This window comes from Betta splendens, chromosome 15 (genome assembly GCF_900634795.4).
Source record: "Betta splendens chromosome 15, fBetSpl5.4, whole genome shotgun sequence".
NCBI lineage: Eukaryota > Metazoa > Chordata > Actinopteri > Anabantiformes > Osphronemidae > Betta > Betta splendens.
The window spans coordinates 12,988,315-13,060,403 of NC_040895.2; the positions used below are offsets into that span (position 1 = coordinate 12,988,315).

General features: G+C 44.4%; 2 protein-coding genes and 1 long non-coding RNA gene across 6 annotated transcripts in view; 1 reads left to right on the forward strand and 2 right to left on the reverse strand.

Moving 5' to 3' along the window:
* Positions 1-323: 323 nt before the first annotated feature.
* Positions 324-57,829, reverse strand: LOC114870401 (cGMP-dependent protein kinase 1). Of its 3 annotated transcripts, none has more exons than XM_029174934.3 (18): positions 57,484-57,829; positions 49,735-49,901; positions 36,389-36,502; positions 21,867-21,972; positions 19,372-19,435; positions 16,320-16,397; positions 14,972-15,066; positions 10,067-10,132; positions 8,374-8,448; positions 4,883-4,979; positions 4,614-4,753; positions 4,185-4,274; positions 3,674-3,815; positions 3,065-3,228; positions 2,857-2,979; positions 2,717-2,779; positions 2,569-2,635; positions 324-2,487 (listed from the first exon to the last, which is right to left on the reverse strand). In XM_029174934.3, exons 1-18 carry the CDS (start codon positions 57,738-57,740, stop codon positions 2,389-2,391), a joined length of 2,007 nt encoding a protein of 668 aa, XP_029030767.1. In that variant the 5' UTR covers positions 57,741-57,829; the 3' UTR covers positions 324-2,388. The 3 variants fall into 3 exon arrangements, with proteins under 3 accessions (XP_029030767.1, XP_029030766.1, XP_055358539.1); XM_029174933.3 differs by lacking the exon at positions 57,484-57,829 and adding an exon at positions 54,344-54,941; XM_055502564.1 differs by lacking the exons at positions 14,972-15,066; positions 16,320-16,397; positions 19,372-19,435; ... (2 more) ...; positions 49,735-49,901; positions 57,484-57,829 and adding an exon at positions 10,318-11,071.
* On the forward strand, positions 18,106-19,901 carry LOC114870405 (uncharacterized). The gene is made up of 4 exons (XR_005898682.2): positions 18,106-18,229; positions 18,510-18,586; positions 19,290-19,441; positions 19,512-19,901. It is a non-coding gene; the product is annotated as an uncharacterized LOC114870405 (long non-coding RNA).
* Positions 57,830-69,013: 11,184 nt separating the features above from the next.
* LOC114870404 (phosphatidylcholine:ceramide cholinephosphotransferase 1-like) overlaps positions 69,014-72,089 on the reverse strand; it is a 13,641-nt gene continuing 10,565 nt past the window's right edge. For both annotated transcript variants that reach the window (XM_029174936.3, XM_029174938.3), the window contains exons 5-6: positions 71,323-71,489; positions 69,014-71,136 (exon numbers count right to left, since the gene is read on the reverse strand). In XM_029174936.3, the coding sequence (XP_029030769.1) occupies positions 70,963-71,136; positions 71,323-71,489 (341 nt within the window). In that variant the 3' untranslated portion in view covers positions 69,014-70,962. The remainder of the gene's footprint in view (positions 71,137-71,322; positions 71,490-72,089) is intronic.

Here is a 72,089-nt window from a genome sequence, read left to right on the forward strand (position 1 = left end):
TGGCAGCAGCAGCACATTGTGAGAACGTCCCCTGCAGAAGCTCTCGCCTAATGACAGTGGCCTGTGTAAAATAACTCAGAGTCAGAGTCCACTCAAAATTATTGTTTTTACTCTATAATTTTAAAAATCTTCCACACTGCACTGCAAAATCAATTTACAGCAGAAATAACAACATATCACAAGGCAAATATCAGGTAACATTGCAGAAGGCGGTCAATATAAGACTAGAAACCAGTGTTTTTTAAATAATGACATCCATAAGGCTTTGTGATAAACATAACCTGCCCTTAATACATGAAAATACTTATATTGTATATTAATATGCCTACACAACTAAGATTTCCTCTCATTTTTAGCTTTCCATCAACATTAATCATTTAATTTATGCAATTTAAATGTGAGCGTGTGCTTGGCTTCCTGGAATGAAATATGAGTGCAGCCACTTGGCTTTATTTAAATTAGGATTCTGATGCCTTATAATCAACATGATCATACTGTTTAAGATTGTCAACGGTGGTAAACAAATTACTTGTATTTGTGAGTTGTTAAGATCACTTTTATAGCATCTAACGTCTGTGTATCTGACCAGTTGTGGTTGACTTGACTGAATTAGGTAGCGCGTGAAGAGCAAAGCATGTGTCAGCCACAATTCTTTTTTTTATTTTAAAGTTTTACAGTTAATGAATGATGCTGTGGGATAAATCAAAGTAATAAATCAGAAATCTTCTTTGTATTCATATTTTTCAGTCATCAAATGACTTGAATTTCTCCTTCCATTGTGATTAAGGTGTTTATTAGGTAAAACAAAAGGTGACAAGCAGCCATCCAAGAAGACACATACTTTTTTGAGGTGTATATGTGTTCATGCAGCATTGAAAAGGATGCTAAATTTATATGCCATTGATTTAAGGCACTTACATTACTTCTGATTTAATGCTCTGATTTTTGGGAATGAGTGGTGATTAAGTTGTGAGGTTCTCAAAATACAATCTCCTTTCTATATTGGTCTGTAGGACTTATAAGATGGTGTGACGTCCAGGAAGGCTTAAGATAGTGAGGATACAGTAAGAGTGCCTCAGCAGAAGGGGATGGGTGAACGTAAGATGGATCAACCTGTTCAGAGAATACCACTGAGCACAACGTAGCAGGCGCCAAGTGATATCATCATATCAAACAAGTAAACGAACTGACACCAATTAAATTACAAAAAAACAAGCACGTAAAGTTACTATACAAAAAATACCTAGTACTGTCATTTCAGTAACGCAATATCAATTTATCAATAACAGCACCAAAGACATCAAAGCCATGTTCACAGTTATGTCAGAACTGTACAGGCGTGAACAGAAAGACACCTGGTTTGGTAAAATGGGAAGAGGCATTCGGGTGATTTCTAAAGGAAATGAAGACGTTTGTAGGTAGAGGAAGGTTCATATGCATGATTGAAAGCCTATTAGAGAACAAAAACAGAGTGACTTCATCTACTGAAGCTTGAAATGAGCTGCTGATCTTCTCACTTAATGGTCTTGGATGCATAATGACATGTTACATCTTGGAAATACTAGCGGACATTTCATGTGTGTCGGTGTGTGAGTCATTACATTTGAAGCAGGGCACTTGAAGAGTCACGTGTCTTTCCACTGAATGCACAAGCCTTTGTGCTTCTCAAGGTAGATTATTCTCATAGAAAGTTTACTAAGTATCTGATTTCAGCCTGGCTGTGTTCGTGTGAGAGGCTCAAATGCTAATAACCGTACACATGGATGCTAAACAGGAAGGAAACTGGTGACATTCAGGTCAGTCTTAAGCACTTGAACCAGTTTTACTTGCAAACTGTAGTGTGTAGATCTCTGGAGAGTATCGGAGCTGCATGTCAAAAGAAAAAACCACAGAGCAGCTGCAGTAGCATCTTATAACCTCCCGAAGACCAAATAACGAGGAGAAACCAACACAGAACAGAATCAATGATTGGCCTGCTCGCGTTCTGAGCGGCCCATCGCTGCACTTTTCATACACTTTTTTTATCCTAGAAACAAAACTCGCAGGCTATTGAATTCTCCAACCCTCTTTTCCCTGTAACGTAAGAAAACCAGGCTCCAGCCTCGGCCGCTGTGTGTATGTGCGTGCATAGCTGCACTTCCCTTCCCTTAGAACCTAGCGTAAGACAACACTGAAGAAGTGCTACAGCAGTCCCATTATAAATGCTTGATCCAGAGCCACAGTGAAATGAAGGCATATCGGTGACCCAGAGGGTTTGCCATTATCTTCTTTCCCGCGTCCGCTTTCACTCTTAATGCAGTATTCTTATGACACAGCCACATCCTCGAGTCGACGTGGCCTCCGAACCAACAAAAGGAGAGTTTGTTTTGGTTTTAAGGGGACGGGGCTTCAAAAGTCAACGTCCCAGCCGGAGGTGTCGTCGGGAGGCGGGTCCTCGTTGTCCTCAGGGAAGCTGTCGAAGTTACTTGTGTCGATGGCTGATGTGACCTGTTGGAGGAGAGACAGAGTCAGTCACGCGAAGGAATTAGAAACAAGAAGGGGCAACACGTGAGGCCAGTGTGCACTTACACTAGGGATAATAGGAGGCGTCAGTGTCCCCTTCTTCAAGCCTTCCCAGTTAAAGCCCTCAAACCATCTGAAAGGAAGAAGCAGCATTAATACGTCACCTTTATTTAACTGTAAAAGGAGGAAAAACTATGATTTGAAATATGCCCACTTGTGCTTTTGGATGTCTTTGACACCGTTTTTCAAGTTTCCCAGTCTTTCACAAGGATTATCCCTGTAGTAGAAACACGAGTTAGCGAAGGAACCACTGAACCCACGCAGACCGAAGCACACTGAGACATCAGAACTCACCTGCATAGCTTTTTGATTAGGTTGGCAGCATTTTTGGTGATTTTCTTTGGAAATTCGATCATGTCGATGCCTCTCAGGATGATGTTGTACGTCTTCATGGGATCGGGGCCAGAGAATGGGGGGCTACATCACGCGGGAGCAAAATTAGCAAATGCCACCGCTTGAATTACGTGACGCATGCGTTCTTAAAGCCCAGACTTGTGCGTACCTGCCAGTTAGGAGCTCAAACATGAGGATTCCTAGAGACCAGTAGTCGGCTGAGATATCGTGACCTTTGTTCAGAATGATCTCTGGTGCTACATACTCCGGCGTACCACAGAAGGTCCACGTCTTTTTCCCAAACCCAATCTTTTTGGCAAATCCAAAGTCCACCTTCGAAACAGGAAGCATAAATCATATTGCGGGTTTAGGAGGTTTGCTAGTCCCTGTAGTCTACTAGCCTGGTTCGAGGTGTCTGCACAAAAGAAGCTGCTGTAATCCTTTTTTTTTCATGTATAATGATTGAGCTGACAACACAACGGTTTCCCAGTGGTGGAGTTTTTCTGTTGATGCTTTGTCATGAGGGATATTTTAGCTGCGGGTTGCTGCTCTGCCAAAAGCTACAAAGTGGGTTCTCCACGAGGAGAGAAGGAGAACTCTCCAAGAAGTACAGAGCCCAAATGAACCTCAATTATACTTTTAGTTATGCTTTCATTATACTATTATTCATGCCCCAATACAACACAAGCCACATTTTCATTATTCCCTTCGAACATCATAAAAATATGAGAATCATATGAGAATGTTTATTCTGAGTGGTTGGATATTGATTGCTTACGAGTTTGGCATAGCCCCTGTGGTCCAGTATAAGGTTCTCTGGTTTGAGGTCTCTGTAGATGATGCCTTTGGAATGCAGGTAGGCGAAGGCCTCAACCACACAGGCCGTGTAAAACCTGGTGGTCGAGTCCTCGAATGAACCCCTGGAAACAGCAGAGCAGTGGCGGTGAATCCTGTTACTAAAGATGCAGACGAGCATCGGCGGCATTCTGTTAGATAACTCAGCTAATCCGACATGACCGCCCTTTCTGCCAGATGGTTTGTTCTACCCAGAGCACAACGACATCTGATAAGAATATATTATTAAAGTGCCTAAAGTCTGAGATTCCAGGCAAACATGTTCCACGCTTGCAAATTATATGACTAGAAAGCCGGAGATTTTCGAGAGTCTTGGAAGAGAGGTTTAATTTTATATATAAAGACGTGTAATTTCCATTGAGGTATATGTAAAATAATTACATTAGCACTATCACTACATGTGCTATGACTCAGTTCACTGGTATGTGACTCACCGGTCCCGAAGAATGGTCCACAGCTCACCTCCTAAACAAGCTTCCATCAGCATGTAGAGGTACTTGCTGTCCTTGAAAGTTCTATAGAGTCTGGCAACACAAAAAGTGGATGACACTTAGTAGGTGCCACATGCAGGATGTGCATTTGACTAACAAATCCAAGCCCTGTGTGGGAGTAAGCATTTGCTCTCTTTCAGGTTCACAAGAAGCTTCTGCTCACTTTCAATTTGCACTTGGTGTAGAATGCATATGGTACCAATATGCTTGACTTGCATGTGGGAGGAAACTTTTATTGAAATGAGAACGCCTGGAAGCTCCGCTGAGGAAACCCGAGTAATTAAGCCCAGGTCCATTTGGCTCTGAGCTCATAAAGTACTGATCCCTATGACATTTTTCTACAGTATACTGTAGTGTACTAATGACAGGCACCTAACAATGAAGTCCGAGTGGGCCTCCTGCATGATGAGCTTCTCTGAACGAATGTGCTCCTGCTGCCTCGTGTCGACGATGTGCCGCTTCTTCAGGATCTTCATCGCAAAGGTTTTGTTCTCATCGCTCTTGAGTTGAACCTGCGGTGAGAATCACATGAAGGACTTCACACGCGAAGGTCACAGTCGTGTTAACCCGCACGGCCTGTTAGACAAATTTGAAGGCGTGCAAAGAAAAAACAGAAAAAAACCCTCGCTCGTGTCCCCTACCAGCTCGACACGTCCAAAGCCTCCGACTCCAAGGGTGTCGATGATGTTGAAGTCGGCAAGGTTGAGGTTGAAGAAAAAAGCGTTCTCTGCCTCGTACCTGTAGATTCGGGGGAAAAGAGGGAAAGGGATTAGAGCTGAGATGACGGATGAAAGAAGAGCTAATCCACTTTCAACAACCTGAGACAAAATATCCGTCTCTCTTTGAGCTCATTTGTTTGCAAATCTTAGAGGATTTAAGCCAACGTAATCTATCAAGGATGTTATTAAGGATGTGGAGTGGATAAATATGAGCACAAGAGCAGGATGTGTTTGACTTCTGCCTCCTGGTAACCACTCCGACCTCCGAGCACAGACCAACCGTCCCCTGTCTGTCCCTGCTCCGATAGCAACAAAGGCAGGACGTCGGTGACGCGAGAAGGCTAGCGCTGCTGAAGACGTGCCTGGGCTCCGCCACCATCGTGCCCCAACGCGACCTGCACAACGCTGGCCGCCAGGATTGTTTCCACCTCTTATCCCCAGTTACTGCATGCCTTTTCTACTTATTGTTGGATACAGACAGAGTTTTATCAGCCCCATCTCTGGATCACTGCGCTCAGGACAGATCTGAGCCTGGATGGGTCTTTCTGGGTCACCTGCAACACACTACTTCCTCAACATCAGCCTTTTCTCCCAGCTGTATGCAAACAACTGACGCCACACTACGAATCAAGTATTTCTTATATTTATTTCTCAAATTTAGTTATAATGCAATGTGAGACGTGAGTCACTCCACTGGATCCAGCAGCTACTTCGGCTTAACCCTCAGCCAGGGCAACCAAGCATATTCGCTGAGCCGGTGGCACGTGTTGGCAGGTTTCTGGCCACGGTGTTTCTCAGAAACACATCAGGTTACCAGGAGAGCCACGGTCTATTTGTGTTTATATAGGCGCTGCTGTTATCATGTGAGATTCCCTGGTGATCCTTTCATCTTATTTTCTCCTCCCATCACCTGGAACCCGGCCCAGAAAACGCCCCAAATCCCCAAAATGCTTTCTGTTTAAGAAAGGGATAAAGAGAAGGAACTAAGAATAAACATGTGCATTATTGTATGTGGGGCAGGATTAGTCCAGGGTCACGGTGACTGACACGTGCAGGCAAGGACTACATCAAGTCTATGAGGTGTGGACATGTGTTTAAATCATGATGGTGGAGGGCTTGTAAATTCTGTCAAGATTTATGGGGATCAGGAATAAGGGCATGGTTTTCCACTATAAAGTTCTGTGTAAAGGTTCCACAATGCTACGCTAAGACCAGTAGGTGGGAGCATTGCTCCATTTAAAGTATCAAGGTGACGCGGCCTGATGGAAAAAGTCAAAACCAATCAAAGCTCAACCACATCAGGAAAACATCACAATTAGCTTCATGAACAATTAACACATCATTCTGCTCAAACACTTTGAGAGTATATGAATTAAGACAGGCTCAAAACCAGCAGGTCAGTGTGTTGGTCCACTAGTATAGTCTGTAGAAGGCACCATGAGCCTTGTAAGAGCCAGAATACCAGACGTACCGTTGCGGAGGCTGCTTTTTCTCCAAACAGGCAGAGAGCAGCACAAAGTCCCTGCACGTTGATAACAGTAATATGATACGGCTGAGCGGACCCAGCGGACCGGAACCGCGCGTCCACCTGAAATAGACGCCCGAAGCGCGACCTTGAATGAAAAGTAAGCGAGCACAGCCGCACTCAACGCCGCAACACAACCTGGGTTTGTAACACAGGACGTTTGTTTCGAGGATTTGAGGTTGAAGCCGCTCACAGCTAGTTACGGTTACGCAGCAAATCCATTACCAGCGCTGCCATGCAAAGTGTTCCTCACAGGCACCCCTGTGGATGATAATCTGTATCAGTGAACGGATGAGATCATAACATATGATGCAATTCCCATGTGTCTAAGCGTGTGTGAGCTATTATGCGCATTTCCTTTGCTTAGTCGCTCCTCGGTCTAGTCAGACTCAAGGGATGGAGACGCATCTCTGACCTTAAAGTTGTCTCAGCCGAAATGCCATTTTTATTTAGCAGTAATTCTTGCTTATTAAACTCCTACAGCTGCTCAACAGACAGAGGAAACACTGAGTCACACTCGTCAATCTCCTATTGTTAGCAGATTTTCTCGCAGAATGGACCGAGCGTGTGTGGAAATGTGAAGTATTTCTGCTCGGCGACAAATCAGCAGTTTCAAAAGAACACTTTAAGCACATTTTCCGCCTTGGGATGTGCATCATGAAGCAAACATTGCACAAGTACGGCACAGGCAGGCATGAAGGTGATCTTTGAAGAAAAGACCTCTCAACCTCCCAGCAGCTGCAGTCGGCTGGACGGACCCACTAATGCTCCTCTGTGCTCATCCACTGTGACCAATTAGCGATAGGTTCCGTCACCGTTGGATCCTGACTCAAGATTTCCTCAACGAGAAACAAACGTCGTCTGCTGGGCAGGGAGTGGCAGCGAGGGATGGTGTACACACACACACACACACACACGCGCACGCACGCGCGCCCGCGCATGCACGCACAGACCCACACACACACACACACACACACAGGCACACACACACGCACACACACGCACACACAGGAAACGCTACACTAATAAGGGTGAAAACAGCTTTGATGTGACAGATTTCAGGAGAGACTCAGCGTCTCTGGTTTGTGCCGGGAACACGGTGGATATTAAGCTCACAAAGGCAACTGCGCGGCAATATGTGCTGGTGCTTTAAAACCTATAGGACTGGAGTGGATTCAGTCGCACACACCTGCCAGCGGAGCGCTCGTCCCTGCCGGTGAGTGTGGCCAGGGCTGAATGAATGCCACAGCCTCATTATGCGCGTCCTCCACCAGCACCGTACCCCGTGTCGTACCCTGCTCTTTACGGACTAAATGCCACCGAGTTGAGCAGATGACCGACGCTTCCAGCAGACAGCGAACCCGAAGCTCTGGGTGTCGCTCCAGCTTCACGCCGCCCATCTATTGGCATCTCTCTTCCTGTTCCCTCTCTCTGTAATCTGCCGCTATCAGGTTCTCGATTCTCCTCGCCCCGAGTCGCCGCATAGCGCCGAGCCAGCGAGGTATCAGATTGTGCCTGTTCATGGCTGTCTGAACCCCAAGATGCCCACCGCATTGCCAAGGTGTCCTGTGCCTTCTGCAGCGCTATTCTCTTGTTTCCATAGTGATGATGAGCGGAGTACATATTAATTTCGAGAGAAAATAGAGGCGGAGGTCACAGCCTCTGGTTTCTGGCCTGCCACCCGGGTTTTGTCTCGTTACGTAACAGACCTAAAGGCACAAATGCAATAACAGCTGTCCTCCAGCGACGTCCCAGCTGCTGGGGAGTCTCAGCGTTGTGCAATTAAATGATTAAATCAGTTGAAACAAAACAAAAGTCGACATCCAAGCTAAAGCATGGAGGTCTTTTAATTAATCCATATAAACACAATAAAATCTAAGATTCTTACTTGGCTTTGGCGTCAGCGTCCTCATGGCCTTTACTGGAAACGTCTTCCAAACCTCCAATCAGGTGCTTGAACGAACTGTAACAAAGACAGTAAATGTTAAAAGCACATTGAATCCGAGAGTGTTTGGCAATTTTCTCTACAAATACAACACAAATCCACTCCACTAATAGTATTTCATGTATGAAATGGCAGCTTATGGTTGGAGGGAATAAAGCAGTTTGTATACTCTGTCCAAAAAGCTGCTGCAATAGATGACCAGGCTGTCACGAAATACACTGCCAGCTACTATTAAATATTCATCATTCTGCTTTTAGAGACAAGCCTCTAAAAATCACTGCGAACAGATGAGAAGACGGAGCTGCCCTGAAGAGGTGTAAAGCAGTGCGATGGCAGACGGACGAGTGGGAACGTTAAAGACAAAAGCAGAGGCAGTGCATAAATGTTTTAATGAATGAATAATGGAATAGAAAACATACTGTCTCTGGAGTCAGCATATAGGCAATAAAAACTCATAGAGCTGAAATAAACCTTATTCTCTATTTGAAGCATCATTACTTTGATATATTATGACTGTATAGAACCTGGAGAAAGATTGAGAGAACCCTTTAAAATCATCCAGCTCAATGGAAGAAAAAAATGCTTTGGCTCATTTGTCTCTGAAGTGTGTATTCTATTCAAAACACGACATCGTGGAAGAGGATCTAACTGAGGCAGCTTTTATGCGAGGACCATCAAGCCGTCAGCCACAAGACACAATGCATCTGCTGTTTTCTGGCGCATAATGCCTGTGAGCCGGGGCCGTTTCCTCGCTGAGCTCTGCCTTAGATCTTTATGTTGCACTCAATCGGCGACTCCCCGCTGCTTAATTTCAATCCCCCCCGTCTGCTTCCGACCGTCTCCGGCCCCGGCTCTGCTCTCACTGTCTCCAGCCTGAACGTCTCGCCGGCGAACAATGGATTAGACGCTAACGAGCGTGCGTCCCGGCTGCCTGCTTGCTGCTCTGACAGGCGGCGTGGAAATCGTCAGTAATCACCTGTGCCGGTGACTCACTCACTGTAACCCCTGCGAGCTCGTAGGACGGTCCATTTGTGTGTTCTGTGTTCCCTGAGGCCGGGGGAAGGCCTTGGGTAAGCCGATACCACCTCCTCCCCACGCCCAGTCTGTCTGTTCTCACCACACCGCGTAATGACAGAGACGCTGAGGGATTTGCCATTTAGACTGTGACCTAATGCACTTCTCTGGATCTAATTCATTATATATATATGTGTATGATCTCAACATTAAAACATGATGAATGCTGTAATAAGTCAAAGTAACATGCAGCAGGAGCTGAGATTAGTTTAAGAATTAGAATTAGTTTAAAAAACAGACTCATGATCTGAATTTTTTTAGCAAACATCTAAACTACTCATTTGTTCTATTTTGCTGACATCGACTGCCCTGCTGACACTTTTCGTTGCTATGCCAAGTTCTGCAGCACATTGTATAATTACTGCTTTTAAAAAAAGTTGTGTTATTGATCTTTACAGAGCTATTTATTATTAAAAATACACGTTCCAGTATAATTTAGTAAGCATTGTCCTGTAAATCTAGTGGACAAACTACTGTATGTCTCATCTCATAAAATATTTAAAGGGCTGACGATGCAGAGCAGCCATTGTGTCCGGACAGGATTAGTGATATTGATACTCACTCTCTGTCAATCACCAGACAGGTGACCGCCTCTGCTGCAATGACGTTGGCCGTCCTGATGTCCTCCCTGGAGAAAAAGAGCACAACACAGTCAGACACTGGATCAACACACTGTGCGACAATCATCAGCTTTTTTTAAAAAAGCGCAGTGAAAATGGAGTCAGCCGCATTTGCAACGTCCCATTCAAAGCCATTCGCTCCGTGACGCTGGCACGCGGTGAAGGCATCGCCATAGACTGGGACTGGCATTACTCTTTATCATATTTGACGTCAGCTTCATCTTCCTCTGACGACGATGCGTCTTCAGAGGAGTCGCCCCAGTTGCATGAATCCGAGTCCGTGTCCCAAGAATCCATCCTTCGCTCCATAAAGCTCCACGGCGACGAGCTGACAGCCAGAACCAGCACAGTCCAGGGCAGCGCCCCCCAAAACCCGCGGCCCTAGTACTTGTACTGTATATAAATCCTCAATCCAATTAGAGCGTTATCCACTTCCACTCTAACACAGACTAAAATATTACAGAAAGACAGAAAACCAGGGACGTCCCAATGGCAGATTATTTCAGGGCCTGTCTTTTGAAAAAGGAAAGCAAAATCATATTTAAAATCCTGCGTGGAGCGCGAGCGCTTCAACTCGATGGAAACAGGAACTGACAATCGCTCCCTCTGAACTCAGTCTATTTCAATGAGCTGAGGTGACAATTCCCTCCTCGCGCGACGTCGACTCCCTCTTCCACATACACCCCTCTCTTTGTGCTGACCCCCCTGGATAAAGGTTGCAGCTGGTGGGGGGGAAAGGTGAGGATTACAGAGGAGAGGAGAGCAGCGTGGAGGAAGGCAGCGTTTGTCAGGGGCAGGGGATCTATTGACAGAGGGGAGCTGTGGCCCCAGGCCTGCAGAGCACGTACTGTATTTCATTCACTCCTGATAAGCTTCCCTGACCCGCATCCCAGGCTATTAACACAATACTCTGGCAAACCTCGCGCCACCTGTTCGTCTGGTCGACAACAGCGGCGAACGGCGGCGTTCGCACACAGTGAGAGACCTCAGAGTAATAATAACCAGGTTAATGGGTAAAAGAGGGCCAAATGTCCCACAGCAGATGACTAGTTTGTTTAACAAAGGTCTTCAGAGGAGAGAATGAAGCAAAAACACGGGGTTGAGATGACGGTTGACAAGAATTTATTTAATTAATTTATTAAGACAAATATGGTTCACAAACAGCAGATACTCATTAAAACTGTGGTTCCTCTAATTCAACTTGCCAAAGATCTGACTCACTATAAATGTCTTTCATACTGTTAGAAACTGTATGAAATAATTATTGTGAGGCTCTAAAGTAGATAAAATGCTATGTGAAAGATCAAGAGGACTTTTTCACAAGTTCACACTCTTTGTAGATCCGACCTCAGATCTGAGCGGCGGTGGCGGCGGCCGAGCCGCGTTCACTCCCGCGCCTCGGGTCAAACCTCTGACGGGTCGTTTTCTCCTCAGCGCTAATGAGCTCCGGCGCAGGCGGCACCCGCGATCTGCCGCGCGACTTAATTGGTCTCATGAAAGGAAACGCGCAGCGCTGTGTCATTTAATTACCATGGCGACACAACAGAGCAGCACGGCACCGGAATAGACGCTACGTCAGCGCGCGGCGCTCTCAGAGGAGCTCGGGGGGGTTCGTACCAGAGCAGCTTGTTACACCTGTCCCACGCTGAGAAAAACAACTGACTGTGTCACCGCGAGCTTCCGCGTGAAACACAATCGCTGAACAATATCTGTCAGGATGATCCATTTGCACACTGCTGAGCCGCAGCCTCTCCCTAAGCCTCTACACATGTTAATTGCTGCGCAACAAGGAGCGCTTTGCTCGTACACAAAGTGCGTGCGCCAGCACAGCTGCGCGAGGCGTCTGAAAGGCCCCTTGGACGTGTTGACGTCCAACAGGCGATGGAGGTGGAACTGGTAATTGAGCGGTGATCTGGTGTCCCTTAGGAGCAGGTTACCAAAATAACTGGCAGGCTTGAAGGTTGAAGTGTGTGGCAGCAGTGAGGGAAGCGAAGCTGGAGTCAGGACTGTGGGAGGATTTTCTAGAATCACAGCCGCTGATTTATCCATCACCAAAAATAACGTCCTCGTTGCCTCGTTTATGCTTTTTGTCCATTTATAGCATCTAGTATTTGATACTAGTATCTAGTATCTCAAGTCTCAGATGTACAAGCATCTCTCAAGGACATGATCATGAAGGAATTATTCAGCTAGAAAGTTAAAATAATGAACTGTAATGTGGTTGCACTTCATTTAAAACGTGCTACAATCCTGGACCAAAGGCCTGACGGACGCCACTGACGCCTTAAAGCTGCCGAGAACAGGATGTTGAGTTGAATTCACCGCCACAGGTCAGGGCGTTTATTGTCCGCGCCTCGAATGGAAAGTCACACTTCACCACGGCGACGGCAGCGTGACATCAGACGCGGCTTTGTCACAACCGTACGAACGTGGCGCCGTGTCAATGTAGGCGTTCATTGTTTCCCAGAACATCCTTGGACAAGCTTCATGAAGTATCAATTGGAGCATTCATTCAGTTCACCATACACTAACCGATCAATGGGAACATGTAAACTGACTGTCCTGCTGCTGCTTTACTGTACAAAACACACACACACACACACACACACACACACACACACACACACACACACACACACACACACACACGCAGACGAACACACTTAAAACGTGTAAACACGTTGTTCTCCGGCATCAAAGGTGGCGTCTTCCTATGAACGGAGCCGTCTGTGACTGAGGGCTATTGAGTTCCCTACACAAGGACACACTCAGTTAACGTCTAATTAAAAGATGGCCGCTGTAGAAGAGCCCTCTGATCAAAAGATGGCCGGCATCTCCATCGCTGCAATTCACAAGAAAGGAGCATCAAAGGTATCGGTAAACAGGCTTCGCACGCTCAAGATCCTGCGAGACAAAAGACGGCAACAATGTCCATCAGACCCTGAGGTTCTGAACGGCTGTAGCTGAGATGTGGATATTTATAAAGCACGAGATGTTCTGTAAGGTGTTTGAAAAACCTTCCAAAGCGGCACATTTCGTTCTGGGAAACAGGATTCCGTGGTCATATACCACTCTGAGGAGAACTTACAGGGTTTCAGTGAATGGCTGGAAATTTAACACAGGCCCACATCACAGCAGCGCGCCTGCTAAATGCATTATAAATTAGCACTTTGTGTCGTGTTCTCCCTCATCAAACAGCTCATTCTAATGTCTGTGGAGGAAGCGGCTCCTCCCTCTGCCGTGGGATCAGGACGTCTGCAGCGCGCAGCATTCTGGGGCTCCTCTCTTCTCTTCTGCCGCCGACATATGGGGCGAAAAGCCCGGCCATCTGTGCATTTCCAGCTGCTGAGCCCAACATCACACCTACGGCTCCTTTGAACATCAAGCTAATGACTAACAGCACCCGCACGCAGGCGGCCATTTGGTTTGCGCCGCACACTGGCCGGGTCGACTTTGATTTCCTTGTGGTTCAGCGTGGGTGATTTGGGCTCTGGAAGGTGCGACGAGCGCTTCAGAGCTGATCTGAGGGCGCTTTTCACTTTCAGCAGCCACAAGATGGCAACCTCTCCTTTTTTTGCTCTTTAAACAGACACGCACTCAGTTGTGGGAGAGCGTTTGATCTCCATTTCTACCTGATCCCTGACAGACATACCAGTATTTAGATTATTTGTTACCCTCCCACTTCTGTAGTGATGGTTTGTCCAGACTCACTTATGACAAGACAGGACAAACTAGCAGGTAGAAATATCTCACTGATCCAGTCTTTGATGCCAGAAGCCAGTATCATCATTACACTGAGGGGAAGGTATTTCATCTCTGGCCTTGTTGTGGCATGAGCGCACACACTCACCCACAGATCACTGCATGCTCGCGTTATGTCTGACTCTTAAACGTCCGTCGCAGTGTTAGGAAAAATCAACGGCGCTCACATTTTTCTCCACAGACGTTCACAAAAGACAAACAAATAAGGCCGTCGTTCATTATTGTGGCCAAGGACAGTGCAGCGGTGTCCTTGATGCCCCGAAACGCTGGCAACCGAGACAAGAAAAAGGATGAAAAGACAAAGGGGTTCAAGAATTTAAGACTCGTATAATCCAGACAATAGCGTCTAAAGAAGCGAGTCGTCAGGGAACACACCACAGGACTGTCAAACACAAAACACTCACAACAACTCTATCTGCAGCATCTTGTCTGTGCAGCACTGCCGTCTGCAAAACAGCACAGATGAATGGGCACTTGTGGCTTTTGAGGGATCTCTGTTTGCACTAGAAGTTGAACCGCACACTTTTGTTTTTGATTTGGGAGAATCAGAGCTTTGAATAGAAGGGAGCGTCGCAGGTTTTGATTGTGCTTTCGTCTATGAAGATTAGAAGGGAATTGTCTGCAGGTTCGGATGCATTCAGACTATAGAGTATCAGCTAGGACGCGGATTATGTGAGTTAAAAACATTTGGATTCTGTGACAGATTCCACTCATCCTCCCTGAACAACTCAAACTTACTTGGTTCGGAGCAGATTTCTGGGTCACACAATGTGTCTGGAACAGCTACAGTAAATCAGGCCTGAAGCTGTGTAACATCCGCCGGATTTAAAACATTTTCAAACATTTAGCCCGTTATCACGCCTGTCAGGAACAGTAACTAGCGGGAAGAATAGGAACAGATAAGTGCTGGGGGCTGATTGATAGCAAATTAGAAAGAAAAGATGTATGTTAAGCGTAAGTGGAAGGATATGAAAGACAGGTTGGGGGAGAAAATTAGAAAGCGAGCTGGTGACAGTGAAGGAGGCAGAAATGGAGGAGAGGAAGATTTAAATTGGAAGAGGCAGTGTTATTAGGGCCAATCTTACCCTTGCAGGGCTTTTTCCCCGAACCAGTCTCCTTTTCCTAGACTGCGCAGGTAGACGGGCTCTCCGTTGGGCAAGTCCTCCCTCGTCACATTAACCTAGCGAAATAACAAAAGTACAGGCGGAGAATTAAAAACGAGCAGCGTGACAGCAATGAGGATGTGACAAAACAGCAGGAAGATGCGTGGTGCCTTCACAGTGTTACTCTGGAGGGGGTTTCACTCTGCTCACACAGTGAAAGAACAGACGTTGATGTAAGTATTCGCTAAATAACGAAAGGTATAAACACTGGGGAATCTAAGAGGTGCTGCAAACCATTTAATTAGCCAGATGATGTGCGAGGAGCAGGAATGTGTTGTGCTGCTAGATTTTTATGAATTGAACCGTTTAGAGGAGAAGACGTGAAGTGGAGACAGTTATTTCTTCCAATGAAGGATTTAGCCTCTATCCGTTTGTCAGTTCTGCACAGGTGCAGTCGCGTGTTTAGCGCCAAAACCCAGTAATGCCGACTCCATCTGGAGTGACAGTGCGATTATTCACAATCAAATATGTTCAAGTGGGAGCAGGGAAAAGAGAGGAAGCAGGGGCGCTCGGGGAAAGTAAACTGTGTATGCAAAAAAAGCAGCGTGTGCGTATGTTGTGAGAGGACACAGCTCTCCATCTGCACTTCAGACAGAGACAAATTGAGAGATGTGGAAATGGCCAGACAGGAAGGTCAGGAGTGTACGTGCGCCTGCAGGGCACGTGTTGATCCCCGCGTCCATGTCTCTCAACAGGTTACTTTATGATACAGTAGCTGTGTGCACAGTGTGAAGTGGTTTAGGGTCAAAGGAATATAAAAATATAAATGTATCTTCAACCCTCACAATAGCTTTTTACTGGGATCCTGGTTTTATGACCTGCTTTACAACCAGTAAGCATGAATTCTACCACAGAGATGAGAGGATGAAGACGATGAGGATGATGAGGATGGAGAAAAGAGCGGAGGAGGAGCGGCGGGCATCTAGGCATCCACCCGTGTTAACAACACAAGCACATGAAAGCCTTCCACCAGAGCTGATGCCGGACAGGACAGCGTGTCATCCGGGCTCCGCAGGAAAACCGGGGCTGATGACAGCAAGGTGAAATGAATGTGACTCCATGCGTCCTTCTAGATGCTCCTCTTGCTGCTTGCCACCGGACGAGATGAGAGATGCGCTGCCTCTCTCGACCACTTTGACGTGATTGACGACAGCGAACTCCCACCCGAAAATATTGCATTTAGCTTCACAGATAGGTGTCTTTACAGGGAGCCCGTGTTGTGATGTCAGTGATGGCTATTTTATCGGTGGGCTAGAGGCACTGTTCTCACCTTTCCTTTACTGATGATGAAGAAGGTGTCTCCTCTGGCCCCTTGTCTGATGATGTACTCTCCATCTTCATAATGTGTCTGTCAGAAGAGAAGAGAAGACTTATTCAGTCCTGCCATGATCCTTTTGGTTCTGTTCTACAGTTCTCCCACTGGGACTGGGACATTCCCACCAAAGACAAAGAGTCACTCTTCATGGGAAATAAGGCTGAGTTGAGATAAATCATGATTAGATGCTTTTGCCTTTTCCACAGAATGAGAAGGTGATTCTCTGCTTTAAACCCACTGTTTGTGGTGACCTTGGTTATAAATAAGCAAAGAAAATGAATGAATAAACGAAATAAGTTGTTTTCAATCTAAACGCAAACACTCATTTTTTATATAATACAATTAGTGCAGGATATCAAAGCGTTTCCTTCATGCCCTCATCCCGCGCTGTGGCTCCTGGAGCCTGTTCCAGCGCTGAATAAGTCATGCTCTGCACTCGTGGTGGTAACACAAAGAAAGGAAATCACTTTGACATTTGTGTTTAAAATAACCTCGTGTGATGGCAAATGGACTGCAATTATATGAACTTTTTCTGCTTTAACAAAGCTCTTTACAATTTGTGTCTTATTCACTTAGTCACACTGGCACAGCAGCTGTCAGGCTGACCACTTGGACACGTGCACATAAAATATAACATAAAGGTAGATCCATCCATTTCACTTCTGCAGAGGAAGTTTTTAACTTTCCCAGCATATAAGTCTACAGGACGGACAGAGATTAATGTTTTCCATGGGATGGTGGGCAGATTTCACTCTGTGATGACACAGAGCGGTCACATGATTATTTATTTTATAAAGAAGTCAATTTCCCAAGCATGTCCTCAGTCAAAGTCCATCACAGATCAAAGTTATGGAAGATTGTAGGAGACAACTCCCAGTATAACATGATGTATGTAATCATTACATCACCCCGCAGCACTGCTCTACAAATCCCCCATGCACATCCTCATATAAAACATAATTTTATATTGGTGAAATACCTTCAGAGAGCACACTGCTTCATAAAAAGCAACTCTTGAGAAGGTTAAATGCTCTTTGTCTTATCTGTGAATGCTAATCTGTCCAACTCCCCAGCGCTAATAGCTTCCTCAGCCATTAATGTAAATACATTAGTCAGAGTACCTTTATTGGCATGTTCAGCACGTCATGCAAACTGTCTAATTCTCACAAAGGTACTATTTTACCGTTATTATCAGCGGCCCTTCTCTGGTGTGCTTCCACCCACTAAATGATTATCTAACATTAAATTAATTGCTGGCAAAATAGTTTGCAGCTCTTAAAGGGCTCTGGCTAAAGAGGATTTGATCACAGCAATGACAATAGGGTAGACATGAGCATAAGCACAAAAGCCTAAAGCAATTCCTCTCAAAATGCCAAAGCTGTCGGCTTTTGATTACTTTCTCTGCACGGAGTTAAAACTTTATTTTTCCCATTTCAGCCGCCTAACAGGTAAATGTTCCCACAAAGCTCCTCCTTGTCCTTGAAGGAGTTCTCCTCCAGAACACTACCTGTAAATAATGAAACATGTTGGTGCTGTAACCCACCTGTGTGCCTGTGCAAGATAAACTGAATCATTTGGCTCATTTTTGGATGTTACTAAAAACAAGGTAATAGAAAACAAAAAACGCTGCCTGCATTTACGCAATGTGACCGACAGATGGCGCCTACGAGCGATCATTCGTGCAATGATGAGGAACAGCATGGTCACTAACCAGGTGGCTGCTACGCAATCACCGTAACAACGGACATTCAACACGGCGTCTACAGTACGTAACTAACCGCTGGGACGAAAACGTTATTGGATTTGGCGATAACTTAAATTAAGGGCAGTTGATCTAATATTAATCGTACGAATGGTCAAAACCGGTGAGCACGTGTTAAACTTGACCACCAAAGATTAAGAAATATTTTGGAAACTTTATGAAAGATGCCACAAGCTTACGTAGAGGAAGCTACAATGATTGTTTTGCTAGCTTAACAAATAATAGCACTAGTAAGCATCGTTAGCCGTTAGCTAGGTTAACATACTGAACTCAATTGGTTGTGGAAAATTAATAATTGCGCATTTTAACATAAATATTTTTTATGTTGATTATAGATATGTTGAATGCAAAACAGCGTGACCCTAATTTGTATTTGTTTATAGGTGATTCCCTATTTGCCTCAATCAACGGGGGTCTTGGCAATGTTAACGTCCCCCAGTGTTGGACTAGGACGCTAGCTGTAAGTAATGAATACCAACATGTCATGTTGTAGCTCATATTTGGTGTTTGCCCCCCCAAGGTTTAAAACAGAGGGGAGACGTGAATATGTTTGGGCAAATAGAACACCTGCACACATGGCCCTGGAGGCAACGTCATTTCTGCTGTAGTATTTCAAATTGAAATGAAGGCAAACATCATTTTAAATGCAGTTAGATATACTGAAAGCCTCAGTTGCCGTGGTGAACATGAAAATGTAAATATGAATGGGTTTGCATAATTAAATTGTACTGGGGCAAATATCAAATGATTTGGTCTGCACGTGGGTAGAAAATGTGAAAATGGGACAGATCACGTGTGATTTGCAATTTAAAGAGGAAATTTAGGAATTTCCTAAGACCAGAGGAAACTGGTCGATATAGGACCAGTTACAAAACAGATTTTTATATGTAAAGAAATAATTGCAATCTATTGAGGCCGAAAAGGGGAGACACAAAAAATAAAAGGATTTATATTCTGACTCCTTTTAAAAATAAAAATGGGTCTTGATATTCCTACTGTATATTCATTCCATGAACAAAATTCATTGAAATTGCCTGATCTGCAGTAGGTGAAACATTTAGTTCAACATGACTGCTGTGAGTGTACTATAAGATCAACAGTAGCTTTGAAATGCCAACTGTCCACACATGAAGGTCTCTTTCTGACTCGCTCTCTTGCTGCAGTAAAAGCAACTAAACGTGTGGAGATCTGTGAAGAAACGTACATGTACAGTAGCCACGGTCTGGTCTTGGCCTTGACACTTACCTCCTCGAGAACATCTGCAAGCTTGCTGAGAATGTCTTCCTGCAAGTCGTGGAACGTTGGGACGCTGCAGGTCAAAGGAAAGAAAGCGCTCTTATATAAGTTCATAAACACATTACTGATTCATGCTTTTATGTTGTTAGATAAAAAAGGGATGTGGAAAGCTGCGAAGCTCACAGCCAGTTTTGGCATGAAAACATTTGAAGAGGCATGCCAGTGATCTGTAGTGAACAAGGAGATGTCCGCAATATTCTGCTATCAGAGTTGACATGTATACCGTGTATATACAGTATGCTCATACCAATATTTAGCATGTATTTCATAGTATGTCTAATTGCACAGCAGGACATCTGAAGTTGAATTCATCCAAATGAGGCTCTAATGTTTGTTCTGTTTGTTTTCTGGCTATCTCATTGAACAGTATCTGCCTCTCATCAAGCTGCTAAATAAAACTGGCCCAATGTTTATCAAAAAGGAGTGAAAATAAACCCTGTTGGTGAACAAAGGGCTTATCTCTCCAAAGCATCTCTCGCTCTTTTTTCCTCTTTCATCTGCTCCTTTTGCCCCCCCACCCATTTTCCATGCTTTATTACAGTAATCTGAACCATCTTGACTCAGCCCTCAATCCAGGCTCTAGCCTCTGAGCAGATCCCTGTGTTGTTCTCTTCTTGACAGAGGCATTAGCCAACTAGCCAGATAGAAGCAGAACACACAGGGAGTTTTTAATCTCAGCTCAATGGGAAGCACAAACAGAAAGCCTCTGTTGTAGTAAATATCCAATCCCAGAACTTAATTGCATTATGGCAAATTAATGATATTTGCGCCAGAGTGTCGATTTTACAAATGTGCTCTTTTTGATTATTTTAATTATTCATTCAACATAATTGCACTCACAGTGCTGTGACATTGTGAACAAGGCCTGGGACAATTTGACCGTTTCTACCGTGATTTTGCAAATATCTAGAAAAAGAATGGTAAAAGTGAAAACGTGGTAGAGCGTTCGCTTAAAGCTGTCCTGTGCCCATTTGTACTGCATTTTATCAAGTAGCTCAGCAGGTGACTGTCTTTTATTCTGTGCCTCATAGGTAGACTTTTATGTAAAGTGGAAGGGGGCACTGGGTCAAGCAATACCATACCAACCATGCAGATATTAAGTCACAGCGATACATATTTTTGTAGTCGGTTCATTAGACATAACCCTTGAAGTTACTCATCCTGGAGCAGTGTGCTAGTATTTTCTAATACAAGCGCCCTTACATCCTGTTTTAATACAGCGTGGGATTTCTCTCAGTGTTTCATCAGGGTTGATCATCCACAACTTTTTAGAGCAAATATGTGACTCTGATACAGTTGTAGAGTGGGCAGAAATTGAACAGGGACCAGTATGTGTTTCTCCTAAGATAGATTTGTGTCTAGGAACCACAACATCGAATTTCTATTGGTTTATTCCATTAATACAACTAAGCCATAGATTTAGATCACACCAAGCAATGCATACTGTACATCTAATAAGTATTTACTTATCTATTTAGACTATCTACTTTATATAGACTGCCTCAGGGGCGAGCGCTGGCAAGCAGCATATGTTCCTACATGCAGGAAACAGATAGGAAGTGTATTGTGTCTTTTTTTAGACATAGCCATCACAAAAATAGCTTCAGTCTTGGACAGGAAAGTCATTAATAGCATGTGTTTCCTATCTGTCTGAAATGTATTTTTGGCACTGTGTGCCTTGAAGTGTGTGAAAAGCGTACTCTACTGAAAGGATTGAAGTGGCGTATGGTCCCATAACTGACCTGAGGTAAAATGCAAACTGTTATACAGGCTGCATAAGACTGTTGGTATGGTCACATACTTTTTTTTGGCTTTTGTTGCCTTTCTTTACATATAATCCAGAAAATGACAGAGGTGTATGGCACACAGGCGAGAATATTTTAAAATAGTTTTATACTGCAGCTGTGTGAAAATACAGAGGCAAATGTAATATAGGAAAGATGTGATATAATTTTCCTAATTGGCTTGATGAAGACTAAAGGGGATGGCAGAAAAACAGGAAGGCTGAACAGTAATAGGGAGAGAGAGATTTCCACCGTAATTGCATCTCATGCATGTCAATCATTGCACGTTGCTTTCTGCTCTATCTGTCTTTTGATGAGTCGTTCTTTTATCCTATACTGCGTGCAGGCCTTCCACAAAGGAGTCTGCAGCCCTTTTAAGTGATAATAGGCTTCACTATAGAGAAGTGGTTAGGGTGTAAAGATCTCAATAAAGTAAGATGATAAAGGTACTGTATATATCCAGTAATGACATGTTCAGTGACGCACCAGACAATAAAACTGAGTCATGCAATTTATTGTGGAAGCTGAGAAGTAAAAACTCATCTGAGAGAAGCTCAGCGCACCCTTGAATTAATTTTGTTAATTTGTTTATTGTATTTCAGATCAAAACCCTAATGAGGCTGTGCATCTCTCAAAGGAACATTTACTCAGGTTCCTCACCTTTTCAAAAATTCCATATATTCCGTGTGCTTGATGAGGCCCGTCCTCATCATGATCGTCTGAAAACACTGTCGGTCGATGGCCCACAGCTTCACATTTGTTAGAGCTGGGAAGAAGAAAAGCAATATCATGAAAGATTATTTTACCGTTGGACAGTCAGAATAATAATCATGCATAGATGGGTAGAACATGCCCTGGAACACCTAGATGTTTCCTGCATGCAAAATGTGAATATAGTCAATATCCTATATATTCAGAGTATTTAAATGTGAAAAAGATCCTGGCAAGGTGTGTGTGTGTGTGTGTGTGTGTGTGTGTGTGTGTGTGTGTGTGTGTGTGTGTGTGTGTGTGTGTGTGTGTGTGCGCGCGCGCGTCTAATATAAAAACCTACGAATATTGCTGCTCAGAATATGAAGTACTGTATTCACACATACAGTTGGGTTTTTATACTCTTTTAGTTGTTGCGGTAACCACCATCCAAATGTTCTCATAGCTGCTAAGGATTCCTGAGCAGGAGGAGGCATTGTGGACAATTAATTTTTGCTCCGCAGTTAAAGCTAATTGGTATTTTTGGGAATAACTTGCATGAATGGCTTGCTTCAAGCCATGCTACGGCATTTTAATTGGTTTAGGGTCAGGAGTCTGTGTTGACGCGCCGACGTTTTTTTCATTAGCTGGAGCCCTTGAATTACTGATTGCTCTTTGTGTTAGGGGCAATTATCAGACAACGTGACAACAGCTGGGTTACGTTTCAAATCACAAGCTGCTATCTTTATATTCCTCTGTACTGTTCTCTGGGACAATTTGGCATTAATTGTCCTCAAAGTGATTGCAATCTGTGCTGGCAGTGAGGCATCAACTCCAACGCATAAGTTTCCTCACATGGAATAGATTAAGCTAAAGTGCTTACATGCTTAAAACAGTGGTTTGACCTCTCTGTAGCCACGGTGAGATCATATAAAGCATTCAGGCGGTCTAACAGAGGTATAGGGTGAATAGCAATACTTTGTCTTTAGAGAAACTGTGTTCTTTCATGGACAAACTCGTGTTTGGCAAATTTCTATTGGGCAGATGACACAGAATTTAGTCTGGGCAAGAGAGTCTCAGTATGCATCATTGTTAGGCTACGTTTCTGCAACACCGCCTTCAATAATGTCTTTCTGAAAATTTTGTGGAATACAGAGTCCTTTAAGCAATAGGCAGAAAACCATTTCCATTTTTTAAATTCTTATGCTTAGCTGTTGACTGCTGGAGGCTTGGGTGTTTCAAAATTCCGTTTCTTGCCATTTTTAGGCTCTCGAGTTTCAGCAGTGCAGTTCTTTGAGGTCCTCTGTAGTCAGTTTTGATTAGAATATGTTTCCACTTCGACAGATCTGTGTTGTAAAGAGCAGTGTCTGTTGGAAACCAGGTTATGCAGGCTTTCGTCAGAGCAATAAACCTCTAACCCACAACTGAATGTGATTTTGTTTCTCCATTCAAACCCATTTCATAGAAGGATTTGGTTTTTGGGGCAGAAATTGTGTAACACGCCATCAAAAGCCCATATTTCATCTAGCTGAGCCACAATGTTCAGCGAGTTAAAATGCAGCGCCTCACTTTGTTAATAGCAGTTTATGATAATTATTTCAAAGCCTGTGGTGATTCTCACAATAGTCAGTGTCATCATCTTCTGCAAAAGAGGCTCTTATTGTGACTTCAGGTCTTTAGTTTTACAGTGGTGCAGCTGCCTGGCAGGAATAATAAGAGAGAAGATGGAGAAAGCCTCCAGTCTGACCCTAAACAAACCTGAGACCCCAGTGGAGCTCTGTGGCCACAGGGACATCCATTAATATTGGACAAACATCAGATAAGAGTCTACTTGGTATTTTATGTGAGTATGTGTCTGATGGTAGAGCTTTTCATTATCTCAGTGTGACATTTTTCCACAGAGGTGGAAAGATAAAGTTTTGATAATAATGGCGTGTTTGTATTGATAATTAAAAACAAATATATTTTTAAATTAGTATTTCCAAGTGTATACTTTGATACGAAAAAGCATTTCTGCAGCTGATCAATATTACTGTACATACAGTAAAGTATAAGTTAAGCAGGGTTGGTGTTAAATGTTACTGTTGCTTAGTTGAAAATGACTGGTAACGTGAACGTAATGAATATGCTCTATGAACGTAGATATACACATACATGGAAAGAAATCTTAGTATGTTCTATGTACTGTATTGAGTGAGTGATGCATACTCCCCCTCAGACATCGAAAACCTTCCTCTCTGCAGACCAAGGGTTTGGCAGCACTTTAAAATGGGGCCAAACCCCAGGAGAAATGTCCTCATTACACAGCCTGACACTGTTTTACTTAGAGACACTTTCTTGGAGCAGAAACCCCCCAGAATGCACTGAGATAAAAATGTATACAGACACAGATGTCTCGATACTCAGAGGCTCACACTCTGTATAAGCTTCCTCAGAGCAATGTGCATAAACTGTGTAAACTGTGAAATAGTGCGGGTACAGCATTCTGCAACACTACTGCCAGACCAAACACACTTGTTCCTCCTTAGAAGTGGCCTTCATAAGTTTTGCCATACTTTATCTAATCAAAAATTTTATTTCTGGAGGGTGATATGGCCAAATGTTGGACAGTTACACCACAATGTCCTGTAGACCCACCTAATTGGGCTATATAGAGTTAGGTCTAGAGAAATGATTAGAGTAGCCTCATAATTTAACCCCTAAGCAATAAGTGTGGGAGGTTAGACATCATTGCCCACTATGGACTGTGCAATGGTGTGTTTTGGCAGAAGGTGGGAGTATGGGGCATGGGAAATAAGATATGTAGGCAGCCTACAGCACATCACAGTAGGTAAGCGTGTTATTCAGAGGCTTGACTAAATTGCAGTGAGACTCAGGGAGCTAGTTATCCTGTAGTAGGGGAGCAGATGAATGTGTTAATGCTCACGCGCTGCCGAGCCTTAGCTTCGCAGCTGTCTGGATACACATAACACCCCAGTGCTGTGGAGATGCAAGGATGCTGTTGGTAAAAGGTATTAGGGACTAGGGCTGAGTGTTGGTCCAATGGGAAGATTACTGGGGCGTTAACAGGTGGGGCTGGTCAAGGGTAAATGCGTGGCAAGGCTGGTTGTCATCGCTTACGTCTATCATTATGTAACGGCTTTAATCATCACCACTTTATGTCATGCACATACTGCATGAAGTACTGGCACATTCATAATTCCATACAATACAGAATTACTGTAATAGAAAGTTTAAAATTCATACGCACTCAGCCCACAGTCAAGCACAATCTCGCCTATTTTCCTCCCAGCACAGCGATCTTCTTCAATCAGTAGTAACTGTGTAGTATTGGGTGTGAATACTGCCCAAACTGGGCCGGTTGTTTTCCCGGTTGTTTTCCCGTGTTGGGTCCCGGTAGACAGCTGCGTCAGCAAACGGTACGCATGCAGTGGGAGGAGTCTCTCATTTCATTTGGCTCCGTCATTATTCACCGTAACTCAATTCCAGCTTAGGGCATTATGCAAATACTCCATGAATGCTTGCTCTTGTAATCTAATTTTTGCTCTGCAAATTACATAAATATAAGATGAGGTCATCTACAATTCTTTTCTGTGCTCTGCTCATGACAGCTTACAAGCATGACAGCATCTGAAGAGCGTGGGGTTTGGAAACGGCGAAACTGTTACTGTGAATACAACTGTGATTTTATGTTGTGAGTACCATAAGATTTATTGAGGTTTAGAGTGACTCAAAGTAGAGTAAATCTGGTCCGTGATGATTCAGCTTAAGTTGTAGCAGTGCTGAAAATCCACATCCTTTTTCAATAGCACCACAGGGCTGCATGAAATTGCTATAATAGTTGACCAAAATCTCAGTCAGAGTCAGTGTGCAAGGAAACGTGTACACTCTGATAACAAGTATATTTGTTACCAACAAATGTATTTCTACTACTACAGGCGTCACTTTTCCCTCTCCATATTGTGTCACACAGAAATTTGGCAAGCCAAATTGGTTCATTTTCTAGAAATGAAATAAAAAGGCATTACAGATTATATGTATTTCCTCCACCTTTTTACAGTGTTGCCTCCTCTCTTATTAAATCCTTGTCACACAGCAAGGGAAATTTGTCAGAATTCCTTTTATTACTATTAATTAATGTGTCTTTGGTGATCTGTTGGTTATTAGGATGTGCTCGACCGTGAATAATCATATTAGCACTTTCAGATTATTAAACTGGGGTTACAAAGCTCTGTGAGAAGACACAGTGTCTCCAAACTAATTAGTGAAAGCAGACACCATAAAAATCTCACTCTGGAATATTGTTATAACATTTGGCTTTAAGGGCATTCGAGTTATATTTTTACTGTGGTAAAAATAGTTTATGGGAGTCTATGGTGTTTCAACTGTCAAGTCTGTATTTCAACCTGAACATGACATACACAGTCATATACCCACTGAAAGATGGTCATGCGAGCTAAACTCCTTGGAGGCATCTTGCATGTCTTGTTTCAGGAAGTGTTGAAAGTGTGATGCTGTCAGGCCTGTGGGATGGAATAGTGTAGTCTCTTTTCCCCCCAAGTCATTAATAACATCAGACAAGTATGATTACATCTGGATGAGTTCTTTCGAGTGTGGAAAAAGCAGGACTGAACATTTATAGTAGTGTTATAGAGCCTAAAGGAAATAAACAGAAGGAATTCTTTTCATAATTGGATTTTATTATATTTTTGGAGATCTAATGGGAGAAAAATTGAAAACGAATATTTGATTTACGTAGTTTATTGGGAACTGAAGCTTTGAATACCTGTAGTTGCGGTGGTCGCATGTGCTGTTATGACAGGTTTCACAGTTCACTGACTTCCAGCACCAAAACTAGCTGGTTTAATCAGATGCAATCTAGAGCTGCCTGTTCTGCCAATATCAGCCCATCTGGGAGACAGGAGACCACAGAGTTGGAGCAGCAGCTGCTTGAGAAATATTGAGCTAAGCAACATCCCACCTGATGTGAATCCCCTGTGCTCACCTACGCTTTTCTGAGCACATACTTTATATTTACTTTTACAGATTTTAATTAATTGCTATTAATTTGAGTGTTTATACTTCACCATCAGTGAGCACAGTGTAACAGAGTTGAATTTAAAAACCACCAAATCTGGCCAAAAGTGAATGTCAAAATATTTAAGCATATACAAGTGTGGGTAAAATATCATGCCTGACACCGCTGGAAAAGGAAGATTTCTAAAAGTGGGCTTTTAGCTCGGACAAAAACACAATTTACCACTCCTGTAACACTAATACACCTTACTTCCAAAATGTATTCATCAATTATAGTTGATCTTGTTTGGACAGTTATCATAAACTTGCACACATCTAAAAGGCTGATGTTTGGTCTGTCTAAATAAATGTTCCATTAGCAGGAGTGGCCACTTTATATTTAGGGTTGTAATTGCTGATATGCTTATGCTATTAATACCTTGTGTGTCTTTTATTCTTAGTCTGGGTCCATAAAGTCAAGGGTTCATGCTGCTGCTACTGCTGCAGCAGTTTTGACATTGGAGCTTTTTAATGTAGCATCTGTAATAATACCCTGAAACAATTAAGAAAGTTGGGGGTCAGACGGCTAAGGCCCCAATGGAAGACAAATTATTTCTATATAAAAACTTTAACAATCACAGTTTGTACAGGTTTCTCTTCTGTTCATAGAGTTGTTTACTACATGATATTTGTGTTCATACCTATATTGATAACACTGGTTTTCCTGAATGGAAATAATTTTGTCTTTGGGGCACATGTTTCTTTTCGGGTTGTGAGATCCATTTTAATTGTTCTCGCCCTCACCACTGTAGACAATCATCCAGAAACTATTCACCACAGAGGAAATCTCTTTAAATAACCTGATGAATTTCAGTCTGCACGGCGGTAGAAAATCAAATGGAGGAAATGAAGTGTGTTTGCTATTCATCAGCGAGTGGGTTATTTTTAGGTCCTGGACCAGGTTGTATGGGGTAAAACAGTTTTTCTATATGTGGACTAATACAAGCCCCGTAACGAAACCTGTTAAATGATTGATTTGCTAGGAAATCTGAGCGCGATGCCATTGTCTGCCTGTTTTTAGCCGTGCAGAATGTCAAGATACTACTCTATCTATGTTAACTGTGTCTACACTAAAATAACTACGATAACAAAAGTATTATTTTTTTGTCAGTTTCAACAGAAAGAAAGATTTGTCATCTGTGATTCACATGATTTTCTGTCAGTCAAAGCTGATGTTGTGCAACCTGCTGAGGCAGAAATATTATATATCTGCACCCAAAAATACCCAGCGAAGCCAGAGTGTTAATTCTCTCAATGGCTTTGCCAAAATGCGAGGAATACGTGTTTCTGTGTCAGTGTGTAAATGAGTGGCAGCCCGACATGGGTCGTTATATATGTGAGTATGCCCTTTGTGTTGATTTCGGTTGAAGAATCTGCAATTATTCTGACACAAGTCCTTTTAACTCTACGGGGGAGCTACATTCAGCTCAGCCTCTGTGAAATCCGAGGAGAAACTGCTCATTATGGGAAGCAACGACATAAAGTCACAAACGTCAACCAAACCAACTCACAGCTAATGTAAATGCTTTGTTCATGTTTTGGAAAAGTTGTTCTGCCAGTTTTATAAAATCTAGCCTATCGTAACTTGAAAACATTGACGTATAGCTGTCATTGAATATTTGTCTCAGTCTTCTTAATGTCCAATTTTTGCTCCTTCCGACCTACTGGTCAACTCATCTGCAGTCTTATTATTCTGCCACCTGCAGTTAGTTTCAGTTTAACATGCTGTTGCTACTAGCAACCAATACATGCACAGTCCCAGCAGTTTAACAGGCACTGACTGTGTCTGAAATCACCTCTTCATCCCCCCAATAGATACTTCCATATACTCCCATAACAGACTAAATATTTTATTTGTGAGAGATGAATTTAGATGTCACATTCTTACCCATCATCATGTATTGTTATTTACTGTTGTTGTTGTCTTCACAGGCGAGGATTTGGGGATTGTTAGAGAACACTATTTGTTTACTGCAGTGATACAATACACACAATATATTTTTTAACGTTCTCTGCTTATAGCAGTCAGGTTTTTTATTGTTGCCTCTCTATAGTTAGGCACTAATTAAATAACACACACCCACTTAATTCAAAACTTGTATTTGTAGTGCACATAATCTAGCCAGCAAAAACATATCTTCCTGAAATATTTGACTAATTAAATTAGTAGAATAGATTTAATAAGACTTGCTCCTGACCAGTATGAATCAAATTTATTTGTTACTTCATTGATAAATAGTTTCGTTGAACACCCACAGTAAACACAAAATAAGGCGAGAACAATTCTGTAGAATAAATAAATGCAGGACACAGTTTCTTCACTATTGTCCCCCGTTACAGGGCATGAAATTATGTTTCGTTCAGGACAATGGAAGTCAGCAAATCAAAGTTGCTTTTCAGTCAGTGGCTTTAATTGCGTTGCTATGATACCAACTATCGGGTCCTTTTCACTCCCTGAATCTGTGATGAGCAAGATAAAATCCATATGAAAGCTTTGACTTGCAGAGTTTATATAGTTGTTGTGTGAAGAACAAATAAAAGCCTCTTGAGCAAACCAAGCTTGGTGGCTGTGTGTAACACACATTTGCTTCTAGCCTGACCCATTTTGTACAGGATTTTTTTCACCACCTAATAAACTACATTATGTCCTCTTTAGATCATTCATCCGTCCCACCTTGACTTTTTAGCCACTGTGAATTTTCACTGATTCACTTAAACTCTGAGCAACATAGTTCAAGGCAACATCTAATGTGATAAACTGTTCCCCAGCTGAATAACATGAATATAGATCAAATCAGTAGCTCCATAAAATATCTAAGGGTGAGTCACATGGTACAAGCTCCAGTTCCCGTTCATCTTCCTCGCAGCATGACAGCTTTGTTTACACTTATCATTTTAGTGTCCAGTTGGAATTTAAACCACTTTAATGGGAACCTGTGTGTTTTTATCATAAATTGCATCGTTCTTCATCATTTCTCCAGCAACATGTAAATCAAGCTCAGCCCTTAGTTTTATGGCTACAAAAGAAAATAGCAAGTGTAGGTACAGTAATTTACACCAATGTAGATACTGTAGACTGTACGTATGTCATGCTTGTATATTGCTTCCGCCTCGCATTCCGTTTCTTTTTGATGTTTTAACCTTTCATGCCATCCAGAGCCCCAGAGGAGATTCTAGCTGTGGGCTCACACCTGCGCTCCAACTGAGAATTAGGACAAAAACAACAGCAGGGGCCCCCACACACGCACAGACACAGGTCTGACAGTGTACGCACGCACACACGCACCCACACCCACCCACACACACACACACACACACACACACACACACACTAGAAAAACGTTACGTCACGCATCATGAAAGGGAAGTCCCAGCAAAGCATTTCCTGATGTAACACACACATCAGTGGATAAAGGGGGAAAATCAGTGTCTTAACTTTTGTAACAAAGTATGTAGCAAAGACCTGTCAGTACATCAGCTGTGATGCATGTTTGTGAGCCTTGTTTAGTTTTTTTGTACTGCAGTTTTAGTCCAACATGACTTCACTTGTCTAATTTCTCATCTGCGTTTTGATGCGGCTTTAATTTAAAAACTCTACAGCCCATTTGCTGTTTCATTTATTTCTGCATAGTTATGTTTACATGCATTTGTCCACTTGGTTTTTCATTTTAACTGCACTTGGCTTCATCTCTTTCTTGTGACTAGCCTAAGATTGTAAAGCGAAAAATACAGACTCATAAGAGAACATGAGATAGTGTATCTGTGTTTTACTTATTAAGCGTGCACTCAGCAGCTTTCCTGACTCTAATAGCCCTGCTCTGTCTCTGTTCACAGCTGGGCCCTGCCTAATGATGGTGCTCAGGCTCACACCCAGCCACCCTGGGTTCAATGAATCTAATTTGTTGTTTCTTTTAATAGCTGCAGTGGTTTTAAATCTCTGCTGTACTCATTATGTAATCCTAATACTTTGAAACATTTATCTACAACTCTAAGGTCGTCTGTTCATTTACTCATTCTAAGTGTGAACCCTCTTCAGAAAATGTGCCTCGCTTTCACTTACTGTATCAAATCCCAATGAGTGCAAAGCTACAGTACAGTAAGTGTGAAATAGCTCCTAGGTTTGAAAATTATGTATAAAGTACTTTTAAACACAAGTTATTACACATTTGTATTTATACACAACATCATTTACACTTATATAGATACTCTAGAACGTGTTTATAGCTGTGATGTGTATCGGCTGAAGCACACTGCTCTTTTCTGTTTTTGAACCCTTATCTGCACTTCGGCTTTATCTCTGAGCTGACAGCCCTGAATAACCTAGCTGGTTAGTTGTAGATCCAGTTTGCTGGAATGATGTTGTCCCCGAGGCAGCAGAAAGCTTGGTGGTCTGTCGCATTTTCACAGATGACTGCATTTATTCAAAGCTTGTGGAGCCGCCTAAAGACAACGGGGTGGCACTTATATCCAGCTTATAAATATTCTTCGGGAGCAGGGGCACGACAGAAGCTAACTGATACGAAATACTTGAGCTAACATTACATCATCTGTGCACAGTCGTGTGTGTTGGATGGGGCTAATGTAGCTTGTAACAACTGCTGATTATTGGAATGGAAATTAGCCAGCATTTGAAACCATTGTCTTTCCCTCATTTGGCTTACAAAGCAGATAGTGTGCAGCCCCAGTAACTGTGTCACTGTTTGAACATTCAGCTGAATTTATATATAATTGTTATGTCTGAAGTGCAAATTAAAAGTACTCACTTTCGCTTTCAAAGGGCCCAAACATAATGACTTTTGTTAGGAGGATGCTTTTACATCTTTCATTAATTGCATTTTAATCATAATGAAAACATTAAATGTTGTTTGTCTCTTGCAGCAGACCAGAATGAAAGAAATACCTAAGAGAGGGAAGAGGCAAGAGACTTGTGTTGATGTGGTGGAATTACACTTGTAGGTCAAAGCTGGAGGTGGTCTTGCCTTTCACTAGCAGCTCATATGTAAAGAAAAAAAAAGATAAAATATAACAAGACAGGTATATTTTATAGCGGTCTATCTGCACACTGTACTGTAGGTCATAGACCTAAGGATAGGTAATTTGGAAAACAAATAGAGGTGGAGATATACACACACCAAGAGAGGCCAAGTGTGAGGGAGTAAGAGCCTAGGAGGGCACACTGACAGTCTTACAAGCAGCATGTTTTATTATTTAAACACAACACAGTCCCCAGCAGAAAGCAGCCAATCTCTGCTTTGTGAACCAGTCATAATGTTTAACTTGGTCCCTGATTCTCCAAAGAGTCACATCTGTAACTTATCTCTTACTGCCAAAACAATATTCACTCACTGTGAACTGGGTGATTCCTGAGACTGTGCAGATCCAGTGTACTACACACACTTACATACATTCACACACACTAGCGTGCACGTTTTCCTCTCTCAGACTGATTAGGCAGAAGATTGTTTGCACACTCCCAGAGGAAGGAAGGGTTTTATCCAGCTGAGCTATCACTGTGTTTCAGTGACCTTTCTCAGAAGTCTCTAGAAACAATGCTATTGCTGAACTGCTGCTAATTTTCTTTCTGTGACACTATGTGAATAAGTGCTTTTTGTGAAATGTGAATTTGACTAAGGTTGCTGGAGCATTGATAAACATTAGCTGTTTGCTATCTGTCATGTTTCACCTGTGGTACTTGCTGAGGTGAAAGACGGCGCCCCTTAAACCAGTCCTGTCAAAATGCCAAGCGGAATCCGTATGTGAGAAACTACATAATTATGCGTGTGCTGTCGGTGCGTTTTTTTTGAGCGCTCTCGCAAGTGATAACCTTCAGTAGGTAAACCTCACAGGAGTGAATCCTGCCCCATGAAAAAACAACAGCCTGGAGGAGAGGTGGGTGGCGTGTGGTGCACAGTTCCACTACCCAGCATGCCTCCTTGAGAAATGATTCAGGCATGGCTTGGATGGCTGCCATGAATGGGAAATGAAAACCCTCAGCGATATTAATTTTGACTTGTTTTCATTCGTAATTTAAAATTGACGTTGGCTAGGAAAGATAAAACCCAAATGTCTGATAATGGTGCTTCTGCAGAAGGTTGCGGTGAATATTATAAAGACTGTGTTAAACTCTATTTAAATATGTAAATGCTTTGACTACTTAGAATTGGCACACAGGTGTTAAATGTGTTTTTTACATAATAACACAAAATACTAGTGACAACATTCATCTCCTAACGCTGTAGGAAGTCTGCTCAGCTCGCATATGAACAGACTCCCTAAGAGGAGATTCCTCGCTGTGATAAACAGAGCTCTGCCCAAACTAATTTGTTTTATGTTGCAGCCATTATTTTGAAACTGAAGGTTGGGTTTGTCTGTACATACAAAAGCGAATTGGGCCTTTTATATTTTTTTAAATTATTCCAAACTATGTGCAGTCCAGAGCATTCACTATGACTAACTTGGCACACAGCTGAGTTTGTGCAGTGATCCCTTAGCTTTTTCCTCCACTATCATTAAGATGGAGAGCACAGATAGTCTGTCTCAGTGATTACGTTAGTAGTGACTGGAAGTGACCTCGTTCTAAGAGACCACTGGTTGAAAACAATGTCAGAGTTCCCACTTGTTTAGAACCGCAATGATTTAACTACTGTACTGTATGTGTGAGCGTGTGTGCACTATGACATTGTGTAATCACGTTTGTAGGGGCTTCTTTCTTAGTTTGCTAATAAAATCCTCTGTATTTGAATGAGGTGATTGATTGTAAATGTCAGGCCACAGTGCCTTCTGAATTGCGTCCTGGTGCTTTCACATCTTCATAAAACAGTGACACTTTGATTCTATGAAAGAGTATTCTTTGCAGAAGGCCAGTGCCCCCCTCTCTTCTCTGTCTGCAGACAAAGAAATACCAATTTTGTCTCGCATCCCTTGGGGTGTCTCGCTCATTTTGCTGTCACTGCTGTCCTGAATTTATCACCTGTCCCCTTTGTCTCTCACTCCAAGCCCTTTCTTCTCTGAAGCCAGCATCTTCCCAGTTGTTGTCATGTGAAAATAATACGACATGGATTTCAGGGCAAGGGGATTTCTTTTTCTCTCAGACTGCGTGTGCAAATCTAGCTCATTTGCCAAGTGGGGCAGAGCAAAATCCCAATAGTTGCCATATATCTACACTTAAGTGTCTGTATCTGAAAACTAAACCTAATGTATTGATTTGTGGAGCTTGTTGGGGGCACTACACAGCCTGGCAGTGAGTACTACTTGAAATACTGTAGTCAGGGAAGGACTTGCTTGCATTAGTGAGTGCAAAAAAAGTGCAAACACATGGACACTTTTCATAAATGCAGGAAAAACTGTGCAAATATATATATTTTTAACATCTGCCAAGAATTTGCAATCGTGAAAATGCTTCATATTATTCATTTGCTGTACCATCTGTATATTGTGCTCATTTAAGCACCAACAGCAGTCTCAAAGCACATTTTAGATTTTGAAATAAAGGGCCTTTTTGTGGCTTTTTTACCCATTTTTTTAGTTCATTGATTTCATTCATTCTAGCTTCTGTTGACAAACACATTGCGAAAAATACAATTCACAAAAGAAACGTGTGATAGGTAATCTGTCATAGCGAACAGTATGTCTCTGTATCGTCATCAGAGTCGTCTTATTCCTTTGTTGTAAGACAGCGGGTGCAGCTTTATTTGGGAAACCAGCAGACGTGATGTTTACTGTGATGAATTGCTCAAATCAAGACTGTGATTTTCATGATGTCTGCAAATAAATACACAAATGATGCCCAGAAGACACAAAGAGCACAGTGAAGAGTCTAAATCCAGGCTGGCAGTAAGTTATTCTAAAGCAGTTTGAAGTATATTGGCTCCAACTGTTTGTAACTTTGATATGTGTGTGCATCGTTGTTTGATAATCCTCCATATATATCATAGAAGCTCTACTAAGACCAAATTAGCAGGTTCATCAGGACTCCACCAGGATGTAATTACTCATGCATACGGCTTTTGGAGACCATGCTACATAAACTGAAATTGCTCTGAGGCTATTTTCTCCTACAGGGTTGCACACGTAGAATAAATTAAATTGACTGGCTGGAAGGAAGGAGGAGGTAACACCTCTATTAGCCGATATGGCAGATGAATTCTCTAATAAATTCTTCTGTAGAGCTCAACATACAGTTACAGCGATACTGTTACTGTAAACCTTGGTCAATTGCATCATTTTTTTTCTATGGCGTGTTTTTATTAAGCAGCTCCCTCACCAGCAAAGCGCCGCTGTACACTTGTAAAGCTCGTAAGGGGACATGCAGGCCGGTGGCTGGTAGGAGACAACGCAACAGAGAGATAGGCACCGTGTCGCTGGTGGCAAGGGGGGGAATTATCCCATAAGAGCTGGATCATGTCCCCGTGGGCACTTGTTGCCATAGCAACGGGACCTGGGAGTTCTGTCAGGTTGGCTGGTCAGTGGTGAGGGATCGTGGGACATGAAAGGGGTCAGGAAGGAGCATCTAACCTCACTGCCGCGGTAGTCGAGGCTGTTGCCTCCACACTTGAGCTCGCACCTGCTGACCCCCGGCTACAATCCTAAGGAACCCCCCGCTCTTCACACACTCATTCATACATGGCTCATGGATATTTAACCCATACTGGGAAAAGCCATGGATCTCACGTGTGGAATTAGTGGGTCGCTGGTGGCTACACAGGCTTATAATAAAGCCTTGACCAGCTGGATTTTTATTCACTGTAAGCTGCACGTACTGCATAGACTCATCATATCCTTACCCAGTGGATCTGATCTCATGTCTTCAGGTACATGTCTACAGGTTATTTTGCCTAAATACAAATTTCTAGTTTTTTATTCCCGTGTCCTCGCATAAACACATTTTTTATTTTGACTCTCTCGCCCATGACACACTAGTTCTCAAATGTGCATACCATCTGTTCTGTTCTTTTTCTGCCTTCTTTTTGTATTCCATTAGGCTATTCAGATTGCCAGACTGATAGACCACCTACTCACCCACTGTGCATTCTTCATAGTTGGGGTTTTGACACATGAGAGAGCAGAGTCAGTAAACCTTGACATTCAGCTCACTAGGGGTCTCACAACACACTTAACTGGAGTGTTGTGAAGAAGCAGCCCTGTGATAGAGGGGTGGGGGTGTTTCATCTTCACAGAAGAACAATGCTATCGCTGTGTTCCATGCACTCATTTGTACTGGAACAGTGTGACCCACTCGCGCTCTGTCCACACACGACTGATAGTGTGAGAGGCAGAAAGACCCCTAATCCTCTTTACCCTGGCCAGATTGTTCACTGTCTGTATGTGTGTGAGAAAGCCGGTGACTATATCTGTCATGACACAGACACCGGTCCATGCAAGAAGTTTGGATTTTTTTACAGGTGTCTGTGAGAACTCACTTTTGACAGTTGCAGTCCTGGTGCAGTTGTAGAGAATTGCCAGTTCTCCAAACACCTTTCCCGGCCCCATTGTGCAGAGTTTCAAACTCTCCTTCGTCACCTCCACCTTTCCATCTGAAACAAAGAGAAATAGGTACAAGTTAGACAGAGTGCTTTTCAAATTAGTTTTTCTGGCTGATTACTGAAGTGTGTGAGTTTTCTGCTAAATTGAACAAACAAAGTTTTCTGTGATGAAATGGAGTGGCTGATGTCTATCTGAGGGCTTCTGCTTCATTTTGGGGGGTATTCAGGCAGAGTGCTCTTAAATCACTGGACTAGAAAAAAAATAAATTTATTTTTTTGAGTTCCCAGGACTGCTGGTCTCCCACCAAGGCTTGTGCATGGTCCTATTAAACGGACATGCAGACGCACAAGACTGAGAAATGCACTTAAAGCCTAATACTCCATAACTCTCACACACGCACAGTCAGCCTTAAGGCAACACCCTTCACAGAAAATCATTACGCTGCAATGCATGTGAAAATATGTGAATGTTAACAGGTTAATAAAAGAACAATATACAATATTATTATGACAGGATATGTAGATTCAGAGTTTCCATTCAGATCTGTTTCCAAAGAAAACATACTTTTGAAAAGCATCAGGTTCGCCAACAAAACCACAGGAGTGGTGGAGCAGTGCAGCCAGAATTAGGTTGCTAAAAAGATACAAGTAAACATCTGCAAAAGACACGTTTGTAGTGAATAACATATGGGTAATTATAATAAAACGTCAGACTGATCAATGTAAAGGGAACTCCTTTCGTCTTCTTCCCGACGCCACAGCGAATCATCCGCGTGGTTGTTTGGCAGGTTTTTACGCCAGATGCTCCTTCTGACGCAACCCCTCTATTTATCCGGGTTCAGGGCCGGCACAAAAGTGTCAGACTGATCAATCTAACGCTCATGATTACATAATTATACTAATTATTGTTGTTGGGAACACGTTTTCCAACGTTACTACTGCACTACAATAGTAAATGACTAGACTTATTCTTAAAGTTCAAGTAGGTGTACTGTGTATGTATATTTGTAACAGTGTGCTGACGTTCTGCCTTGTGATCGAGGGGGGTTGTCTGCTGTCATTGTGTTTAGACAAGCCTCGTCTAGGATGTATATTTTCCTGGAAACTCAGCATTCCAGCAGAAGCCAGCAGAAGACTGAAGAGCAAAACCAAAGCGAAACAGTAACGGTCGGCTCTAGGCGACTGATGAAATACAGCAAGATGATAAGCGCAGGCGAGGCATCCACAGAGAAAACAGTTTGACACGTTATCTTGTTAGAGAAGGCCTTGAACCCCTTTGACAAAAAGCCTCTCAAAAACTCACCATGTTACAGAAGTAATTCTTTTCTTTACTTGGTCACTTTTTCCACATTAGGAACTACGCCGTGCCTTTTTTAACAGTGGTAAACAATACATTATCCATTAGCACCCAGCATGGAGCTGTTCATGGAGAGAACATTTTCAGCACTTAAAGCGTGCACCCATTTTATGGTCCACTTCCCTGCTGTTTTTACTGCTCCTGTTCAACAGACTTTATTTTGAGCCACAGTCTGTTTTTTCTGCTCAGAAGAAAAAGCTACTGGAGATGGAACCAACTGACTGAGATGTGCTGCCATTAAGATATGCATTTAGATCTTTAAAGAGGATTTCTAACGCGACTGCAAGAAATACTCTGAATTAATGGTTTGAAATGTCTTTTCAAGTCCAGCAATGAAACATCCTGCTCAGCTTGGAAAATGTCTGAAGTCAGATCAAATAAACAATTACCATTAACAATTAAGTTAAGATTGTTTTGGAAGGAAAAAAGAAAGGAAGTAGTTCTTAAATCCATATCTTGGTTGTGACAGCACATCTTTAATTTAGAAAGTTGTTTTTTAGATTGTTTCGTTTTATTTTGCCTCTGTGTTTTACTCCTTCCATCTGTTTTAATATTTGTCACTTACTTAAGGAAGTGGAAGTGCAATGAATTACTCCCAGGAAACTTGTAATGTTTGGTTACAAGAGCAACTGCGAATGCTTTATGAATTGAGTATAGTTAAACTCATTTCTTACGTAGTGTCAATCCAGCCCTGCAAATCTGTAAAAACTGTAATTACTGAACTCGGTTCAAGATTTCTGAAGTCTGGAGAGCAGCCGTTGAGCATCGATTCAGCCCCACAAAAATGTGCCAGACTAATCAGTGAACTGTCAGTGGTGTTGCGATAATGCGACTCAAAACTCTCAAGCCCTTATTACAATCTATTAAACCAGGGTGTCACAGATAGAGAAAGGATGATGAATAGTTGAAAGGAAAATTGCCAATGGTTGCACAAGAGCCAGCCTTTTAAAAATTGAAGGAAGGACCAAAAACAACCCTGTTTGTTGCCTTTGTCTAATGTGTTGTGGTAAAACTTCATGCTTGAAGTGTCTGGTGGGTCTCGTCATATAATGGTGAGCACAGCAAAAGTTGTTTGTTGTTCAGAAGGCCTGAAATTGAAGAAATATATACCTGGATTCATACACATCATTCCTGCCTATTTCTAAGGACAGACACACTTCATTAAGTGCAATGAGGGGTGGTCTGTGATTTAATAACAGCAGTATCCTGTGAGCGAGTTCAGGACAGTCAGCTGCTCTTCAGGTAGCAAAAGCTCCACTGACTCCAAGCTGTGAGGAAAATGAACTAATCCAATTATCCACAGTTATTTCAGTGTTCACATGAATTCATCTACACACGAACACCTGGTCCAGCTCACTTCCCCTTTATGGATTTAATAGCACATGCTCTATCACACAGCTTTATTACATACATTTGCCTCCCATATGGAACCAAATCATATTCAAACAGCGCCTCACGCTCTTATCAGGGAGCCGATCTGATAAGCAGAGCACATTTACATCACGCTGTATCGTTTAACAAATGTGTACAGTTATTCTGTGTTAAAACGCAATGAAGTGATGAAAGGCAGAACTAAAACCTGCCCCAGACATGGCATATGCAATAGTATCTGCTTTAGGGTTTCACTGTTGATGTTTCACAGCTTGTCTTCTTCCCCTGAGGGGTTGTAGCTGTGTTAATGCCTGTTCATTTGAATGCACACAGTAGTGCGCTCTACAAAGCAGGGCATGAGGACAGACCTCGGAGCACATTTCCCTCCGGCTCGGCGTCGGATGTAGTTCTGGCTGCATTCCAAATCAAGAAGCTGGTGTCTTTTGGTTTGACTTTATCTCATCCTGTTGGGTCAGACTCCGGAGATAAATGTGCCAGCTACCCTTCTACCCAGAGAGATTTAAGTGTCTTCTTTGATCTGCAGTACAAATATCTGACCAAATTAACTTTTTTTGGTAAGACATCTCTCTCAAAACTTTATGACCATGACAATGTCAGATCACAGATAAAAGCATTTTGTGAATAACTCAACCTATTCGGATTCATTGCAAAGTCAATCTAATGAAAATAATATATTCTAACTTCCTTGTAGAGTCTTTGTCACTAAGGTCATCTTTGGGGATGAGCTACAGTATAAGTGTTGGATTTTTCCTCTTCTGCTTTCATTGATAGTTTACATACTCGTGTGTGAGTGTACAGTAAGAAACAGGATGTGGGAGAGTTCAAATCCCATAGAGGAAAACATACAAGCACCATTCCATCCCGATGGGTCTTATCTTTCTACCACTGATGAGAGATGAGTGTAACCACTGTTCTCCTCCATCCATTAAATTAGTGGAGAAACAATGAAGCTTGATCAAACAACCTAATTTCATCCAGTGGTCGTTAAATGGGGGGCAAATGCCAATGAAGGCCGTTCTATAGATAGAAGAATGTGCAAGTTGACATCTGTGAGAAAATGTCTTTGACAGTTGGGAGGAGAAGCCACTGGAGGAACATACAGCGAAGCCTAAAGCTCCTTAGGGCGAGCGTGGGATCTGGTCAAAAGGAACTGAAATGGACCTTTAAATACCACTGTTTGATTTTTATTGTTAAAAATATGTTTATAGAATCTTATAAAGCACAGTTAATTCATAATGTTGACAGAATACATTTCTGAATAGTATCCTAGTATTTCACTACTGACCAATTTATGTTTTCACTTTGTTGCTCCAAGTCTGTAATGTGACCTTTTTATAACATTCACAAAACATTAGCGAAAACATAATTATAGCTGCAATGAAAAATGAGACACATGAATCAACGCAGTGAGCAGATGGATGAAAAATAAAATAAATATGTCACAATCACGATAACTAACAGGTTAGACGCAAGAGACAGGACACAGAAGAGATGTCAAGCTGGTTTTCAAGGATTTAATAAGTACAGGACGAAAAATCACAGCGAGGCTGGAAATAGAAAACGCTACATTCAAGAAAACTAGAAAGGGCTGCACAAAGCAGGAACCAACAATTGGATTACAAATAATTAAAAGTCTGAAGTACTAAAAACAAAGTCGCTGCAAGGCTAATTAATTAGTTAACTCCTTCTGATCAAGCATGACTGTGTTCAATAATGAAAACCGGCTGTTGTGCATCAACATTCAAACACAAGCACATAAAATGTTTGGGGTCAAAATGTATAAACCATAGAAAACACAATAACAAATGCAGGGGGGGAGACAACAGCGCCTTTATGTTTATAATCTAGTCCTGCTCATGGATGAGGAAGACTAATAAACTCAAAGCAGGCTCTGGAACAAACAAACACAGAGTTGTTGTTTGGGGAAATCCTTGTTTGTAGACGCATCAGAATGGTGTGTGACCGGTGACTGACAAAGCGGAGACAAGAGGAAAACAACACAACACACTGACAGTGAGTGGACGCCTCTGACCTGCCAACCAGAACTGCTGCTTTCTGTATTTTGAAAGGGCATCAAACGGACGCGGCGGCTTTGTCTGATTATACTGCGTTCAGCGCACGCTACAGGTGATCGTAATCCACCTGCACTACAACGCGCTACGTCGCTGAAGTTGGCTTCTGGATTGTAATTCAAGGAGTGATTCTGAGCTGTTGAGAGTTCAACCATTATCAGCTGCGAGGACAGGATGGGGAAATGTCTAATCACAAAAGCAGCATCTGCCCTTTTTTCTTCCCGCTGCTGGAACATTGACGGCAGCAGCCTGTGTGTTCCCCGTGCTCCGTTCCCCGTGTAGTTATAGCAGTTACCCAGAATCTCCTGTTTGAAGCGAAGGTGCCAGGCCAAGCATACAAAGCAGGTGAACCGCTCCATGTCTGCCCTTATATCCTCCAACACTGACTCGAGCATCGCTAAACAAAATACCTGTCGGCCGTTCAAACTTGTCAGCGGTCCGTGTGGTTCGAGTTTCACCAGATGATGCTGGAGGAGGATTGTAGTTTACTGCTGATGTTGTTTGACAGTATTTCAAGGGCCGAGCCTGTGTGTTCATAGCTGATACGGGACGCAGGAGACTGTTGCCATTTCTTTAGCCTCAAAAATGTCCTTGAAACCCTAACTTAAGTGCAGAGGAGTTGATTCAAGATTAAAAATAAAGTTAAACTTCCAGCTGTTCAGTGTAGCACAACTTCCACGTCAAGTCCTATCACTCAAACGCAGCTGCTACGTTCCTTTTGAGCTGACAAGAGCAGGCCGTCGTGTGTATAAGTACTACTCCAAGTTGTACGCCAGTTCTGAAAACAAGCTGACGTCAAAGAGTCGTCGTGTCGTAGTACTATTTTTATTACAGGGACATCAAATGGATGGAAAAAGCTATATGGCAGGAGAAGAGGGGGGGGGGGGGCAGCTCACAGAGAGGAATGGAGAGGGACAGTGGGGAATAAAGATGCAAGGAGATGAGGGAGGACACCTGATGCGATAGGTGAGCACTGCTGCGCATTATAACATTGGAGATGAGAGCACTTCACACATCTCGCTCTGTTCACCTGAGAGACACTCTCGCAGGGCTCCTCGCCATCTGCTTGGTGGAAAATCACCCACTAGTTGTGTGCAAGTGTGTAAGACATAGAGATACTAAGCGGGTGTTGTCAGCAGGATAAGGAGGCCAGCTGCTTTCATCCTTTTTACATCATCTCACCTCAGAGACGTGGACCCGGTAGGGCCACATGTCTGCTCTCTGGCTCTCAGCCTCGCACCAAAGGCGCCGTTCATTTAGTGGAGCAGAGGAACATGAGATGAGACGCGACAGTCAAATTCCCTTCGCCCGGCGCCCCTCTCCTATCTCCGCTTTCATTAAAACAGCATAATGGGACTGATCCTCTCCTCGTCATCGAACTCTGATTACGGTTCCTCTGTTGACGGGGTGATGGATAGCCTGAGCAGGGGGCAGCGAGAGTGATCATTTTGGACTCGCAGACAAATCAGTCTGGTAATTAGCCGTTAGCATCCTTGCCATGTGCGCATACTGTAGCTTTCCCTTCACGCAGACCAGACTTAATTAGACTAGATTAGCTTCAACATCAGAATACAGATTAATCTGGCGTGGAAGCTACTACGATAATGGACCCGTCTCACTCCTGCCGCCTGCTCTCATTTCAGGAGCCTGCTTTCTCGCCGCAGACACGGGAAAGCATTCACAGGGAAATTTGGATTCGCTGTCGGTCACGTCAGAGGGTTGAACTAGACAAATGAATGTACAGTATTTACATACACAGACTATCAGCATCTCTGTGGGGGCTGTGCTCAGACGCACTAACTGCTCACATGCTAATGTTGGCAGGTAGTCTGTTCATATTGTAGATCTGAGATACATAAGGTACAGGATATAGAATATGTAAAATTACCAACACATCATCCAACAACTATGAATGCCAGATGGTAAATGCAGTAAATATGTGCAGATTTACATCATGAATTAATACAATCTGATATGGTAACTGTTTATCTATTCATGTTTCAGTCTGAACCCTGGTCCAGACATCCACATATTGTGTTCAGATGATAGATAGTTTTTTATGATGGGCTATGTATGTGTAAGGGATTTACTATGCCTCTGTAGCAATGTAGAACTGAAGTTCTACCTCATCCACCAGCGTGAAGCATTGTGTGTCAGCATTACAGTACCCTGTGACCACCACTACCCACCCACACACATCATAAACAAAATGGTGCAGTACAGTTTGTGCCTAAATGGGTCAGAGCAAAGAATATATCAAACATGTGCATAATATTTGGTTCCTGTGATGCTCATGACCTCTTTTTGTCTGTCTTTGCTTTTCTTTCCTTTTCTTCTACTCCTTATGTCACACAGTCTGCCTTCATCGTCTTTCCAGATGAAGAGCTCTCAAAAGGGGGCTTAGCCACAAAAGGGATAAAGGCTCAGGGATCATTCACAAATTACTCATTAATTCTTGCTCTGAGGTGAATTTATCAGCATCTGTGGAGTTAAAATGGTGATTGGCTTTTATTCTACGGTTCGGTCGGAAAAAACAAAGGCTATCTGATATGAATCACAGCGAATAAAGAGACAAGAGAAAGAATGTGAAGAAAAAAAATGTGATAAGATGGACCAAAGGTGACTAAGTTGAAGAAGACTGAAGGAGGAAAGAAGAGGCGATGATCAGGTGAGGATAGACGGCGGCGGGAGGATAGATTGGGGTCAAAGCAGTAAAATGTGAGGAGGAGTGACGGAGGGAACGGGGCATGTCTGTGGTCACGTATGTTGAATTGATAACTTGTGCCTGTGTGTGTGTGTGTGTGTGTGTGTGTGTGTGTGTGTGTGTGTGTGTGTGTGTGTGTGTGTGTGTGTGTGTGTGTGTGTGTGTGTGTGCGAGAGAGTAAAAGAGAGGTGGTGACAAAGGGAACAGCTTCGAGGCTTCAAGGGCAAATGAGAAACGACGTTTGCCAGAGAAGGAGTATTTTCCCTCGTTTAGGGCAGATGGTGCGCGACTCCCTGGAAGATTACATTAGCTTAGTTATCGTCGCCTTGACAGAACTGCTTGTGATCGTTAGGAGATTGTGTGTTAGAAGATGCAGATGAGGAGACGCCCGCGTTTGTATCGATACTCCACCTGCAGCTTGTGTAGGAGAAGCTTTCGTTGCAGCTTCCTGCTTCTTTGTCCTCGCGTTCACCAAATGGAATAAACCAATTTCTGAGGCCTTGGATGTGGCCAATCACTCCCACAATCTCAGCTTTGAATTAGGAGAGAAAGTACAAAAATCTTTTCTTCTGCAGTAATCTATTTTCTGCGTCGGAATATTAAATCGACAACAACGGCGTCAGTGAAGACAATCAAAAGATAAACGATATTTCCAGATATCAGAAGCTGCAAGTAAATGAGTTGATTTGTTTTGGTGACATTTCAACATTGACAAAAGAAAAGTTGGATTTAACGAGGAGCAACTTTGCCAACATTTCACTTGCTCCTGTGCACTTCATGAGGGGCGGTTTCAATGGCAACCACGTGTAGATTGACAGTGAGACCCTACCACTCATACTGACAGTCCTTTTTGATGTGCATGTGTGTGAAGGATGACGAGGGTGAGTGTCTAAATGTCATTCCAATTACCGACCCCGGAATAATGCCTTTAATAAACCTCCGAGAGCCTCATTAGACTTATCATGGGAGCCGATAGCCGATAGGGGCAGCTATACACCAGTCAATCTGGTGGTAATAATGGTATTGCATGCCTTTTTACATGAGGACACACACTCACACCGACTCACTCTGAGGCGATCCAACATAGTTGAAATTGAGTTCTCTGAGAAGCCTCTTCAGCCGGCGAGGTGCCTCTAAGCCTCCGCAGTGAGGGTAAGGTTCATTATTGACCTGCGATTGGCTGCTGTACAGTGCTGTCAAGATACAATAAGCAGTGCTTGTTGAATTTGGGCTGTGCGCCGTATCCTCCAGGGACCGTCAAGAAAAAAAAATCTGCACGCCTCAACATTATATTTTGCAGCGCTTTCTTCCTGGAGATGCTACTTTGACAGTAACAGCGGCAACAAGGGTTTCAGGTCTGTGTTACTGTAGGTAAGTTGCCAGGCAACAATGGTGTGCGATGGGTTAGTGCACTCACGTTTCTGTAGCCCAAGTGCTTTCTCTACTTAAATACAACCGTATTAATATGCAAAGATATCACATTAATTACCCAGATAAGCAATTTATTACCTGCAGTACAATAGCGATGACTGGCGGTAGGATTTGTATTAATATGAGTGACTGTAGTAAGTGGGTAGTGCTCATTTGTTTTTCATATGGTGGCTTTCCACACCTATGACCCAGAGTCACACTCAGGTGCCCCCGTTGATTACACCTTTAAGTCCGGCTCAAGGTGAGAGAGGAGCCTGTCTCCCCTGACTCTGCCTCATTGGCCGGTGAGCACAGGGAGCATCGCGCCGAAGCCAGCGCGAGCCCCGTATAAACCAAAACAGCCGTCACACGCGCTGACTGAAACGTTTATTCTTTTTGACGGTTAGAGATTGTGTAGAGAATCGGCCAGCTGGGTGCTTAATCAGCGGGTGGGCTGCTTTTACGGTTCCTTAAGGTTGAAACGATGCGCTGAAGTCTTCATATATTGCGCCTCGTGCGTTAGATGTTTAATAACTTAGCATCTAGACAATCTACTAACAGAAAGGTGACGTGGTTCTTATTAATTGAATTATATAGAAACAGACCATAGAGCTCACCATTTATCTGACGCTGTCTCAAACGTCTCATCAGACGAAGGGAAAGTCATCAATTTCAGCCCGTGCACCAAGAAGCTAGTGTTGAGCTACAGTGGGTAAACATTGCTATTCATTGTTATTCATAGGTATATCTCAGTAAAAGCAGCAGGAAAAGGAATGCGACTGTCAGGAGTGGATCTGTGTAAACCTCCAAACAGCACATTGCTCTTTTCTGTCACATTCAGACTTTAAAGGATGCCCTTCAAGTCTCACTTAAGCTTCAAGTCTTAAAGAAAGCTGTCAAAATATTATATTTGCCTCGTGTAACAACGGTGCAAATAAAATAATTGGGACTCGTCCAATTTGTCTTGAGAAAATGCCAGATCCTGGGCCTGTTTTCAAATCCCAAAACACCTCCACCTGAATAAAACGGTCCACAGTGCATCAATGGTTGCTTTGAATAATATGGCTGCCTGTCAGAGGAACTGTCAATGTACTGGAAGCACTTGGGGTTTGGCGCTGACTCACACTGTAGCATTACTACTCTCTCCACACTTGCTGCCTGCCCTCTGCCCTACACTTAGTAAGGCTAATAAAATTTACGGTGAAGCCAGGCAACTACACTTCCCCAATCTATAACAAACAGGAAAAGGTGGTGGAGGTCATTCACTTCTCATAAGTCCTGTGCAAATGAAACCTGGAATAATAATTTGCTCTGGTTAACAACTTTAATGAGCTTACCTCTAACGGTTCCAAGGCTCTTGTCTCGTGCCGCAGCATGTTTCTAAAGAACCTATCTGCGTATTAGCATACAGAGTTTCATTAGATTAAGTTGAATGATTACGGTGAAAGAAAATCGCAGGGGTTTCACTGTCAGGGAAATGCTTGATAGTAATTGAATGTGATTAAACTAGTTATTATCATCATTAGCCACCTGTACAGGTCTTTGTGGATGACACAGCCAATCAAAAACCTATCTCATCTCCATGGAAACATGGGGCTTTTGTCTCCTTTGCAATCAGTATTTTTAAATAAGAGCGATGTCAGTAACGGGAACCAAAACACAACAACAATTCATCACAGCAGCCCGTGGCCAAGCAGGCAGCCTCATCATAACAGCAAGCCAGTGTCAGGAGCCGTTCTGTTTAGGAAGCGCCTGCTTTGTCTGAGCTTTAATTATCAGCCGCATCAGCAGCAAATCTGAACTACTCCGAGCTCTGTCACAGAGCCACATGTGTTAAAGTTGTGCGCATGTTTGCAGAATGTTGAAAGTGAGCCAGACGTGTTAGCAGCCGTTGTTGTGATCAGCAGTAGTGTGGTTGACTCGTGTGTCGTACGGGTCCGTGCTGCATGACAAACTGTATCAGCCCCGAGGCAGCATCATGTGATGGGCCTGCCAAGTCTGACTAGGAAATGACACTCCACTTAATTTGCTGGGAGGATGATGAACAATGTTGAGCCGCCGCAGCTGTGTGTTCAACACCGCATGGCACAGTCAGACATCCTGTCGGCGTGGATTAAAAAGTCACCGGCTGTGATGGGCAAAGTTGTCACCCTTTGGGCTGGAGTTTGGAAGAGGGGTATTTTTATTTTTTATGGCTAAGGTCAGGGACACGGGGGGGTGACATCTGCAGGGGGACGTCACCAGAAAAGATTAGATGGTTTTCATTGACAATAAAACGGTAGGTCTGCTCTAAGGATTTAAAAAAGGCAAATAATCACCTAAACGTTTTATATTAATTGAATTTTTTCCAATTATACTCCAATTCTCTCCTCCATCTCTGTCATAGAGGGAAACACAAAGATCCCCAGCAATTGTTTCTCTACCAGATTTCTATCTTTTGTTTCGCTTTCTGTTGCACTCAAGAGGAACCTATTCATCATATCAGTGTGACACATGCTCATTTGTGACTTAGCACAACGAGCCACTCGTGATACAATCTTCTGTCAGCCTTCATCCAGACACGTAGAAATGTACTGACTACCCAAAGGATGGGTGGCCAGGCTTGAGTAACACACACTGTTAGAGCATCTAGTCGGCATCTGGACGATCGTGCTGCAGCTTCCTGTCATAACCCAACAACTCTGTCTTTATTTGCTCTCTTCATCCACTGTTTTCTACTATTTCTGCAGGATGTGCTGATCCAATAACCGAGGAACTAATTTACTATAGTTTTATTAGTCGTCACTCTTACAAACATAATCCCCGCTTTTGTCACAGTGCCTAATACTTCCTCAGGTCACTGTTCCACCGTCCACAGTTCTGGTTTGCATTTAATTTGCATTATCCCAGTTGAATGGTAGCCTCTTTAAATATATAACTTCCCTCTGTAGGCCACAGATAAGGGCAACGAGCGACAGCCTTCTCTGGGATGTGAGCCGCCAACGCCACAAGGTGCTGCATTAAAATCCAGAAAAAGTGCGAACGCATTCTCAGCTAACTTGATTTATTATCTTCAGAAAGTATAATAAGTTTTGAAACTCGCTGTGGCGCTGCACATAATGGGACAGACCTCAAGAGTCTGTGGCAGCAGGTTTGAAACGCTAACGTCAGCGTGTTGACGTGCTGCCACCCTGCTTCTGTAGAGGTCTGGCTTCAACGCTTAACATTGTCCTGCTTAAGCTGAGGTTGATGAAACATATCGGTTCGGCCAAAAGTGGTGAACGTCAATATTACTCATGCATTAATTTATTTGTTTACATTTTGCCGTACGTAATGTACGTCTCCCTTTTCTTGAGACGCAGCATTCACTTTAGTCAAATGATGCTGCTGTACTGATCATCATAAAATGAGTCATGTTCCTAATACCGTAGCCTCACAGTCACAGTTCAGAGAGGCACCAGAGATGCCGTTTAAATTCAGACCCAGTGACTCACTAAAGACCAGATGAAACCCGAAGAATTACTGCTGGCATCCGAACAGAGTCGCTGACGTGTCTCTAGACAGTTTTCATCAATTTATATATTTGTGGTGGGGTTAAACTAACATGTGCATTGCTGTTGTTTCCAGGAAATGTCAAAGTAGGTGACATGGAACAATACAGGCAGCAATCAATGTAAATGCTTTAATAGAAACGTATTAACCTTTAAAAGTCACCGTCTATATGCCAACCTACAAATATCTAACTTCTTGCCTCTGAGTTTATTGGTTCTATTGGTTTTGGATTTAAGCCTGGAAGCATTTTGAACCTTCGATTATCTGTGCAAGCTTTAAAGGCATGTAATCGCTCCTATCTCTGTGACTATGCTGCTCCGTGTGTCGCAGGCATTGACTGCGGCCGCTCCCTCGTCTCAAGTCATAGCTGTTGTCCAGAACAATAGCTCTTAGGTAGTTTTACTGCAATATCACTTGTCCCACGAGTGCCGGAGTGGATGTTGTGCTGCTGTTGCCGCCGTCCGCGCTCTCTGTTTCACCAACATCCATTAAAAACTGAAAATACAGCCACTTGTTGAAGCCGTGGTGCTAAGAATGAATCCAACAAAAAGGATGCAGCTGGCAAAGAGCCTCACCAAATAAAATCAACGCGGTACCAGTGAATCATCCTATTCAGCATCACCAAATGTTTTAGTTTGGGTTGTATATCGTCATCCTGCACAAATTCATAAATAATGCCCTTTTATATGTTTTTCATCTTTGTCTGGATGTTTTTTTATTTTCCTACAACTCAGGCTCATTCCTCCTGCTCTTCTATGGTTTTCGTTTGATTTTTAAAGATGAGACATTTTTAACGTGTGTACGTGTGTGCGTCTACCTTCCATGACGTAGACCAGTGAGCCCACGTCGCCCTCCTTAATGATACAGCTGTCCTTCCCATACTCCACAGGGTACATGCAGTCCACGATCTCCTGGATCTGCGATAACTCCAGGTTCTTCATGAAGTCGTTGTCCAGGATGGCCTCCTTGATCAGATCCTTAGACCTGAAGAAAAGGTAGAAACTGAATTAGGCCAATACATTACACATGCTGAGCTGAAAATCAAAAACTGGTGATTTTGAACTGAAAAAATACGTAATGGGATAAAATCCAGTAGATGATGCTGACCAGTTCAAAAGGCAGGCATGGGGTATATTTCTAAGGCAATTAAAGTGTTATTCGTGCTGCAGCAGCTTTTCAGAAAATATATCCCAATTTTCAGAGATGTCAAGGTGAAACCTTTCATTTCCTCTACATGGTGAAACAAGCCAATAGATAGTGAAGCCCATGCCTAATGGAGGCATATTGTTTCCATGTAGGGGTGTCTAGCCAAAGCCAAATAGGCATTCAGACTGCGGAGACCTTTGGAAATTCCACTGCTGAGTATTTCTGCAAGCAGAGGAGATAATATAATAATTTCTAAAGCTAATGTGCAGAAGTCAAGGTGCAGCTTCTGGTGCAGGTGAAAGAGGCCTTTGTCAGGCAGGCTAAAAGGAGAACAGGGATAAATGGAATTAGTCAATGCTTTAAAAGAGGACATTATGTCAAAGTATCATTTATATCAATACATATTAGATTCTGTTTATGCACCACTGGCGGAGGAGAAACATTTGTGTATAAACGCCCCCCGTGTGTTGACAACAGGTGGACAAAGACCAGACGCCGTGAGCTCGGACGGCGTCAAAGCGAGCATCGGTCTCATTCTCTGACACCAGGGAGGCGGCGGGAGGCGGGGGGAGGCGGCGGGAGGCAGCGCGAGAGGAGTCCGAGGCGGAGCGGGTCCCGAGCAGTGAGTCAAGAGCACTTATTTGTCGAAGCAAGTCATCGCCAGAGCCCGAGTTGCGTGGCCGGATTTGACAGCGTGTCGGCTGATGAATGAGGCTAATAACATGTATCCGGGAGGAAGTGAGAGGGGAGGCGTTTCTCCCTTAATTCATCCCCTCTGTCCACTGCCGTTAGGGTTCACAGGGGAAACGTCTCCCGCCTCCTTGTGCTCCATGCCCTTTTCAGAAACTGATTTCCAGGTGCATTGCTGACGCTGATCACCTGAGGATCTTATAGCTGAAAGGGCAAATAACCTGGCGGGCCCTTTATGAGGCAGTGCTCCCACCCCACGCTGGCTCCTCTGCCCTCCTGCCAGCCTGCAGCAGAGACGCACACAAGGACGGCGCAGACGCACAAACATTACAACTCCAACATCCGCCGTGATGTAATGTCAGACGTGACCCAGCGACGCGTTTTTATGTACTGTACTGAGCAGTGTGTTTTTCAAACGTGCTCCGTGAACTCCTGCATGTTTTATGACGAGTGCTTTACTTCTCCAGCTTGTGCATACAGTACATATATAAGTCTTGACGCACTTAACAACAACAACAGTGTAGCTCCTTCAGATTAAAAACTGCCAAGGTTGTGAAAGACCTGAGTGTAAAATATTATAAGAAACCACTAGAATAAGCTATTTACAGTATAAGTGCACAGTGTTTACACTATCAGTTAAACGATGGTGTTAACTGCAAATAGTTTGACAAAATATCTGGGATATTGTTTTATAATGTGAGGTTTCATTGCCTCCTGTCTGACAACAGTGACACTTGAAAAGTCATAATCTGTTCTTATTCACTGAAAGTTACTTAATCAAGCAAGAGCAACAAAGAGAAGTCCTTTTTTCTAGGGCATCTCTACATCTGGACTGGTCCAATAGTCGCAATCATGTCCTTTTGTTGGACAGTTTTACAAATAGAGATACAGATCAGGAAAATAACAGAGACGACGGGTTGTTGTGTTAACAATCATCAGAGCCTCTGGGTTTTCAGTGGTTTGATAAACCGGGGAAGGCGCAGCTGTTAACTCTCAACAGAGCAACCAGGACCATCCAGATGTTCCCTCGTAGATATTTTTATTCTGCCCTTGAGAGTCGCAACAAGCCGCCGCTGCAAATTGAAAGGCGCCTGAGATGTTGCACCTATTTTAAAATTCCCATTTCCACGTCATCGTCCTCGTTCCTCCCACGCCCTGCTCCGGTTCTCAGCCGGCGATCATTTGCATTCCGTTGTGACATGTCTCCTTCCACTTTAGGTAATAAACCTTAGAGGTGTGAAGTGCTGGGTTTTAGACAGCAATTATGTCTGCAGAGCCTGCGATTCTTCAACATTAGCGTGATTTGTGTGCTGCGTTCGCAGACGTTATGTGTTATTAAGTAAACTAACATCAACAAGTCGAAAATCCCTTGTTTTTCCAAACTTGACCTCCCGTCCTCCGGAAATGTGCCTCATTGACCCGGTTTCTGTTACATTTACACTCCTGAGACTTGCAGCCGTTTCATCCCTCCTCGGACCCCCCTGACTCCAGCCCCTGATGGCAGCGTCCTCCAGCACAGACCCTTACAAAAACATCTGCCTTCCTACCCTTTGTGAGGATGATATATTTGCCTTCATCCACTAGTGAAGTTTGTGCCTGAGTACTTGGGTCTTCCTTAAAAGGAGAAAATATGCTCTTTTACAAGGAAAAGATGAGGGGTGGCAAAAAGCGGGAGAGGCGAACAGAAATACGAGGCAGAACGGGGGGAGACGGATGGATGGCGTATGTGTAAAGAATGCCTGTAAAGAAGATAAAGTGGGTGAGAATGAAAGAAAAACAGAAACATTAGGCCAAGTCCAACACACATTATCAGTACGCTGCAGTATCCCAACTATAACAATCTAATGGAGCTGTTTTTATCCCCCATGTGCTGTACAAGGAAGAACAAAACTATTTAGGTTTAAATGACTGCGAATCTAGTGAAGATGTAGAAACTCATAAAAAATAATGCAAAACTAATAAGGGAACACATCCCAAACACGCTCAAGTCATCTGCATTCAACAGGGGACTGTCTGTTATTTTTACAAGCTCATTAAAATAGAGTCATAGAACAAAATATTCTGTGCTACATGGAGATTGCGAAACGGCCGGGCTGATGCTCAGCTGGAGCATAAAGCTGCTGAAGTTCAAAGAATATTTTGGTAAAGGATGTTTTTTTAAGGTTCTTTTTCATGCAGTGAAACGTCACTGGTCAAGATGTGACCAGTGACGTGTGTGAGGAGCTGACGTGACGGACTTCCCGCGCTGTCTTGATCTCACCCAAAGCCTCTTTGTTGAATCTCTAAATGGACACAGGCACGAACTTAAAAGCTTTACGGATGATTAGCATAATGGAGCGGTCACTCTGTTGTGTAGCGCTCATCGGCCATTCCCGGCCGGAGTCCACGCTCCCCCCTGATTTATGGCGGCGAGACAGCGAAGGGGGAAAAAGCACAGGAAGCGGTTCTTTCACAGGAAACTGTTTGCTCTCTGTTTTCCAAAATAACTGACAGGCATAAGAAAGACTAATGGGCTTCTACTCAGATAAATGACCTTGTTTTGCTTTTTTTAGCGTGTACCATGAAATCCTTAGAGCTTTGTCTTCCTGCGTGTCAACAGAATAGTGACATTCATATCTGACACATTTGATCCATCTGTCCGCTGCTTTTCCCCTTAGGCAATAAACACTAACGTGAGGATGGAGGCGTTTAATGGATGAGCGTCTAGATAAAATATCAATAATTTAAATTGCATTACTAATTTGCTTAAATTAAGTGTCTTAACCAACTCAGTGCCAATGAGAGTAGAGATTCCCCAGGTCCACAAGGGGGTAAAGCCTCTGCTTCGCTACAATAACACAACCTTTACATTCATACCCAACAGCCACCTGAATTATTTCACAGCGGAGAGCGATCTGACTGCCAGTTTCAGTTTAGGAGCCAGAACTGATGTCCTGTGTGTGTGTGTGTGTGTGTGTGTGTGTGTGTGTGTGTGTGTGTGTGTGTGTGTGTGTGTGTGTGTGTGTGTGTGTGTGTGTGTGTGTGAGAGAGAGAGAGAGAGAGAGACTCGTCCTAGACAAATGTAAACATGTACAGAGATCCTGTTAAGACTGCCTGTCACAGAACCACAGCTTGTGTAAAATAGACGTTGGTACATTAAGCAGAACTGCCACCAGCACCTCTCTCAACCTGTGACTCACTGTCACTGGATGACATTTCATTTTCTCCCTCACGTTTGCCTGTGATCACTTATTGACATCCAGGCTTTTATCAGCGCTCCAATCCTAATCTCATTGATAACAGTCACTAATGACATTTTCTGAATTTCCTCACCTTCATATGTAAAGGTATTCTGTCACGTGTGTGTGTGTGTGTGTGTGTGTGTGTGTGTGTGTGTGTGTGTGTGTGTGTGTGTGTGTTGGGGGGAGAGAGAGGGGGCACCATCTTATCCCTACGTGCTACAGGTGCCATACCTGCTGTACCGCACGTAACATTACGCGCAGCTCTTAGACCGATCACAAACGATGCATGAACTCGCACTGGAGCGAAATGTTGCGTTTTTTAACAGAAAATCGCGTGTCGCGTTATGAGGCAGTAATCCGAACACCTACTGTGGGCTTTTGGGGTAGAAAGGTAGCGTGACATGGCTAAGATCCTGGATGTCGAAGGCGGTGGGTTCGGCCGAGATCGCCTGCCGCTTCGTCCGCTGCTGCTCGTGCAGCTCGTTCTGCTTGTGGACCTGCTGGGTTGCCGGTTTGATCACGGAGCGGTATTTGTCCAGCTCGTTCTGCAGCCTCTGTATGAGCTCGTCCTTCTGGTCGAGCTCCAGCTCCAGCTCGTCGATGAGCGCGTCCCGCTGGCGCAGCTCCTCGATCTTCTCCTGCAGCGCGTACTGGAGGTCGCGCAGGGTGCCCATTGCGGCTGCAGGCGACGGGAGACTTCCAGTAAGTTTATCGACGGCTGTGCGGTCCAGTATTTATCCTCGCTCCTCTGCCACGCTGCCCATAAACTTTATCCGGCATCAACAGCTTCGGGGGATGCCGAGTCCTCGCCGCTCGCCGCCACGAGCGGATGCGGGGAATTTACGCGGAGGTTTGTTCGGGGGGTCGTCACGATTGCTTAGGTGAGCCCGTAAAACGTCTCCGGCACGACCACAAAGTTTGCCCCCCTCTCTTCCTGCCTCCCCCTCGCTCGCTCTCTCTCTCTCCCTCGCTCGCTCGCTCGCTCGCTCGCTCCCTCCCCCGCCCTCCCTCGGCGGTGTGACAGCAGAGGACCGTCCTCCCCCGAGTGCGTCAGGCTGCGACCCGGAGCGCGCGCGCGGAGAAGGGCGCCCACAGGAACCCGTGGCACGGTGCAGTCTGCCACTCCACGGAGCGCGCGCGTCTCACATGAATAATGGACTTGGGAAGAAAGCTACTGTTCGCAGATGCGTGTCCTCATGCGAAGTCACCCTGAGGCAGCGGTTACAAATAGATGAGCGCCCTAATGGACGTTGAAGGTGATGGGAAGTTAATGAATGAAAGGACCCGAATGCAACTTTTATAAATAGATAGGCAGATCCGCTTATTTCATCTTTAGGCATTAATAAAGTTCATTTCACTGTTCATTCTCTATCTCTAGCCAAACAATGTCTGTGGGCACAATAAATCTGCTTTTCCCTAAATCCTCTTAATTTCTTTTTTGACAGACTCCATAATGGAACAAGTTAGCGCTAAAGATAAACAGTGATCATTTTACAGGTTGTCAAATAACAGCAGCGGACATAAAAATACCAAAGCTGCTGAGGCTCATGACTCTCCACAGCGGCCGCATTCTCCATCTAATCCTGTGTTGTCTGGACTCTGAGCGCCGCTCGTGTCTGTCGACGTTGTCCCAGTGAGTCATTGGAAGCTCACACTCAGCTTCACGCGCCGTGGACGCAACCAGGATAATGCAGCCAAGGGCGACGCGAAAGGGCGAGAAGTAAGTGATGCTCGGACAGTTATCACGGTGCCGGGAGGTTGGGGAGTCACGTGCTGACAGCGAGGACGGAACCGGGATGCGCTTCAGCCGTGATGTGTGCGTGGCGCTAGAAAGCAGCGTTTTCCTGGCAAACAAAAGCATGTAAACAATGCTGGAGATGTGACAGGTGGCCTCATAACAGATCACAGCTGCCCCCTGGTGGCGCGTTACGGCATCGAATCGAGATCTGATGAGCGCGTGGAGGAAACCGGGGGGTTCTGAGTGTGTAATGAAACAGTTCTGTTGCTGCAGATACTGAGATTCACAGCAGTCCTATGTGCGATATGTGATTCAGAACCTCCAGTTAAACCAGTCAGCAGCTCCAACCAGCTTCATCACGGTGACTGCAAAACTGCAAAAGCAGCTTCTGTGAGAGTTTGAATGGAACGAGTGAATGAAGCGACTGTGGAGATTCGCTTCGTTAATAAAGCGCCAGTCACGAAGCTCATCTCATCTCATCAGGAAAGGAGCTCGAGGTTCACGCTGGTCCCGGTCCAGCGTGGCATCCTAAACATCCCCCCACCGTCCTTCAAAGCACCTCTGCGCTTTAAATTTCACCTCTCCAACCATCCAGCTCAGCCCCTTTCCTATGCGGATCAATAGAGAGCGTATCCCGTGCTCCGTGCTGCGGTAATCCGATGAGCTGGGCGGGCCGTGCTAATGGGGGTCACAGCGTCTCCGACCCCGCTGGGGCCCGCGGGCGCCGGCGGTGCAGGTAGACGCCCTGCGGTGCCGCTGGGGGCGCTGACGTCACTTCCTGTGTCCCTGCGCACAGGTCAGCATCTCTGTCTACCGAAGGTCAGGGTGACGGCCAAACCTGGGACACTGGTGTTGCAGCAGAGATGGCAGTTCTTTAGCCAGTCAGTGATTCTATGACCCAAGATCATGCTTGACCACCATACTTCATTGTCACCCACTCACAAAAATAATGAGCAGTCCTGTTTGCAATTTATTAACGCAAATGAGGATTGTTAATTGTCTCGTCACTTTAATTAGATGAACCCCTTTGTTTGCAGCATTAATTGAGTGCAAAGGGCGATTCGTGCACATCTCAGTACTGAAATCTGTCATTTCCTCAGTTTGTTGAACTAATAGATGAAGACGACAGGGAGCCCAACGGTTTATAAATGGCCGAGATGAGCTAAAAGCAATAACCCAACATTCAGGTCCAGGCCAAACGTGCAACTCGCCAAATCAGCAATCAAATTCAAACTGTGAAGCTAAAACGAGCACCTAGAGGTGATGAAGGAAGCATATGGTCAAACAAAGCGTTTTCTAATGGAGTATTAAATATCCTCAGACATGCACTTCGGGTCCTCAGCGTCCAGCTACTAAAAGCCAATAATGCATCGCACTTCCTCCTGTCTGCGTCCCGTGGGAGCGCCGTGATGGATCTGATCAATTAGGAGCTCTTTCTGAAGCTCGCCCTGGAGCTGCGTCATCGGCCTCAAGAATGAAAGTGCTCGTCCATTCATGGCAGCCGCGTCCGTCTCCCATTTAGAAAAAGAGCCGTGGACCAAAAGTAGCAAAAAGGGCGCGACAGCTGCGTGGAGACGGGTCACGCGCGGGCCACGACGCGCGCGTCTCCAAGTAGACGGACGCACGAACGTGAAATAGTTGTTGTTGAGCTTCTCAACGCATGCGAACACGTAGAGTGTGTGGGTTTACAGAACACAGAGACATTTTGCGGCGGGGCACCGGGCTGACACGGAGCAGCGCGGCAGCAGCCCCCGCTGGAAGCAGCTCTTACCAGTCGGACTTGGCGTATTTCCGAAACGCCTGCCTGGACAGGTCCTGGTGCGTCTGCGGCTCCGCGGAGATGCCCTGCGCCCTGCGCGTCCGCGGTCCGATAAGTTGCGCGCTGGGCAGGACGGACTGGCATTTGTGCAGCTTCCTCTTCAGCTCTTGAATCTCGTCGTCCCTGTCCGCCAGCCGCCGCTCCAGGTCCCGGATCCTCTCCTCCTTCAGCAGCAGGATCTTGGCAAAGTCGTCGTCCAGGTCGCTCATGGTGAAATCCGCGTGAAACTTTGCCGCGATTCTCCCCTCCGCGAGACGGACGCGACGACAAACTCCCGGTTCCTCTCACGCGGCTTCGGGAGCGGACGCGAATCCCCCCCCCCCCCCCCCCCCCCCCCCCGCGAGCCCCCACCCCGCTCTTTAAACGCGCGCAGGATGATGATGCTCCGCGGACGCTCTTCACTGCCCACTTGTTTATTTCAGCAGGGGGGAAAAAAAGAGCAAAACGGCGGCCGACGGAGCCGCGCTACGCCGCCCCGCGGAGCCCTGCGGGGAGCCGCCGATGATCCCTCATTGAGAAACCAATTACAGGAGCTCTTCCTCTCCGCGCACGCGGGCAGGTCGTGAAACTCGGCACTAAAGAGCCGAGACAACTCCTGTAGCTCAGCGCCGCTCGCCGCAGAGGAAGGCCGGCGCTACTGCCGCCGTCAGATATGCGTTACCACCTCTGTGCTCAGCCCAAAAGGCACCGCGTTGAAGCCTAACCCGCTTAAAAAAAACTGTTATCCCGCACAAGTACTGGCTCGGACGGACAGAACTCTGGACTGTTTGCACGGGCACGTTTTCTAACATGAACTTCAAGTATTCTCCCTAAAAGGCAAATGGCCCCAAACGCCGGCCCCGATCTCATCTTTCACTGTCGTTACAGAGATGTCTGTTGTTTCGAAAGTTTTACAATGATTCTACTCATTTTCTAAAGTTAATAGTTTGAGCACCAAATGATCATATGAAACTATGATTAGGAGCTCAAACTAAAAAAATCAAAGTTTGTCTACAAAGTATAGTTTATGAAAAAACTGCTAATTGGAAGTATAAAGATTAATAATGCATGTATCATGTATAATCATAAATATAGGTTCATTATAGAACAGCTCCAGAGTTTATTATCTCTGTGATTAGAGGACTCATAATTACACATTCTGCGTTCATCACTTTCATCCCCAATATGCCGAGCGCACTGAGGAGACGTCGGTAATAGATCATCACTTCTCTCTCTGTAATATGAATCTCCAAACGCAGCCACTCCGTATCTATGCACCCTTTTTCATTCTGCTGCCTAAATCTGTTTCAACTCAATGGATTCATTGAGGGAAGGGAAAAAAAATGGAGCTCAAGGGCGCTAGGGGGATGTTTCATTAAGATTCGAGGTTAAAAATAGAGCGAACGGATCTTTGCTTTGCTGCTGTAGTTCGACATTTCGCACCCTTGTATACGGCTTGACTTCTTATTATTCCGAGCAGCTCTCATTGGGCTCGAGATGAATGCGCATTGCTGGAGAGCGCGGCCGTATAGGTTTTATAACACATTATCTGACATTTCCTTTCTCCCCTAATCCTGCCGCCTCTCGGAGGATATCATCATGATCATCATCTCCCATGCGAGACGCGTAATAACCTGCCCGACTCTCGCCGGCTCCGCGGCTGCACCCGAGTACGTTACAGTACGCGTTACGTGGCGATCCTGGGCGACAAAGTGAATGCGAGCGGCATTCAAAGACGAGGCGAGGACGGCGGTCGTGCCGTTATCGAAGTGGGAAACAGTGATCGATTAATTATGTATGCAGCAGACACTGTGCTCATTATAACGGCAGTAAATGAAGTGTCACCTTCAGTGACCCTGTCCATGTCCTCCCAGGATACTGTTGCACAGAAAAGCACCGCTGACATCTTATTCAATAAGAGGGCACTTGTGCGTTTGGACAAAAAACATTCACAACTCAGTTTTCCTTTAAAGAGTCTTTGATCTTGACTTATTACCATACACACAGCCAATACATCAGCACCCTGACTGTACTGGCATCACGTCTCCACAGAATGAGTAACGCTCCACCACCAGCTCCACGTTCTGTTGTGTGAGCACCACAGGGCCCCCCCCTCGGACCCCGTGGGTCGGAGACAGATGCCCAGTCGGGCGCCCAGAGAGAGTCGCTCCCACGGCGCAGGGGCCGCCCCCGATCCGTCTCTGCCGTCCTTGTCAACCCCTCCAGGCAGAGCGAAGCTGGTGCCCTCCCGTCGGCCCCGGGGAGAGATCAGTTACGGTGAGAGAGAGAGCTGTGCCGACGTCAGTCACTGCTTTCCTGCAATACCCTCGCACACTCGGAAGACACACGGCAATATCCTCGGGTAAATCTGCGTCTGCCCAGACATATGCTTGCACATCACTATCACCCACGCACACACACGCATGCATACAGAGGTTTATGTAACCATTCACAAAGCTGAAGTCCCCGCAGACGCACGGATCAGTCCTGGAAGCAGCCCGTGTGGAGGGGGGATCACTGTAGGTGCAGAGGGAGGCGTGCTGTGTTGCTGTGTCTCTGGAGGACCCTCCCCCTCGAGCCCCTCGCCGTCTACGATACCACGCCTGACTGTGTCCACTGAGCCGCTGCCACCGGCCCTGCGGGACCCCGCCGGCCGGCCGCCCGGCGACCCGGGAGGGGCGGGGCGAGCGCGGCGAGGGGGCGGAGGCCGGGAGACGAGGCGTCGCTTCTGGAGTCGAGCGCAGTCTATTTCTGAGCCTCTCCCATCCTGCAAAAACCCGCCGGCAGCAATATCCCATGCCGACGTCACATCGCATCACCGATGTATATTGTAACATGATATCGCGCCCCCGGGCTGCAGATTGATCACTCAGCTCACACTGGAGATGGATAGAACCCGAGCTCAGGAAATTGACCCAGCAAACACAATAATGATACTTCCTTCCAGCCTTCCTGAATTAGTATGGTCAAAATCAGATAGGTACAGTAAGGATAAGGTGTACTTCACTATTTCTGCAACAGTGCTGGAACAGCAGCACACCATTATTTTGTTACTGAATAATCTGGGTGAATGTGTAAATAATCTATTTGCCATATATTATTTAGAAGACTCATCTTTAAAGTGGCTGTAATCAATATTTTTATATCGACAGTGGAGCATGTGACTTCTTGTATGCGAAGGGGATGCTCATAGCGATTTATCGCTGACGCTGCAGTTCTGGGCTCTGAGGAGCTCGGTTCGCTCGCCCAGAACTCACCTTTTAAATTTTGCAGTTTCGTTTCGGGTTCACGGCGTGTTTGAATTGTGCCCAGCACCGAACAGCAGTCTGTGGCGACTGGAGCGTTTCCTGCAGCAGCTCAGGAATCCAAATATGCCCTCGAAGGACGGCGGAGGCTGAAATAGATGCTGAAGCTGCAGTGACGTGGAGGTGACCTGACAGCGAGCGTGAGGCGACGTGTTGGGTCTGGTGTGGCCGACACGAGGAGCGTGTTTGCAAGGTGAACGCCGGGTCGGGGGTCAGCAGCTGGAATGCCGCCTCCCGTCTTCTTCCAGGTGGGACTGTTTAGATCCACCATTGCACAGCTCGCGCTCAAAGGCCCCGGGCTGCAGACATGCACATGTCCCTTCAAGACTTGAATCACTGTGGCTACTTTTTGCAGTATGCTGTATGTGGGTTCCGGCCACTTTGTAGATTTTCTTCTAGTTTCTGGACTTTGAGGCTGCTTTTGGTTGTTTTGCATGTCTTTTATTCTGTATGTTTGTAGGCACCGTGTTCCTGTTCACACGTCCACCTGTGAGCCTGGATCCTCTCTGGGTTTGATTCTTTGATCCTTGCTGAGTGTTTCTGTTTTGTATTATTGGTTTTCTAGCGTGTGTGTCTCAGTGTGCTGCATAGTTGTGTTGCGTTTTATGTGCATTTCAACTGTCTGGGTTTTGATGCAGAATGAAGTGGCATTAGTCTGCTGACGTCTTCCACTGATGATAAGGAGTTTGGCCTTAAAGTGTTTGCTTCACAGATAAACAGAGTGGACAGGTGGTAACAGGAGAAGGCAGGCGAACAGGCCCGGCCTGTCATTCCACCAAATCCGCTCCAGATTGCTCCGGTATCAGCTGGTTCTTCTGGGGAAAATGGAGTCTGTGCGACTCTGCGCTCATTCTGTCTTAGCGCGGTTATTTCCTGCAGCTCCAGCGAGTCCCGCGTGTAACGGAGGTGTCTCTCTTCACGCCATCGAGGAGCAGCGACGAAACGCTCGGGTTGTTGTCTCTACAGGAAAACTGGCTGTTTTTGTTCCCCGCCACTGTTTATTTGAACTGCGCCGAAGGAATGCGACGGTTTAGAAAGCGGAGGCTCAGCTCGTGTCCGTGTGAGGAGACTCTCACGTCGTGGGGCGCTCGTCACACTATTGACAGCGGCATCGATCCAAACAAGACAAGTGAAGCAAGATGTCGTAATTCACTCTAATCTGTCAGGTTGCTATGGAACTGTCTCCCTCAGACGGCCATGTAATTTAACAGTACAGGTGGGATGTAATTGCCGGTTCTGTGCGAAGCCAAACGGGTCGGTGACAGCTACACCTCAGCCCCACGCACGTCTCCATCCGTTCGCGTGTCGCTGTGAATGTAAACACGTGCGGCCCAGTCAGTCAGCTGACTAATGGGACCTTTCCCTGGAGCGCGGAGCACGTGTTGAGGAGCCTCCGGAGACGCTGCTTTGTGTCTCGCACGGTCTGGCGCAGACACACCTGAGCGATGAGTCACGGCGCTGGGGAGCTGGGACCGGCGGGTGCGTGAGGAATGCGTTTAATGGAGGCTGGTTCCTCCCCCGTCGTAACCCGGACCATATGGAGGCTGGACGTCAGGCCAAAACATCCCATCCTGCAAAGAACAGGAGAGAAAAGACTGAGTCTGCAAAACGTTCCTAAGTGATACGTTTGTACAGGTTTTATTTAGAGAATCATTTTCATTAGTTAAGCTTTAGGCAACACTGAAGGTATAGATTTATTTTCAGTTAACAACAAAGACTTTGACATTAATTAGAAACTTTAGTTGATATGTTATTATTGAGCATAGCTCCATCTTAAAACACAATTAAATCTTTATTGTCTAGAAGGTTTAAAACATTCTTTTGTTCAAGGTGAGACGTTTGTCTTCAAAACAGGCACAGTATTATTCTCCTCCTCAACAATGACATCACTGCGTCCATGTGATGATCCGTTGAAGAGGTTTTCACTTTTACATCACACTTGGACACGCAGTGTAGGTTGAATTGTCGGGTGTAAATTGCCAGTGAGCCGGGGTCATGCTGAGATGACTGCAGTGTCTGAAAGAGAGCAACCTGCCTCCTCCGAGAGATAAAAGGTTCAGTCGGCTCCTACGGCCCCGCGATGCTCTGAAAATCACACTTAGTCACTTCAAAGCTCGCTGAGCAGCCACACAGAATATTTATTCATCCGGCCCTGACCCGGCCTGAACCTGAAAGGACTCTCCTTCGATTACAAGAGCTTTGAATCAATATGCATTAATAACGCGTTGTTTGTAGGTGTTTGAAGATAATACAATTATAAGAGTGGAAGTATTCACATCCTTTAAGTAAAAGGACTACTTACATTACTAAACGATAGTTCTTAGAAAATGAATTGTGTTCATTGACCTTCATTATCAGAAAACGGCAGCATTTGTACGTGTGACTTTCTGTTTTAGGCTGTGTAGGTGTAGCTTTCATTTCTTAACTGGGGGTATTATCTGCTGCGGATGCAGATATTACTTTAAAAAAAAAAAGCAAAGCCCTGCCTGAAAGAGATGGTGACTGGATTCTGTCAGGTGTTAGCATCACTCCATTTTTCTAGTTTCCTGAAACTTATTACAGGAATTGTAAATTGTGAATCTAGTAATTTCTTAGTCAGATCCTTTGATAAGTTTTCTGTGCAGTATTTTCATTCATTATACTGAAGGTTTGAAAACGGGATTTGGTTTGCGATCAGTTAATTAAAAATTGGGTGGTTAAGTTAGAAGTTAAAAAGTATATGTGTAGTATAAAGGTTGTGCTTTTAAGAGTTAGTACTTATTATATTGTTTATATTGTGAGCTACGTGGCACATCTGGAAAGGCAGTAAAACAGTAGCACCACAGCAGCTGTGACTGGTAGCGGCCTAAACAAGCACTGGACCCCAGAATTCCTGTCTCTGCAGGGGTCCCAGCAGCCTGAGCAGAGTCACCACAGAGTCCAGTCCGTGGGTCTGGAGGCGCCGCTACGCGCCTTCACTCCGACAGGCCCCTGAAAGCGAATGCATCTAAACACAGACACAGGTGCTCAGAGGGACAGCGGTGAACCAGCGGGAGGCGTCCTCAGATGGAGCCGCTTAGCATGCAGCCATCATCATCATCATCATCAGCCAAAGCCCTCACATCACAACTGCAGTGGCCTTAAGACCTGGCTCTTGAATGTTTTCCGCCGCGCTGCAGGCTGGTAATTGTATTTCAATGAGCCATACACTGTCAGAGCGTTGTCATAACTTGGACATAGAATAGACTGATGGTTCTGGCGTGAGCCGCGGAGGAGCGCGCACGCTTGAGCCGTGCTGCTTTGCACCTTCAGGGCCTCCACATTCCTGGCTCAGCTGGACATTCACCAGGCCGCAGCCTGCAGCATGTCAACACAACACAGGGTTAACACCCCCCACCCCCCGCTGTGAAAGCGCTTACCGTCACCCTGACTGCAGGCTGCTATTAAAACAGTGGCTGCGAGCACTTACGGGACCTGTGAGGGAGTTGTGTTGAGTAATAACACAAAGAATACATGGGGATCGGAGAAAGGAAAAGAGCGACAAAACGCACACGATCCAGTTCTAGCTGGAAACAAAGGGCTGATGCGTTTGACGGACGCTCGCCCGTGGCCGCGTGTGCGCGCGGCGGGGGAGGGAGGGAGAGCGCCTTGTCTCAGCTGTCACTCGTCAGCCCGCGGTGGGAAAACGTGAGCAAAATGCCCACACGCCGCTCCTCTGCGTCTCAGGCCTGTTGTTGTCATTCAGACCGGCCCGACCCACTGTGTGGTCATTTAAATAAGGCACCGCTGATTTTCCTGCGCAGCCGAGAGCGGCGACCTGCTTTGATGTGTGATTCAAGAAGCCGTCGTCCGGCTCCAAGGAGCGGCCGTCGCTGTTTACTCATTAGGTGCAAATGTAATCTCTCCTATTTGCATGACAAAGACCAGGCCGATGGACGTCAGCAGAGATGGAGATCTTCTCTTCTGGCTCCGCAGCGCGGCAGCTGCCGGTGGCGTCCGGCCGTCATCTGGCGGCGCCAAGGATTTCACCCAAAATAACTGTCCGGGCCTCCGGAGCGAAGGCTCTAATGTAATATGTAGAAGCTGAGAGGCCCTCTCTTTTAGGCACATCACAGCAGAGTGTTGGCATGAGAGCTATTAACAGAAAGTGAGAGGCATTATTCATGAAAGCCGGAGCGAATGTGTGACTGTGTTACGCAACACTGGATGCTGTGTTTACCCTGCGTTTAGTCAGAGTGACCCTTCTGACTTTGCAAACGTAGTAAAAGCAGGACGAGTCCTTTCTGTGGTTCGAACTCGGGGACTCGTGCTGAAGGAGCCTTCGAGTGTTTACTCGCAGACTTGTGACACTTTGAACCCAAAGTCTTCATGTTCGGGGTCGATCTCACCCCGCTGCAGTAAATCACGCGGCTGCGTTTGCGTATGTGCTCATGGTGGACGCGCCCGGCGTCTAAATTGATTGATACTTTCTCTGTAGCAGCCTTTGTGATCTATATGTGGTTATTAGTTTGCCCCTGGCAATACTGTATCTTAGTTAAGTGGCATTTGCTGTTACATAAGGCGACAGCTGACATTTCCCCGTTTCCCCATCTGCTGACCAGGCTCTTCTTTCATGGTGTCCAAATGTCATCTCAAGCTCAAAAGTCACAATGTGGCTTTGGATCAAAGGCGGCTCTGCTTCTGTGGCTTTTGGAGGCTTTTGGGGTAATAGTCGGTCAGTGGATACAAAGCACCTGTGATGCTGAGAATCTTCATCAACGATGAGAATCATCAGAGGAGCAGAAAACAGGAGGGGGGGGCTTTCAGTCAATGCTGCTCTCGGCTGCCGTATATCAAAATTATTCTGTATCGATTTCCTTCTGATGAGACTTTCAAAGCTGTTCCAGGTCAGAATTACAAGCGAGCGCAAAGCTGCGTGGTCTGGATTTAGACTCATTAACCTACAGCTGTGCTTTTGCCGTCGCAGCCTGGTTAAGAATTATGTCACATAGTGTAAAGTTCACCCATCAAATGGTGACTTCACGCTGTGGTTGCCACGAGCAACGCGCATCCACACAAACACACAGTCGGCACGTTATCAGGCCTTTCTAATCCTTTATTAATGATTCTGAAGATTATGTGGCTTCATTCATCACAGTTTCCCCTGAGATCAGCGCCAGCGGTTTGGTGTCTCTCCGCTTTGTGCTGCTTTTAACACCCTGCACGTTGCTGTTGGGTCGCTCGCATGACGGCAGCTGCTTCAGAAAAGCGCTAGCCTTCAGTATCCTTCACCTAAATGACACCAGCGAGCAGGATCTGGGAGGAATCCGCTGCCATCTGCTCATCCCAAAGCGTCCAGTTGACGTGTGCCCTGTTGCATCACGCATCATGTCGTTTTCTCGGCCCGTTCCAGCTCCGGAGGCAGAGGAGCGAGAGGCGCATTCAGCAGCATGTCCCACGTTAACGAGCCCGTCTGAGCCGCTCTGGACCTCCTCAGACCACGCGGCCCCGGGTGCGACCTTCACCACTGAAAATCACCCACTTGTGACATTGGCTGGTTCCAACCAGCGCTGAGTGACCGGTCTGGTGGCAGATGGACTGAAATTGGAATGCGGCTCGGCTTTGTGGGAGGCTGTAGGGAGTCTGGGCCCGGCCGACGGAGCGAGCAGCGACGGGAGGTCATTTCATGGCGTCTTCAGCTCCAATTCAGCTGCGTGTGATGAAAGTTCCTGCCGTCATTACAGCGGCTGCAGCCACATTAATTCTGGACCTCGAGTGCTTTGGCGAAATCCGGTCTCTTGAGGAGGAACCTGAAATGAAAATGGCCTTTAAACTGTGCGGCGCGGTTGCTCTCCTGACTTCACTGCACTCAGAGGATTAAAAACTAGTTTAACCTTCTTTTTTTTTTTTCCACGAATGTGTGGAGGAACAGCTAACTGCAAATGAACTGCATGTATTTGAATGGGTACTACTTGTGTATTGTGTACACTGTGGCACTTTTAACACTTAAATCCTTCTTTTTCATAGCACCTACTTTCAGAGCTGTCCATTAATAGACAAAACCCCATTTGCTCTCCAACATTATCCTTGCAGACTAAGTATGGTCTTATAGCGAACGACTGCAGCGCCGCTCAGAATAGAAAAGGATTTGCTTGTGAACCCATGAATCACATCGTCAATTCTCCTGGTTTCACGGCCTGGAAGGAGGTCAGGTTACTCTATAGATGAAGGCAGTATGCCGTAAAAATGTCTGTGTTTGGTATTAGGCTGAGGCGGCGTCAGTGGACACATGAGTGATGGCCGACAGAGGGGAGTGAACGGGGACTGGAAAAGAGGCGGCTGCAGTGCAGACGACATGGGAGCTGTGGGAGCTTCTACAAAAGAATGTCATAGGTAGAATTTAGTATAGAATTCATGGGATGTAGCAATGTAACATACTAATCATCTTACCAAACTTCATCTCTCTCTCTCACGCGCACACACACACACACACACACACACACACACACACACACACACACACACACACACACACACACACAGCAATTAGGAACAACATGTTATGTTTTGTCCACTGGACAGACTGTACATCTGCATTATTAAACATTTTTCAGACACATTATGCCGTGAGCTGTCTTGAGAGCATCACTGTAGCCTATTTAAGTCAGCCGAATCTAGAGTTTTAGAGCCATTCTCTCTCTCTCTCTCTCTCTCTCTCTGTACCATAGTAGTGCGTAGGAGTGAGCTGGCCAACGCTGTCTCTCCAGGGTGCCGAGGAGCCAGCTACAAATAAATAAATGTTCATTTTCCGCCAGGGAATTATGAGGACCTCTTGCTCCTTTGTGGGCAAATGCAAAAAAGTCCAGAGGTCAAACACACTAGTTTATTCGGCAACTGACAGGTTTTATTTAAATCTGTCGGTATCTGTAGTCCCTGTCCATTTGTGGCGTTCTAGTTTATGTTTTACATATTGAAGAGAAGCTTCTCAGGTTTATAAATAGCTTGACATTTTTGTCAGAAAGGCCCAAAGAGCCTGTGAATTCATTAGCTCCTTGCAACAAGTGTAAGGACTTTACATGAAGACTCTTTTCTGGCAGAGGTTGGACTTTTTTTCCGGTTTCCCGTAAGGGATTTTTATTATTTCTGTTCAGTCGCCTGGAAAAATGTAAACTGTCACCAGTTCAGGATTTAGTTAAATTTGTCTGCTTGTGTTTCCAGGACCCTTTACCACAAACCCAGCTCAATTTAGACCTCTCTCCTCGAGGTTATCTGCTATGGGTGGGTTAAATTTAGTTGTAGTTACAGAAGAAAAATATTTTATATGAAAAAAATAACTGATTGCTTGAAAAGTGAACTATTTATGAAATTTAAAAATGACCTAGAGCTGAGAAGAGGGAGGAAAACAACACTGGCTATGTTCATTTATAAACATGGGAAATATGTATGACTGTTTCTGCATGTCATAAAATGCAGATGTCCCTTATGTCCAGCAATTCTTGTGAAGTCATACAATAACAGTTATTCAGTGTCATTTAGGAGGTGTACGTTAAGATTTTCTTTTCTGTACAGCAGTTATAACAACATCTTAGTGACTTTTACGTTGATTATTCATGTTTACATTGCAGAAAGGCTTGTTTGACTTGTTAAATGTTTGAAAAAGCATGTCTTTTATCCCTATGTATTATTTGATGCAGGCTGTAGGTCTTTTTCCCTTTTCACTTGCAGTAACTGATTGTGACCACTTGGTGGCATAAGCAGGTCAAGAAAGCCAATCTTTTCATCTTTTACAGATGCTTTTTCAGTAACATTATCACTTCATTAAGAACCCTGTCGTTAATCTTATCATCCATCAGTGCCAGGAAATATTTGACAGGTTTTTTCATACATAATTATTAACAAAAATCACTTCTGTTGCAAAAGTGTGTGTGGGTGGTTCGTTCATAAGCTTAGTAAGTTTTATTAAGCTTTTTATTGAACAGCTGTCCTAACGTAAAAGAAAAGGTTGACACAGGGTTATGAGAAGCAAAATTAATGCAGGTCACGTCAGACTCACAATGGACTGTACAACTACATGCTGGAAGAATAAAAAGACCTCTCTCTACCGCCGACATCTACGTATGCAGCTCAGTGGGTTATCTGATGGATATCTTTATATCTGCCATGATGTCATGTTTAATATGAAGCTGGCATACAGACACTTTACCCTGCAGGTTGTGATAAGACACAGACAGGAAATCATATACCTTATAGTAAAACTTTTATTCAAAAGTGTCCCAAGGACAAGCCTTCACATCTTACAAACATCTGGTATATACGGTAAAATGGACAAAAAGGGTGAGAAGCTTATGGAGGAACATACAAGATGACAAACCCTTATTTCTTAGAAATATGTAATCCAACCTGATTGGCGAACCAGAAAATAAACCTAAATTCCAGCCTTTTAGGCCATTAATATAATAACACAGCCATGCCTGGACCTTAAGCCTGTGGGGAACCACTGTGCTCTTAAAAGCTGTCAAAGGTAGATGATTAGACAGCGTTTCAGAAAGGAGGGCAAATTGTCTCAGACATTAATAATATTAATTTGTCACTTGTCAAATTTCGATTATTCATTTTAAACATATGTAATCTAAAGCTCAGTGCAGTATTTCCTTCAAAACTAATTGACACCAAAGGTTCGTAGGATGAATTAACTCTTCTCTATAGGCGCTTCATAAATAACTTGTCATAACTGTACAAATAAAAGATGTACATGATTAGGATTATCAATACCAAACCAACATTTCCACACTCGTTGTCAAATACTGTATTTAACACCAGCTGTTTGCATCAGGCCTTACTTTGTTCCCCAACTGCAAGTCACGTCTAGAAAGACCAGCTTAGGAGGTATTGCAGACAAGCCACTGACTCCAAGCAGCTTGATTTGGTACATTTAGACCAACCACACAAAGCACCTACAGGTTTATTACCAAGCGGTCATAGACTCTGCGTGAAGCTACTGTTCCCTTAACTCAGCTCACACGTAATACTCCTCTACACCATGTGTGTCATCTTATTGGGCATGAGATGCAGCACAGATGCACAAGCCATGTTCAGGTCCACTTAACTCAGTATCCCAATCATTCTGTTTCCAAACATTTAATGAGGCAGTGACATTTAGCAAATAGCGTTGATGAGTTAAAGTAAAACTTGCCATCTTTTTTTTTTTTGTCAGTGATTGGGCTTTGAACATGGCTGGTGTTGGTTAAAGACTGACTGGTAAAAATGAAATGTTACAGACAAAAGTATTACAAATAACAGTCATTTTCCTGTTAGAACAGCATTAACCAACTAAACACAAACTGACACCACAAAGTATCAATAAATAAACGGGACATTTCTTTCACTGCACTTAATTTTGGGAAGACCAATCTTCTAGTAAGGCTGGAGTAGTAGTACATTCATGGGAACAAGTATGTTACATAAGTACCACCTCGTACCACAGCTGCGTTCCCGCTGTGGTACGAAGCACACAAGACACATGTAGTACTTGAACGGTTTTACAATCAAGGTAAGAAAGGCACTGGAATAATGCTATACCATTAGATTCTTATGCTCTCAGTTTCTATCTTGGAAAAGATAAAAATCTAAAAATCTGTTGTTGGACATCATTTGTTCTTCAAAAATAAAGTTTGAAGTACTTAGAAAAACTAATTTTTGCACCTTTTACTTATTTTAGCAAGGACAGTTTACAAAAAAGAATAATGCTCATGGCATTTTGGTTATTTGATTGACACTCTGCACTGAAACTGAACAGAATACCTTAAATGTGTGTTTGTGCTGAGGGGAAAAAGTCCTTATGGCCAAAAATGTGTGAACGTTACCAGTTTAGACGATTTTTGGAGTCCTTCATAGATCTGCTACAAAAAGCAGAAGTTGTTGCGTGGCCCACAAAGTGGAAAAGAGACAAATATAAATTTGTGCTCTGTTGAGAAATACTACCATGAGAGAAAAAGAAATATACATACATACATACATACATAATTATGCAAAACAAAATACTAGGTGGGTCACAGTGCTACCCATCTGGACAGGGATGTTTCTGTTACTGGAGGTGTAAGGACAGCGCTACATTAAACCGTGCCATCTTCCATGGGTAAGAAACAGCACTTGTGGAAGTCCCAGTCGTCGCCCGCTGTGTGAAGAGGAGTCACTGGATGTCCAGTCTGCTGTACTTCACGCCGCGGCTCCACTGTAAAGCTCGCCATGAAGGCAGCTGGTAGTTGCGAGGGACCGTCCCGTTGACGTTCTCTTCAAAGTACTGGAAGAGTCTGTACCACCACACCCGGGAGAACGGGTTACTCTGCGACGTCTCCTTCAGTGACTGAAACAAATCACAACCACGGCACAATTGTAAAGGATTTACTGTTAATGTTCTCAAAGGACAACCGACATTAAGCAACAAATCACTTCCTGTTCCTAAAGCCTTTCCTGTTATTAATGTCAACTTTCGGTTCTCATTTACTATTACTAACTTTTACTGTAACACAGTCATGCACATTCTACTCACTTGTTGGTTGGCCATAGTGTGGTACCACCAGAAGAGGCGTGTAGTGATGAAGTAAGCGACCACCACATCCACAGTGTAGTGATCGTGGGCTAGGAGGATGCAGAAAATCCCCACAGCGCTCAAGGCCAAGCAAAGCCACTGGTACCACCAGAATCGCTTAGGAGAATCTGCCGATAAAAAACAAATCCAGCAGGGTTCATACATCAAACACAGATGTCCAGAGTAGATATTTAATTATTTGAAGTTTCTAAATTATCAATAAGGGTCAGTGAATGTCAGCTAATTGGTGATAAAGTACTGTCCTACAGCAGTGTTAATGGTCACCACTAGATGTCACTGTTGTGTTAGTTGCGTTTAAAGCAAGTTCACGCAGAGCTTCAAAATATAATGACGCCAACTTAACCAAAGACTTAAACCACTTAAATACTACAACATATAGACACAACTGATGAACAAAAGAACAGGAAGGAGCTGCCTGCACACAAATAAGAAATCTGGTTAAATGACTGAAATCCTGTAACAGGCTGTAACAGACGTACAAGTGGATACAGCTTCATTTCCTCTGTGGTTACATTTCCTGACAGTGACATCTGCACTGAGAAACGCCAGCCTATAACAATGGTTACAAACTAATGAATCCATTCAATCATCACAGGCTAGCTCGCATTCTTTTGAAACTCGATCAGCCCTTTAGACAGATGTTTGTAAAATGCCAAAATATTAGTATATTAAAACTAAAACATGACTGAAGCTTCCTGTGCATTATT

What these genes read in the sequence shown, in the direction of transcription:
- LOC114870401 (XM_029174933.3), bottom strand. Translation starts at nt 54,648, where the DNA reads ATGGGCACCCTGCGCGACCTCCAGTACGCGCTGCAGGAGAAGATCGAG. An exon ending in TATATGGAATTTTTGAAAAG is followed by an intron (nt 19,436 to 21,866) that starts GTGAGGAACCTG and finishes TTTGACCTGCAG; the next exon opens with CGTCCCAACGTTCCACGACT. An exon ending in TGTCTGGTGATTGACAGAGA is followed by an intron (nt 8,449 to 10,066) that starts GTGAGTATCAAT and finishes TCTTTGTTACAG; the next exon opens with TTCGTTCAAGCACCTGATTG.